At 45.4% G+C, this 72,089-nt stretch overlaps 1 protein-coding gene across 2 annotated transcripts; it reads right to left on the bottom strand.

Moving 5' to 3' along the window:
* Window positions 1–21,983: 21,983 nt before the first annotated feature.
* Window positions 21,984–54,898, bottom strand: LOC123148166 (rRNA (cytosine-C(5))-methyltransferase NOP2C). 2 transcript variants are annotated; one of them, XM_044567530.1, is made up of 12 exons: window positions 54,630–54,898; window positions 52,156–52,480; window positions 51,347–51,494; window positions 51,038–51,175; window positions 47,611–47,673; window positions 45,478–45,599; window positions 38,910–39,147; window positions 38,373–38,566; window positions 30,628–30,728; window positions 29,966–30,047; window positions 28,395–28,459; window positions 21,984–22,441 (listed from the first exon to the last, which is right to left on the bottom strand). In XM_044567530.1, exons 1-12 carry the CDS (start codon window positions 54,818–54,820, stop codon window positions 22,327–22,329), a joined length of 1,782 nt encoding a protein of 593 aa, XP_044423465.1. In that variant the 5' UTR covers window positions 54,821–54,898; the 3' UTR covers window positions 21,984–22,326. The 2 variants fall into 2 exon arrangements, 1 of the variants encoding a protein (XP_044423465.1); XR_006473674.1 differs by lacking the exon at window positions 21,984–22,441 and having other exon boundaries at window positions 30,628–31,226.
* Between the last annotated feature and the right edge of the window lie 17,191 nt (window positions 54,899–72,089).

The following is a 72,089-nucleotide window of genomic DNA, read 5'->3' as shown; positions in this document are numbered from 1 at the left end:
TAATTGGTGGAAGATCATATGTTCAGATCCTATATGCATATTATTACCCCTCTGATTATGAACATGAATATGCTTTGTGAGTAATTACGTTCGTTCCTGAGGACAAGGGAGAAGTCTTGCTATGAGTAGTCATGTGAATTTGGTATTCGTTTGATATTTTGATAAGATGTATGTTGTCTAGCCTCTAGTGGTGTTATGTGAACGTCGACTACATAACACTTCACCATTATTTGGGCCTAGAGGAAGGCATTGGGAAGTAATAAGTAGATGATGGGTTGCTAGAGTGACAGAAGCTTAAACCCTAGTTTATGCGTTGCTTCGTAAGGGGCTGATTTGGATCCATATGTTTCATGCTATGGTTAGGTTTACCTTAATACTTTTGTTGTAGTTGTGGATGCTTGCGATAGAGGTTAATCATAAGTGGGATGCTTGTTCAAGTAAGAACAGTACCCAAGCACCGGTCCACCCACATATCAAATTATCAAAGTATCGAACGCGAATCATATGAACGTGATGAAAACTAGCTTGACGATATTCCCATGTGTCCTCGGGAGCGCTTTTCCTATTATAAGAGTTTGTTCTGGCTTGTCCTTTGCTACAAAAGGATTGGGCCACCTTGCTGCACTTTATTTACTTTTGTTACTTGTTGCTCGTTACAATTTATCATATCACAAAACTATCTGTTACCACTTATTTCAGTACTTGCAGAGAATACCTTGCTGAAAACCGCTTATCATTTCCTTCTACTCCTCGTTGGGTTCGACACTCTTACTTATCAAAAGGACTACGATAGATCCCCTATACTTGTGGGTCATCGGGCAACGGTTGGATTGTTGCCCCCACTATAAAAGGGGGTCCCCTTCTTCCCCGTTGACCTACCTCTTCCCTCTCAAGCTCCATTAATGCTCCAAACTCCATTTTCGCCCGATCTATCTCTCTAGCCAATTAAACTTGTTGATTTGCTCGGGAGTGGTTGAGAAGGCCCCGATCTACACTTCCACCAAGAGATTTTTGAATCCCCCACCTATCCCTAGTGGATCTTGTTACTCTTGGGTGTTTGAGCACCCTAGACGGTTGAGGTCACCACGAAGCCATATTCCATTGTGGTGAAGCTTCATGGTATTGCTGGGAGCCTCCGATTAAGTTGTGGAGATTGCCCCAACCTTGTTTGTAAAGGTCTGGTCGCCGCCTTCAAGGGCACCAATAGTGGAATCACGGCATCTCGCATTGTGTGAGGGCGTGAGGAGAATACGGTGGCCCTAGTGGCTTCTTGGGGAGCATTGTGCCTCCACACCGCTCTAACGGAGACGTACTTCCCCTCAAAAGGAAGGAACTTCGGTAACACATCCTTGTCTTCACTGGATCCACTCTTGGTTATTTCTTACCTTTACTTGTGCAAGCTCTTTAGTGTTACTTCTCTTGCTTGCTTGTTTGTTTGTTGTTATTGCATCATATAGGTTGCTCACCTAGTTGCACATCTAGACAACCTACTTTGATGCAAAGTTTAATTTGGAAAAGAAAAGTTAAAAATTGTTAGTTGCCTATTCACCCCCCCCCCCTCTAGTCAACCATATCGATCCTTTCAATTGGTATCAGAGCCTCGTCTCTTTACTAAGGACTTTACTATCCGAAGAGTATGGTTGATACCCTAGACGGTGTGGAGGAACACTCCGGTGTGAATCTGATCTCATCTACGGGCGATGGGGGAACCTTGGTCTCTTGTGAGGAGTTCAATGTGGCCTTGGAGACATTGAAAACCTCCATGACGACCGAGGTTGAAAGCATGTTTACTAAATTCCTTGAAGGGCTTAAACTATCCACCGCATCGTTGAAAGTGGGTAATCCCACCGACAAGGTGACGGATGCTACCTCCGATAAGGGGGAAGCTAGTAGCGAAAAGGCTCCTTCTTCTAGTGGTAAGAATGGCACCGGCATCTTTGCTCATGTGGAACCACCACTTGTTTATGGTGGACTGGTTCCTTCCACTCATTTGAATCATGCCGGTCCTCCCCCTAAGATTGTGAAAAATGAGGACTTTGATTCTTGGGTTTACCACTTTAAACGTCATTTAAATCATGTGAACACTAATCTTTGGAGAATCATTGAAGAAGGTTTCTATCCGCATGATCCAAGCAACTTCACTCCTCAAGAAGCCGCGGATAATCAATTCAATGAGAATGCTCTCTTCATCATTCAAGATGCAATTCCACCCGAAGATCTACCTCATCTTCGGCCCTTCGCCTTGGCCAAAGACGCATGGCTTTGTGTTGTATCACTCTACCGGGGAAGCGCAAGCATTCAACGCTCCAACTATGAAGTGGTGCAAGATGAGGCCGATGAGTTTGCAATGAAAGAAGATGAAGAACCTCGTGAGCTTTATCGGAGAGTAACCAAACTCGCGGTCTCACTCCGAGATCACGGGAGCAAGGACACGGATGACAATTGGATCAAGCGCAAATTCCTCAAGGCAATGATGCCCTACCACAAGGCCATGTCCTCCGTCATTCGTCAAAGGCTGGACTTCCACACTTTGACCTCAAGCGAAGTGTTGGATGAGTTTGTGGCCATGAACATTTTGGATAAGACTGCCGACAATGTGGTGCTTCGTTCTCAAAGGGAAAATAAGCCCAACCTTGAATTGAAGGCCAAGCTCTGTGTTGAAGAAGAAGAAGAGGAAGAAGAGGAGAGCAACCCCGAAGATACAAAGTATGCATATCACTAGTAGAAAAAGGGTCAAACGTGAAGCACATTAGTGCCGGTTTGTAAAAAAACCGGCACTAATGTGATCAATAGTGCCGGTTCAAATGGCTATGCATTAGTGTCGGTTCGTAATGAACCTTTAGTACCGGTTCGTGCCACGAACCAGTACTAAAGGGGTGGTGGCAGGCTGGCGTCAGGCCAGGGCCCCACGAGCCCCTTTAGTGACGGTTTGTGACACAAACCGGTACTAAAGGTCTAACCTATAGTACAGGTTTGTGTCACAAACCGGCACTAAAGAGTCTTAACCTATAGTACCGGTTTGTGACACAAACCGGCACTATAGGGCAATTTTCAAACTCTACCCCCCCCCCCCTTTGTGTCGCCATTTCAGTTCTGAAAAAATCAAAAGAAAATGATAAAAACTTCAAAAAATAAAATCCTTCGAGAGGTAGTTATATTACTACATCTACTAGTTAGGAAAATTTGAAAACTTAAATTTGGACATGTTTTGCAAAAAGTGTAGGGAAAATGTAAAATGGCTATAACTTTTGCATACGATGTCGGAAAAAAATGTATAATATATCAAAAAATTCAGCACAAAAATCCGCATCCGATGGAGACGGCCTATGGCCTGTTTGCAATTTTTTAGAATCCTCAAATTCCAAAAGGAAAAAAAGATGTGGTCAAATTTAAGTTTTTTAATTTTTTTTTGTTAAATCTGGTCAAACTACTTATTCAAGAAGTATTAATGTTACTACATAATTATTCAAGAATATTAGTGTTACTAAATAATTATTTCAATTTTTTGAATTTTGGTCAAATCTGGTCAAACTATGGTCAAACTGTGGTCAAACTATGGTCAAACTGTGGTCAAACTATGGTCAAACTATGGTCAAACTTATTCAAGAAATATTAGTGTTACTAAATAATTAATGTTTTTTAGAATAATAGTTTCAAACTCAAACAGTGAAATGTGTGACTTCATGCTCAAGCTAAACTCCTGAGGGTTAATAGGATTGACATCTTACTATTGTCAGGAAAACAACAAGTGCAGACTTGGAAACGAAGGAGAATAGAACCCGAAAGTTAAGCATGCTCGGGCTGGAGTAGTGAGAGGGATGGGTGACCAGTCGGGAAGTTAGATGATTTGGAATGAGTGATCCACACTTGAGCAGTTAAGAGAGGTGATTAGAGACTAAATCACCAAATAATTCAGAAAAATTAAAAATCGAAAAAAAATAATCAAGATTTTTTTCCAATTTTTTTTAAAAAAATTCAAAAAAAAACCTTTAGTACCGGTTGGTAACACCAACCGGTACTAAAGGTCCCCCATACCAGGGCGCGAGCTCACGCCATGTGGTGGCACTTTAGCGTCGGTTTGTGCCGAACCGGTACTAAAGGGGGGGCCTTTAGTGCCCACCAATTAGTGCCAATTATGGAACCGGCACTAAAGGCCCTTACAAACCGGTTTTAAAGCTCCATTTTCTACTAGTGTATCATGAACACATGGCACTTGCTTCAAGGCAATTTTGGAGCAAGAAAAACTCAAGGCCAAACTTTAACAAAAACAACTCAAGTGGCACGAAGAGCAAGCAACATGTAAGGACTTGCTACAATTGTGGCAATGTGAGTCATTTTGTTGCGGAGTGCCCGTATGAGAAGAGGGAAGACAATGGTGGCAAGCTCATCCGAAAGGACAAGGCCAAGTCGTTCCCCAACAAGAGCAACTTCACCAAGAAGACTCCCCCCAAGGCATTGGTGGTACAAGAAGAGTACAATGAGGATGATGACGATGATGAAGATGGTGAGTCGGTTGCCATGGCCTCTGTTGCCATTGCAACGACTCCACGGGTGTCTCTCTTCGACTCACCCAATGAGAGCATCACCGCCAAGTGCCTCATGGCTAAAGCCACCAACAAGGTAACCTCCAACATCAAAACTACCATCATTAATCATCCTTCTTCGACGGATAGCATTGATGAACATGAGGGAGCTAATGTGGAGGTGAATGAGTTTGATGCCTTTATGGGCAAACTTAAGGGTAAATCCAAGAAGCACTTTGTTGCTCTCTTGGAACAACTTGGTGAAGCCAATGACATGATCGAGGCTCACGAAGATACCATCTCTAAGATGGAAGGGCATAGTCGTGACTATGTCGATGATATCTCGGATCTTTCCAATGCTCTTGAGGAAGAGCGTGGTCTTCGTTTGGCTCTTGAGGAGTCACACAACGTTGATCATGCTAAGTTAAAGAAAGATTTTGATCATGTTCTCATTGTTTCTCGTGTGCTAAAATCCGAGAAGGCCGAACTTGAGGTTGATCTTGCTAGACTCAAAGAGGAGTTTGATCTACTTGACAAGGCTCACAAGGTATTGAAGGGTGCTCATGCTAGCCTCAAAGAGTCTCATGATCAACTTCAAGTAAAGCTAACCAAGGAAAAAGCCACTTTTCCTCGTATGATGTTAATTGATAATGCAAATGCTACTAACCCGTGTTGTGAGCATGTGCATCTTGTTGAGGAGAACGCTAAGCTAAAGGTGCAACTTGAGAAAGGTCTTGTGTCTTGCATACAAGGCAAGAAGAACCTCAACGACCTCTTGACCAACCAAAAGGGAGTTGTGGCTAAGGAAGGGATTGGGTACGTGCCCGAGTCCAAGAACAAGAAGAAGAATGACAAGACCAAATGACCTCCTCCTCTCATGCAAACCTTTGTGAAGGAGGGAGAGAGTGCTTCCAAGGAGAAGAAGAACAATGCGAAGGGTGGCTGTGTCAAAAAGGGCAATGCCACTCCTTCCATCAAAGCCGACGACTTTAATCCTACTTATGTGTTATGTCAGGCTAGTGATGGGCATGTCTATGCCAAATTTGTTGGTTCCCCTCATGAGTACATTGAATGGTCTATTTGGGTTCCAAAGACCCTTGTTACTAACATCAAAGGACCCATTACAAAATGGGTACCTAAAACCAAGCATTGATCTCTTGTAGGTGTTTGCTTCCGGTGGGGGATCATGGTTGCTCGATAGCGGAGCTACAAATCATATGACCGGAAGCAAGGACTTGGTGGTGGACATGCACAAGATTCCATCTATGCCCACCAATGTCGAGTGGGGTAACGCCTCATCTTCTAAGGTATTGGGACTTGGCAAGGTAGTCATTTCTCATGATCTCACGATCGAGAAGGTCATGCTTGTTGATTCCCTTGCATACAATTTACTTTCCGTTCGTCAACTTGCAATCATGGGCTTTGCCACTTTCTTTGATATCGATACCGTGGCCCTCTTGTGGAGCAAGACTCTTAAAGTAGCCTTTGTTGGGCATGCGAGAACGGTCTATATGTGATTAACTTTTCGGAGCGACCCACTAAGACCGCGACATGCCTATTGGCTAAAGTTGATGTGGGATGGCTTTGGCATCGCCGTTTAGCCCATGTCAATATGAGATCTTTGCAAAGTCTTCTCAAGGGGGACCATGTCCGTGGACTAACGAATGTTAGTTTTGCTAAAGATCGTGCTTGCAGTGCTTGTATCGAAGGAAAGCTACATGAGAAGGCTCACCCTCCCACGACTATCATTTACTCAAAGAGGCCTTTGGAGCTCCTTCACTTGGATCTCTTTGGGCCTCCATCCTTCGATAGTCTTGGGGGTAGGAAGTATTGCTTGGTGATTGTGGATGACTACTCAAGATACACTTGGGTGTATTTCTTCAAGAGGAAGAGCGAGACCCAACAAACCGTCATTGACTTTGCAAATGAAGCACAACGTCAACACAATGCAAAGATCTTGACAATAAGAAGTGACAACGGCACCGAGTTCAAGAACTACACCTTGGATGAGTTTCTTAGTGATGAGGGGATCAAGCATCAATATTCCGCACCTTACACCCCTCAACAAAACGGTGTTGCGGAGAGGAAGAACCGGACGTTGATGGATGCGGCAAGGACCATGATGGCGGAGTTCAAGTCTCCATACAACTTTTGGGCCGAAGCCATCAACACCGCGTGTCATGCATCCAATCGGCTCTACCTCCGCAAGGGCTTGAACAAGACTCCATATGAGATACTCACCGGTAACAAGCCCAACCTCAAGTACTTTCGGGTGTTCGGGTGTAAGTGTTTCATTCTCAAGAAAGGTGTTCGGTTGTCTAAATTTGAAGCTAGAGCTTATGAGGGCATATTTGTTGGTTATGCTACAAACTCTCATGCTTACCGTGTCCTCAATAAATCCACGGGACTTATTGAGGAGACGTGTAACGTGGAGTTTGATGAAAATAACGGCTCCCAAGTGGAGCAAAGTGGCACTTGTGATGTAGGTGATGAAATTCCTCCTCAAGCCATAAGAAGAATGGGTGTTGGCTTTATCCTACCCATTGAGGAACCCCTTGTGGCCGAAGGAGAAGGACAATGCTCCACTCAAGTGGAGCCATCACCAACCCAAGGCCCACACGCTTCCGAAGAACAACATGAAGGCCCTCATCCTCAAGAACAAGACCAAGGGCAAGATCATGCTCAAGACGGTGTTGACACACCAAGTGATGCCCAAGGTCAAGTTCTCTCCTCCGAGCAAGTTCAAGAACAAGAACAAGCTCAAGACGACGCTCAAGATGATCAAGTGACCACTTCTCGTCTCACCCCCGAGGAGGAATTGGAGCGTCGTGCCGCCAAGGTTGCTTCCAAGCTCTCCACCAAGGATCATCTCATGACGAATGTGCTTGGAAGCTTAAGAAAGGGGGTAAGCACTCGTAGACAATTAGCAAACTATTGTGAGCATCACGCGTTTGTCTCTTGTGTCGAACCCCACAAGGTCTATGAGGCGCTCGAAGATCCGGATTGGCTCAATGCCATGCATGAAGAACTCAACAACTTCGAGCGCAACAAAGTGTGGAGATTGGTGCCAAGACCGACGGGGAACCACAATGTCATTGGAACCAAGTGGATATTTAAGAACAAGCAAGATGCCCATGGGATTATCATTCGCAACAAGGCTCGTTTGGTAGCACAAGGCTACTCCCAAGTCGAGGGTATCGACTACGGTGAAACCTTTGCTCCCGTTGCTCGTCTTGAATCCATTCGCATGTTGATTGCATATGCTTCTCATCATAACTTTAAGTTACAACAAATGGATGTGAAGAGTGCTTTTCTTAATGGTCCTATTAATGAATTGGTTTATGTCAAGCAACCCCCCGGGTTCGAGGATCCCTACTTTCCCGATCATGTGTATCAACTCGATAAGGCACTCTATGGCCTTAAACAAGCCCCACGTGCGTGGTATGACCACCTTACCGAGTTGTTACAAGACCGTGGTTTTGAAGTTGGGCTAATCGACCCCACTCTTTTTACTAAGAAGGTCAAAGGGGAGTTGTTTGTGTGCCAATTATATGTTGATGATATTATCTTTGGTTCCCCTAACAAAGCTTTCAATGAGGAATTTGCCGCTCTCATGACCTCAAAGTTCGAGATGTCTTCGATGGGAGAGTTGAAGTTCTTTCTAGGGTTCGAAGTGAAGCAAAGAAGAGAAGGAACCTTCATCAACCAAGCCAAATACACTCAAGACATGCTCAAGAGATTCAAGCTAAGTGACGTCAAGCCGGCTTCCACTCCAATGCCCACCAAGTGCCAACTTGACATAGATCCCAATGGTAAAGCGGTGGATCAAAAGGTATATCGCTCCATGATTGGATCCTTGCTTTACCTTTGTGCATCTAGACCGGATATCATGTTGAGTGTGGGAATTTGTGCATGGTTTCAAGCCGCACCTAAGGAAAGTCACTATGTGGCGGTCAAACGAATCTTTCGATATTTGGCTCATACCCCAAACTTTGGCTTATGGTACCCAAGAGGAGCAAACTTCAAGCTTGTAGGGTATTCGGATTCCGATTGGGCGGGAGACAAAGTGGATAGGAAGTCCACTTCCGGAGGGTGCCAATTCCTTGGTTGCTCTTTGGTAAGTTGGTCTTCCAAAAAGCAAAGTTGTGTGTCTCTCTCGTCCACCGAAGCGGAGTATGTAGCGGCCGGTAGTTGTTGTGCACAACTCCTATGGATGAGGCAAACTTTAAAGGATTACGGTGTCATTTGTGACAAAGTGCCTCTTTGGTGTGACAATGAAAGTGCCATCAAGATCTCTCTCAACCCGGTGCAACACTTCAAGACGAAGCATATTGAGATTCTGTATCACTTCATCCGGGATCACATTAGGCGAGGAGAGATCGAGCTCAACTATGTCAACACTCATGATAACCTTGCAGATATTTTCACGAAGCCCTTGGATGAAGCAAGATTTCGCGAGTTAAGGCATGAGCTAAATATCATTGATTCGAGCAATGTGACTTGAACCCTTGCACACCCCACCACACTCAACTTGTTGTCTAGTTTAGATGTAGGCATGGACATAGGGGGGTGTTGTTCTCTCAATGAACTCTCCCTCCCCCCATTATGCACAAATTGATCAAGTCTTTCACATTAGCCATTGTTGATGGTACTTGTGCTTCAAAGACGAGTTTTGGTCATGGGCCCAAGGTTAAAATCTTCACGGCGCCATACCTCTTGACTCAAACATAGGTGGCCTCGGCCACCGCCCTCTCTTGAAGAGGTGTGTCTTGGCCTTTTGCTGGTGTGTTCTCTCTTCTTCTTGCCTTCTTTTTGTTTTTCTTTCGAGCTAAGCCGTGTTGTTTAGTTGCCGTGGCGTGCTGGGCGGTACTACCACTGGTGGAGCGCGGTACTACCGCTTATAAGCGGTACTACCGCCCCCCAGCGCGGTACTACCGCTGAGGGACGGGACCGGGGGGTTATATCAGGGCAGGGGGAGGTTTCTTCTCCCCCATACCCATTCGCTTCGCCCCCCTCGTTCCTCTTCCTCTTTCCAGCCTCGCATCGCCGCGGGAGGACTCCGGTGGATCTTCGTCTCCGGGGCGTCCCTCTCCATTTCCTTCGGTGGAGTCGATCCCCACCTCGTTCTCTTGCCATGGATGCCGCTATTGCCCCCGTTCCTTCTCTCCTTTTGTCTCGTTTTTATATTTTGCATCTTAGGGGCAATGGTGGTTGCATCTCTAGATTTTTGGCTAAATCTAGGCTTGAGTAGGTTGGAGAAGGCAACTAGACTATCTAGATTAGAGTTTGGTAGGAATATTTTTGAATTTGGCAGGCCGGTAGTGCCGGATCTGACCACGGTAGTAGGGAACTGTTGTTTCCCCGCCTCGAACGGTACTACCGCTCTCTTTGGAGCGGTACTGCCGCTTGGGCAGTACTGCCGCATGCATGGCGCGGTACTACCGCTGCCTGCCAAGTTCCATCATGTTCCTGCCATACCTTGATCCTTTTGTTGTGTTTGTTGGCTTATGCTCGTTCTTTCTGGTTGTTTTGTGTTTTCTTGTGTTTGGTTCCAGGTGATGATCATCCTGAGCAGCAGGTCCGCCATGTCAACCCCGGGCATGCAACGTCAACGCGCTACCTCACCTCTGAGCCAACAGGTGGTTCCTCTAGCACTCAACCGCCACTAGCAGGCGCATCCGCAAGTGCACCTCCACCACCTCAGCAGTCGAAGAGATCCGCCAACAAGCCAAAGGGAAAGACTGTGACTGAGATGACTGCCAAGGAGTTTTGGGAAAAGTGTCGCTGCAACCCCTATGAGGCGGACCAAGATCCCACTTTGGTCAACCGCCCGTTCTGGAACCGCTTTCAGTTTGCCATCTATTTTGATGTGATCAAGGCCAGGAAGAATCTCTATGTTGATGTTCGCTCCATCGACACTGATGCCATGGAGAAGGACCCTGAGTACTTTGGCGAAGCCCTTCAGATGTGTAATCAGCTGAACATTCTCAGGATCATGCAGTTCAACAAGGATTTCAATGCAGACTTGGTGGCCCAATCTTTGCTACCGTTCATCTTGGAACTGATGCCGACCGGACTCTGACTTGGATGACCAATGGCAAGTTGCTTTCCGTCAAGTGGAAGGCCTTCATGGAGTTACTTGATGTGGAAGATAACGGGCTTGAGACTCCAGTAGGCTTCTGCCCTCACCGCAATGCTACATCCACTCACAAGCAAGCCCTTTGGCCCTACTGCACTGTGAAGGTTCACCCAGTGACCAAGAAGGAAATCTATGAGCTGTCTACGTATCTATATGTTCTTCATCGTGTCTTCCGTGAGATTCTCTTCCCTCGCATCGGGAATCTGGATCAGGTCCACTCCTATCTCGTGGACATGCTTCTTTTCTGCCAGCATGAGAAGGAAGCAAATACTGGAGAGAGCCTAGACATTTCTCATGTTATGTGGTCTGAACTTCTCTCTGCCATTTCTGAGCGCAAGTGCCCGATATATGGTCCATTCATCATGAGGCTCATTGAGAAGGCCTAGGGTCGTGTCTATCCCAGAGTGTTGCTGGAAACTGGAGACTTGGTTTCTCATGAGATCAAGCGTCTGAAGAAGAAGGACAATTGGGGCACCCCAGCGCCTAAACCCGGGGGTCCATCTACTGCTGCTGCTGCCATGGAAGCTGAGGGTAAGGCTGCAACTGATGATCACGAGGAGGACTTTGGAACCGCTAGTGCAGAACCTTCTTGGGCAAAGAAGCTCAAACGCAAGATGAAGAAGCTTTTCTGCATGGAGTCTCATGGTCAGTACATGACTCATGTGGCTGAGAAGCAGGCTAGGGTGCGCCACAAGGAGCTCATGCGTCACCTGGGTGCGACCGTTGTCAGCGGTTCTGAGGGATAGATCACTGAAGAGGAAGAATGGATTCACCAGCATTGCCCTTGGACTGATTCAGACGTCGAGCAGTTTCCGACCAACGACGGAGATGCAGATAATCACGCTGAGATGTGATGTTCGAGATCCTCAACTGGCCATCACCTGGAGCCGTAGCAACGCTCTTTGCCCTTTTGGTGTCTCGATGCCAAAGTGGGAGAGAGTTAGGGATTTGGGTTGTTGCTGTGTTGCGAGTGTGTCTTTGTGTCTTGTGTTTTCTCGTGTGTTCTCTAGTTGTTGTTTGGTTTGGTTTGGTTTGGTGCCAGTGAGACCTAAGTTCTAGTCATATGGTGTGAGACATATGCTCCCTATCGCTACCTTATTACTTATGTCTATTCAGTACCTGTAGTATCTTATGAGTTGCATGCTTATCCTGTGTTTTACCCTTCTCTCTTATATCATGTGCTTAGAATTGTTGGACTATAAAATATAGGGGGAGTGTTGATCCGGATGTGTGTGTCTTGCATTCCAAAGGCTCCACTAACTAGGTGCACACATTCAGGGGGAGCCCGTCTATATTTTGTAGTTCTAAGTATCCTTACTTTTATATCTTTTCTTTGTGCAAATCCCTAGTTGTCATCAATCCACCAAAAAGGGGGAGATTGTCGAGGCATCGCTCTCTCGATGTGGTTTTGGTGATTGATGACAATGTGTTTGCGGACTAATCGTGTGCTTTGAGCGTTTTAGAGATTCATCCTTGGCAGGAGACGATTTCTTCCCCTCAGAGTGTCGTTCAAGACGGTGTAGCTCTTTCATTTCTCTTTCGGTGGTCTAGTTGCGTAGAGGGCACCGTACTATCAAGAGGGGGTCCGCTGTGGTATTGCTTGGGTGGAATCAACACGTATACTTCCGCTTCTCACCCTCAGAGCTCTTCCGCTTCATGGAGAGATCTTTTCTCTCTTGTGTGTCTTGTCTGGGTCCCCGCGGTAGTACCGTGCTACCTAGCGGTAGTACCGCTGAGGGGTCACAAGCGGCAGTACCGCTTCGCAGCGGTAGTACCGCCGGTGACTCCGCAGCTGTACTACCGCTGGCCTGCCTGGCTCCTCCTCGACTTCCGCTTCAATGGAGATATCTTTTCTCTCTTGTGCGTCTTGTATGGGTCCCAGCGATAGTACCGTGCTACCCAGCACTAGTACCACTCAGGGGTCACAAGCGGCAGTACCGCTCCGCAGCGGTAGTACCGCCGGTGACTCCGCAGCTGTACTACCACTGGCCTGCTTGGCCCCTACCGCCTCGACTCGAGGGCTCTTTTTCTCGTGTCGGGATTTGCGGCACTAGTTGCGGTAGTAGAGGTGGTAGTACCGCTTCTCAGCGGTAGTACCGCCCTTACCATCGCGATAGTACCGCTCTGGGTCCAGGTCCCCGCTTCTCTCCTCTGCGCGGCAGTACCGCTAGTTGGTACGGCAGTACCGCTGGCTCAGCGGTAGTACCGCCCCCCAAGCGGTACTACTGCCCTCTGTGGGGCTGTTTAGTGGGGCAACGGTTGGATTATTGCCCCCACTATAAAAGGGGGTCCCCTTCTTCCCCGTTGACCTACCTCTTCCCTCTCAAGCTCCATTAATGCTCCAAGCTCCATTTTCGCCCGATCTATCTCTCTAGCCAATCAAACTTGTTGATTTGCTCGGGAGTGGTTGAGAAGGCCCCGATCTACACTTCCACCAAGAGATTTTCGATTCCCCCACCTATCCCTAGCGGATCTTGTTACTCTTGGGTGTTTGAGCACCCTAGACGGTTGAGGTCACCACGGAGCCATAGTCCATTGTGGTGAAGCTTCGTGGTATTGTTGGGAGCCTCCGATTAAGTTGTGGAGATTGCCCCAACCTTGTTTGTAAAGGTCTGGTCGCCACCTTCAAGGGCACCAATAGTGGAATCACGACATCTCGCATTGTGTGAGGGCGTGAGGAGAATACGGTGGCCCTAGTGGCTTCTTGGGGAGCATTGTGCCTCCACACTGCTCTAACGGAGACGTACTTCCCCTCAAAAGGAAGGAACTTCGGTAACACATCCTCGTCTTCACCGGATCCACTCTTGGTTATTTCTTACCTTTACTTGTGCAAGCTCTTTAGTGTTACTTCTCTTGCTTGCTTGTTTGTTTGTTGTTATTGCATCATATAGGTTGCTCACCTAGTTGCACATCTAGACAACCTACTTTGATGCAAATTTTAATTTGGTAAAGAAAAGTTAAAAATTGTTAGTTGCCTATTCACCCCCCCCCCTCTAGTCAACCATATCGATCCTTTCACAAGGAAACAATGTAACGAAAACAGAATCTGTCAAAAATAGAACAGTCTATAGTAATTTGAATAATGACTATACTTCTGTAACTCTAAAAGTTCTGAAAATTTAGGACAATGTGGAAAATTGTGCATCAATCATGTGTAAAACAACCAGTTCAAAAACACTTTCCAGTGAATTTAAGGGCCAGTTCTTTTGTAGCTTCTAGCAGCTTATTGTCAAAATAAGCTAGAAGCTCAAAAGAACTCATTTTGGAGAAGCTATCTTAGCTTATTTCCACCCCCCCCCTCCTTCATAATGGAAAAAGCTAGGGGAGGATAGCTTCCCGCAGCTTCTCATTTAAAAACGAAAGGGTATAGCTTGTTGCCATTATTGTTTGCACGTTTTACAGGAAAAATGCCACCGCCCCGATCCCCCCCCCCCCGAGGAAAATGATTCACTCGTCCTCTTGCTCGCTCGTCTTGCACAGGAGAGGCGCTCACAACGACAGAGAAGCTAGGGTTCCTCCCTAGGCCAGCAGCCGCCGTCGGCCGCCGTCGATCCCATTCCTCCCTCCGCCGCCGCCATGATGGACGGTGGGTTGGCCACCCACCGCTGTTGCACCTCCCTCTCGCGCCTCACTAGGCAACCCGTCTTCCCCATCTGCTTCCAGCCTTTATGATTGCTCCGGCCGACACCCCACTCTGGCAGCCTCTGCCGCCAAGACATGGACGAAGAGTAGCAACTCCAGCGCCCTATTCTACCACTCAATCCGCAACATCCTTCATGCAGGAGCAGCAACTCGTCGGAGCAGAGGCTCCTCTGCCTTTTCTCCCCACAAATTTTTGCTTTTCCCCTTTAGATTAGATGTACTCCCGGATGTGCTGCTGCTAGATGTTGATGTGTGATGCTAGATGAAGCTGATTAGGTGTTAGTAGCCCTCATGTGGTCAATTTGATAAACAAATTTCAGTTTGGGATGTACTACTATATTTTGTTTTTCCTCTAGATTAGATTACCTCTGAACTGCTAGATGACGTTGATGCACTGGTAGGTGAGTATTATTTGTATTTGACAGTAGGGCTGTTTCAATAAATACGAATAAATTCTCTATTTCAAAGAATATCGATTAATGAGGCAACATTACACTTCAAGGGCATTATAGACTTTTCACTAGCTATACCACAGATAAGCTGCATTGAAAAGAACTCGCTAGCTTATTATCCGGGGCTTATTTCCACAGGAGCTTATTTGGGGCTTATTTTCCACAGGAGCTTATTTCCACATCATAGCTCAAAAGAACTGGCCCTAAACAATTCTGCTACTAGGCGCAAAAGTTTTTGTTTTTTCACAGAATCAAATCAACTATCATGCAAATCATCCCAAAGGCTTTACTTGGCACAAACAGTAATTTAAACACAAAAACACAACCATAACAGTAGCATAATTGTGTGCACACACGAAAAACAAAAAAGGATAAATATTGGGTTGTCTCCCAACAAGCTCTTTCTTTATATCCATTAAGATGGGCTTGAGATCTTACTGATGCTCACATGAAAGATAATAATTGAAACACAAATTAGAGCATTATGTAGCAAGTGAAAAACACATTTAAGTCTAACATACTTCTTATGCATATGCATTTTATAAGCAAATAAATTATCAAGACAACAAATATCTAGCATATGCAAGGGAGAAGAATAAAACATTGACGATCTCAACATAATGAGAGGTAATTTTGTAACATGGGAATTTCTTCAACCATATTTCCCTCTCTCGTAATAATTACATGTAGGATCATATTCAAATTCAACAATGTAGCTATCATAAACAATATTCTCTTTATGATCCACATGCATATTTTTTTATAATCTTCCAAGATAATGGGATTAACCTTAACTAAAGTCATGACCTCTTCAAACCCACTTTTATCGATAATTTCATGACATTGAATACTCTCCAAATATGTGGGATTCTTTTTTCCTAAAGTTGACACTCTTCCAAACCCACTTTCAATATTATTGAAAACATTATTATCAATTTCATATTCATCATGAGGCTTAAATAAATTTTCAAGATCATAAGAAGCATCACCCTAATTATGATCATTACAATGAGTAGTGGACATAACAAAATCATCATCCCCAAGCTTGGGGTTTTGCATATCATTAACACAATTACCATTAATAAAATTTATAATAACATCATTGCAATCATGTTTTCCATTCAAGGCACTATCGTGAATCACTTTATAAATTCTTCTTTTAACACTTCATCACAATTTTTAGATTCACGAATTTTAAGCAAAATTTCATAATGATAATCTAGTGCACTCAACTCCCTAGAAATTGGTTCATCGCGATTGGATCTTTTAAAAATATTAGCAAGAGGAAGAGGATCCATCTTATTTTTCTTATTTCTTTTCTGTTCTTTTGAGTGTTGTCATGAAGACAATAAAAGCACGCAAGCAAACGAACAAAAGGCAAACGATTTTTTTGTGTTTTTTTGTAAGAACATTTTAGAAGTGGGGGAGATGAAAACAAGAGGAAAATGACAAATAATGTAAATGCAAGGAGATGAAATTTTATGTGATGGTACTTGATAGATTTTGGTGATGTCTCCCCAACAACGGTGCTAGAAATTTTTCCTGCTATCTGTGAGCTGCGTTGGGATTTCCCCGAAGAGGAGACGATGATGCAATACAGTAGAGATAAGTATTTCCCTCAATTAAAAACCAAGGTTATCAATCCAGTAGGAGAACATCGCAACACCTCGTTAGCAGTACATACACACAAGATAACAAATACTTGCACCCAACACAAACAAGGGGTTGTCAATCCCTTGGCGGTTAATTGCAAGGATCAAATCTCGTAGTGATGGATAGATAAATAAAACACAAAATAAATTAGAGTAAATAAAATTACAACAATGTATAACAAATACTTGCACCCAACACAAACAAGGGGTTGTCAATCCCTTGGCGGTTAATTGCAAGGATCAAATCTCGTAGTGATGGATAGATAAATAAAACACAAAATAAATTAACAACAACAACAACAAAGCCTTTAGTACCAAACAAGTTGGGGTAGGATAGAGGTGAAACCCATAAGATCTCGCAACCAACTCATGGCTCTGGCACATGGATAGCAAGCTTCCACGCACCCCTGTCCATAGCTAGCTCTTTGTCGATACTCCAATCCTTCAGGAAACACAAAATAAATTAGAGTAAATAAAATTACAACAATGTATTTTTGTATTTTAATATATGATAAAGATAAGACCCATGGACCATAGTTTTCACTAGAGGCTTCTCTCTTGAACATAGCATACGTGGGTAAACAAATTACTGTTGGGCAATTGATAGAAAAGCGAATAATTATGACGATATACAAGGCAATGATCATGTATATAGGCATCACGTCTGAGATAAGTAGACTTACTCCTGCCTGCATCTACTACTATTACTCCATACATCAATCGCTATCCGGCATGCATATAGAATATTAAGTTCATAAAGAATGGAGTAACGCCTTAAGCAAGACGACATGATGTAGACAAAGTAAACTCAATAAATATGAATAAAACCTATCATTTTATCCTTAATTGCAACGATACAAATATGTGGCATGTCCCCTTCTATCACTGGGATTAAGCACCGCAAGATCGAACCCAACACAAAGCACCTCTCCCATTGCAAGACAAATCAATCTAGTTGGCCAAACCAAATCAATAGATCAGAGAGAAATACAAAGCTATCATAATCATGCATAAAAGAGTTTAAAGAAGACTCAAATAACATTCATAGATAATCTGATCATAAACCCACAATTCATTGGATCCCAACAAACACACCACAAAAAATGATCACATCAAATAGATGTCCAAGAACATCGAGGAGAATATTGTATTGAAGATCAAAGAGAGAGAAGAAGCCATCTAGTTATGATGTAGAGGCCCTCCGTGATCGATTCCCCTCCGACAGAGTACCAGAAAAGGCCTCCAGATGGGATCTCACAAGAACAAAAGCTTACGGCGGCGAAAAAAGTATTTTGGGTGGCTCTTTGTTGGTTTCCCGATTTTAGAGAATCTACAGAGCTGAAATTAGGTCAAACGGAGGAACGAGGGGCCCATGAGGTCCCGGGCGCCCATGTGGCTCATGGCCCACTCCTTTGCCTTCTAGTCTCTTCCCGAAGCTTCTAGTGTCTCTTATGTCTAGAAAAAAATCGTCAAAAAGTTTCGTGGCATTTGGACTTCGTTTGGTACTGATTTCCTGAAAAACCAAAAACAGGCAAAAAACAACATCTGGCACTTGGCGCTAAGTTAATAGGTTAGTCCAAAAATATATATATAATTTCATAATAAACATCTAAGATTGATACTATAATATCGTGGAACAATCAAAAATTATAGATACGTTGGAGACGTATCAACCAACAACAACGCCTCAACATGACAAGATGTCGGGCCACAACAATTCATTGTAAGCTGCTAACTCGTAGCACACTAGGCCGACGGTCAGCGTGCCCTGATGGAAACACCCAGCTAGTCCCCCCACCACCACCCCGAGCACATGGGTGAGTCCACTTGGACAAACTCGTCGTAGGGGTGGGGATGACCGACACGGGAGGTGGCAGCAACATCCAAAGAGCGGTAGGCGCTATTCCTCACGCAAGGACAGCAACGACCAGTCATCGGTGGCTCGGATCCAAGCACTCGCGCAGTCTTAGCATGGGTACAACCCTCCAGATGAGCTGCGTCTAGGGTGCACCTCGTTGAAGGAGGTGATGAGTCCAATTTTGCATCATATTTTACTTCTTGTTTTGCGTTGCAGTTATAGGATTTGGGGGATTTTATTGTGTTCGTACATCCTCTTTGGTTGATTCTATCAGGATCCTAATGAAGGAGAAGATTTGAGGCATTAAAGAAGAGAACCTCATTATGTGGTTAAAACCGCACTAATCAGTGTGATAATAACCTACCAAACGAAGCAACAATGAAGTGGTAGGAAAAGTTGCAGCAATGGAGCTTTCGGAGGCAATACGGTGTCTAGTACGAGCGCGCCTGATGTACCAGCTCACAGACCACGAGGCGCCCCCATCCCCTGACCGACTACTTCAACCCCGTGCCGTCGGATCGCGGATAGGAGACACAAATAGATCAGAATACGCACCAAAACAAATAACCCTAGCCTTCGAAGGGGCAATCTGCATAACTACTCTGCCATGCCATCAACCTGGTCGTGGAGACTCCAATAGCAACAATCGTCATCATCATCACCCCTCTATTAATCTCTTTGAAGTACCAAAACCCTAGGTGGATTCTTACGTGTTTTACATTGATCATGTATTCATCCATGATTGCCATGATTATGCCTATGATGCTTGTTGTATCTATGTCTGCGTAACTCCCCTAATTCTCGGGGATATGAAGGAACCCTAGTATGTTTAGGTGATGAACGATGATAGGATACGAAATCCTCTTTTGTATGTTTATGTTAATGTTCTTCCAATGTTGTGTAAGGTCGACCACTCAACATTTTCCTTTATGGATGGAAGGATATTACTATCATTGCAAGATGGTGGCTTGAGGAGGTACTGTAGTGACAGAAGCTAGCTCCCTCCTCCCTTGATCTCTTGATAGGTGATTATGGAAAACCTCTTTTAGCTACATCCACGGAGAGACCCTTAATCACTATTGTCGTAACCTAAATGTAGGGAGGAACAGTGGTGGCGTATGTGATATGTAGGGTTGCTACATGTATGCATGTATATGTACTTGGCTCCACCCACTCATAGAAACATGTGAAGTGGGTTGGTGATCTGAACCTAGAATTACCCAAAAAGTCACATGCCTGCTTTATAGATAAAGCATCGACCATCATACAACTCGACACCACAACACACACACTCAAGGCAAGATACAAGTGTGTTTATGAACATCTACACTACCCCATAATTCATGGAGGAAGGAACTATCACCATGGTTGCCCTGTAAGTATTTGTCCGACAAATTTGGACATTTATTGAGTTTTACTAATCAATGGAAGGGATTGGATTGTTGTTAGGGTTTCTAAATCTATCAGGTGTGCTAAATTTTGTTGGGGTTTTCTTGTACTTGTAGATTTGAATTGGCAGTTTCCTTATCTGTCGGTCGGGCGTGGATTTGATACATTGAGCACATTTGCAAGGGAATTGACCGGTTTGTAGTGCAAAAAGTATTTTTCATTGTTGCTGGCTAGCTTCGTGTTCAATCCCACATACCAAGAACTAATGGAGCACCTTGAGGCCAAAGTGAAAGATGAGGGCATGAGATCTCACCTTCTGATTGATCATTTGTTACCTGCCATAGCCGTCAAGGAAGGCATATGTTGCGCCCATCCTGAGAAATTTTCAGGTGAGACACTCATCGACATTCCTTCCTTCCTAGCTAGCTAGCCATGAACAAAGATACTATTTGAACCGTACGCTAGCAATATTTGTTGGACTGTGTACTTATACTAACATAGGTTTGGTTAGGATATGGAATATGTCATATTCCGATTCGTTGCGGCCAAGATAACGCTGAAAGCTCACATCTCACAGACACACGCAACAATACTTAAACTAACTATCAATTATTGTGTCTGATCATCGCTTGAGCAGGCGTGATAGTGGATGACATGAGCAAGCATTTATTCTCCTGTCCTTCCAAGGCGTGCAAGAGTAGAATGAGAAAACGTCACAAGATAGATGGTGTGACCACGTAGCACAAGACCGGCAATAGACTGGCATTGAAGGCCAACAACCTGACTGGTAAGAATAAGGTACTGGTGATCTACGCCAAGTCTGGTGGCGAGCAGGACAAGACCAAATGAGTGACACACAAGTGCCACCTCGGTAACGTCGAGGCAAAGGAGAGGGTTGGTCGTCTGCAAGAATTTCTACCAGATGGCGGAGCCCAAGAAAAGAAAGGTGTCAAGGAGGGAGCATTAGTCTTTTTTTTGCGGGTAAGGGAGCATTAGTCTTACATGTAAGACTATGCTACCTTTACACCATACCTGGCCATGGGAAGCCCGGCCCGGCCAGCCCGACCCGACCCGGCCCGAAAAAACCCAACCCAGCCCGACGCTGCTCCCGGGCCGGGCTCAGGCCTAGATTTTGAGCCCGATGGTCGGGCCAGGCTGGGCCTGGGCCCGTCGTTTTTGCACTTTCCTGAAGGTCGGGCCAGGCCAGCCTGAAGCCCAACGGGTTTTTACGTGTTCGGGCCGGGCTCGGGCCCAGAAAACAGGCCCGATGGCCGGGCCGGGCCGGGCCCGGGCCTGGCTTTTTTGCGTCAGGCTTGGCTAGGCCCGGCCCGAAGCCCGGCCCGGCCCGAGGTATGGCCAGGTATACTTTATACTAAATATCCATTTTGTCGCTCTACACAACAAATCTACCCCGTGTATTCAAAATCAGAGCGACATCCTTACTTGGAATAACACTTTACAAATGACATGTGTCCGGGCTCTGGCTGTCCCATAGCCAAAGCAACAACGTAGCACTTAGGCCTTGTTTGGTTCGGCTCTGGATTTTTAAAAGCAGCTGTGAAAAAACAGTTATGAAGAATCTAATGTGAAAAAGATGTAGGTCATTTGGCAAACCAGCTGATACAACTTTTTCAGATTTTGGCCCGCAGCGGAATCAGATTTTGAAAAGCACGTACTGGGCTGCTTCCGCTTTTGGTTCAAATTTTGGCAACAAATTTCTAGAATCGGATTCTGGTGGGTTTGCCCTTTGGTTCAGATTCTGCTGCGCGCACGGCAGCAGAATCCGTTGATAAAAGCTGAACCAAACAGGGCCTTAGAACACACCTCCAATAGATCGCGAGTCGACACCTGAGTTCCCCACTCATGACAAGCTCCGAAGGCATTCCTCCGAAGACCGAATGAAACTACATCAGCCCACTGTACCACTCATATTAGGTTACATCAAAACCCATCTTATATACCTACGTGTCCCTTAGAATAACTTTAATATAGAATTTCGTATAGTTACTATCACTTCTTGGCCACATTTGTCTTTTTTTACGCCACGGGCGCAACATGTCATTATGTGTATCTTTTTCATGGCTCTCAATACTAGAGACGGCACAACGTGGCCATCATTGCTTGGCTAGTGCATGAAACTTAACAATAACCTATAGGGCTTCAAAACAAGATCTCACAATCACGTACACATGAATCTTTTTTCAGTTAATAACCTATGTGAAGATATTGACTACTGGATTAACACCATCTGCTAGAGATGTTTTTAAGTAACCAAAAACCAAATAATAAGAAAATATTGTAGTTTTGCAAAACAATACACCATGAACAGTTGAACAACTAGTCACCTCTCCAGCGAAAGGCCTATCATGAAGGCCAACCCAACATTGTTCTTTAATTCTGTTCCAACCCACCACCCATCCCGCAATAACCTAGAAACACCTCGAAAATTTTCTATCATATCAAACTTACACATGTTTAAATCATAGTCATCTTGTGATTTCCTTACTACATAAGCCCCTAGACAACCAAAATTCTCAAGAAATGTTTGGATGCAATGCAGGTAGTTGCAACAATACATGCCAGTGACTACTGAAAATGCCTGCAATTTAACTGATTCTATCGAAGATTTTTAGTACCCAACATATGGTGCTCAACACAAACCGCCCTTTGCTCAGTCCTCCTTCTGCCCAACATTAAACTTCGCAATGAAGAAACCCATCGTATCCAGTGATGATGATGGATCAAACCTCTGGACAAGTTGTGCTTCATCCTCCGTCAACCACTGCCTGCAAGAGCGTTTGATTTTTAGAGTTGTCCAGGCAACTTTTACTGGAACACATGCAAAATAAAAGTCTCATGGATAAAGGGTAGGTACATGACTATTTTACACATAGTAATACAAACCATTTTATATACTGAAGCAAGATTAAACATATATTGATTCAGCCAAGTGTCGCCTGCTAGTTGTTATATGTCTGAACAGCTGAAAATGCTAATAAATAAAATGCCATAGACCAAAAGATCTTCCAACGATGTAAAATGCTTCTAGTACTACAGAGCAGCACGCTGCAAGAAGGGCCAGAATTATTAAAACAAACCTTGTCCAGCAGTTTGATTAACAAACCAGCTTATTTGGCCCAATACAGTCTTATGCACAAGGACGGCTTATCAAACTAATGTAGATTGCTGATGCCTATGCATATGAAATGCCTCATGTTATTCTTGTTAGAGTTATAATATAAGTCATGTACCCCTTTTGTATTTATCCCGTTGTATGAGGGGTTTCCTGCATATGTTCCACACCTGTACATGTATATATATATATATCGGCCTATGGCCTCATGGGAATACAAGTTGCTTATTGCTAACATGGTATTAGAGCTAGGTCAATTTTTTGCACGCCGCAACTCGTGCTGATTGATCCGCCTCGCGACGCCACCGTCCTCTGTGGCCGTCGCTCTGTTCTCCGTCGCCGCCGTGTGGATCGCCAGGCTGGGCCGCTGCCTTCGCTCCCGCCCGTGCGATTCCCTCTCCTCCTGATCGCGTCCACACCGTGCTCCCTGATCCGGATCAAGCCGCCAGCCGTTCCCCTCGCTGGATTCTACCGCCGTGATTTCCCTGGTTCTGATCCAGTCGCCGACGTTATCTCCAGCGGACGGCCGCTAAAGCCAGTGCCCTCCCGCCCAAGCTACTCCGTTCTATCCATCGCGCGCCACAGCCGCCGCTAGCCCCGTCCGATCCAGCAGCCGGCCAAGTAAATTCACGTATACGTCATCTACGTCTACGTGTTTGTTGCTTGAGAATCCATCAGGTTTGGTCTAGCTAGCTTTGCACTTCGCGTGCACAACATCGCTAGCCCCGCGCGCTACAGCCGTCGTTCGCCAAGCCCCGCTCGCCAGCCCCGCGCACTTCGCCAAGTCTAGTCGGTTCTAAAAAAAATGTCTGCTGCATCGGGCTATGTTGCTGTCCCTCGCTGTCCGGTGATCTTTGATGGTTCTAACTACACCGAGTTTACTGGCTTCATGCGCATTCACATGCGTGGCATCCGTCTTTGGGGTGTTCTTTCTGGCGAGGTCTGCTGTCCGCCACGTCCAGTTCCTCCGGTGGCCCCTACTCCGCCAACTCCATCGGTTCTTCCTACGGATGCTAATCAGGCCGCCAAGGATGCGGCTAAGGTTGCTGATGAGGCTGCTGATCGTGCTTATGATGAGAGGGTTTTGGCTTATGAGGAGGCTCTTCAGACATATCATGGTGCTCTGTCTGTTTACACCCAGTGGCTTGATGATGATGCTCGTGCTGCAGCTGTTCTCACTGCTAGTGTTCTGCCTCAGTTTGCTTCTGAATTTCTGGGTCTTTCTACTGTCTTTGAGATGTGGACCCGTCTTCGTGAGCGCTATCAGCCCTCTGGTGATGCCTTATACCTCTCTGTGATCCGTCAGGAGCATGCTCTTCAGCAGGGTGACTCTACTGTTGATGACTTCTATGCACAGAGTTCTGCTATCTGGCGCCAGCTTGATTCTCTCCGTAGTGCTGGGTGTCGTACCTGCCCCTGTTGCCAGGCTGTCCAGGCCAATTTGGAGTTTCATCGCGTCTATGAGTTCTTGTCTCGGCTCCGTAAGGAGTTTGAGCCCCGGCGTGCTCAGTTGTTTGCTCGTGGCCGTATTTCTCTCATGGAGGCGCTTTCTGAGATTCGTGCTGAGGAGACTCGCTTACGTGGTGCTGGTTTGCTGGAGGTTCCCTCTGTGCTTGCTACTCGTGCTCCTACGCCACCTGCTCCACCGACCCCTTCTCGCTCGAGTGCTCCGCCGCTCTTGCCCACTCCTTCTGGAGGTTCAGGTCGCCCCCGTCCACATTGCGCCTATTGCAACAATGATGGTCATCTTGAGTCTCAGTGCTACACGAAGAAGAAACACCTGCGCAAGGCTCGATCATCATCTTCAGGGACTTCGTCATCTACCTCGACAGCTTCAGCCATTGCTTTGACTGAGCAGGATATTCTGAGACTTAAGCGTCTGCTCGCGGCTTCAGGTTCTTCCTCGACGGGTACTGCTGGTTCTGTGACTGATGCTTCCCGCACTGAGCAATCACCCTCTACACAGTCAGGTACATCCCCATGGGTTCTGGACTCTGGAGCTTCTTTTCATATGTCTTCTCATTCTTCCACTTTGTCCTCTCTTCGATCACTGGATTCTCCTATTCATGTCTTCACTGCTGATGGTACTCCACTTTCTGTTGCTAGTAGAGGCAATCTTACTACTCCTTCTTATTCTGTTCCTGATGTTGCTCATGTTCCTCGACTTACCATGAATTTGTTTTCTGCTGGTCAACTTACGGATTCTGGTTGTCGCGTCATCCTTGACGTTGACTCTTGTTCTGTCCAGGACCGTCACACGCACACTCTGGTTGGGGCTGGCCCTCGCCGCCGTGATTCTCAGGGTCTTTGGGAGTTGGACTGGCTTCATGTTCCTTCTGCTGCCACCACCATCGCCAGTTCTTCCGCTTCTGTTGCCTCCGTCACTGGTTCCTTCCAGCAGTGGCATCATCGACTTGGTCATCTGTGTGGTTCTCGGTTGTCTTCTTTAGTTCGTCGAGGCCTTCTGGGGTCTGTCTCAGGAGATGTCTCTTTAGAGTGTCAGGGTTGTCGTCTTGGCAAGCAGATTCAGTTACCATATTCACATAGTGAGTCAGTGTCTAAGCGTCCTTTCGATTTAGTCCATTCTGATGTATGGGGTCCGGCCCCTTTCGCTTCGAAAGGTGGTCATAAATACTATATTATTTTCATAGATGATTTCTCTCGTTACACATGGCTTTATTTCATGACTTCTCGTTCTGAGGTGTTGTCTATTTATAAGCGTTTTGCTGCCATGGTTCATACTCAGTTCTCTTCACCCATTCGTGTTTTTCGTGCTGACTCCGCTGGCGAGTATATCTCTAAGATGTTGCGTGGTGTTCTTGCTGAGCACGGGACTCTCTCTCAATTCTCTTGTCCTGGTGCTCATGCTCAGAATGGTGTGGCTGAGCGAAAGCATCGACATCTTCTTGAGACGGCTCGTGCATTGATGATTGCTGCCTCTCTCCCGCCTCATTTTTGGGCTGAGGCCGTCTCCACATCCACCTATCTTATCAATATACAGCCTTCCGCTGCTCTACAGGGTGGTGTTCCTTTCGAGCGACTTTTTGATCGTTCTCCCGATTATTCGATGCTTCGCTCGTTTGGTTGTGTTTTCTATGTTCTTCTTGCCCCTCGCGAACGCACCAAACTGACCACTCAGTCTGTTGAGTGTGTCTTCTTAGGCTACAGTGATGAGCATAAGGGCTATCGTTGTTGGGATCCTCTTGGTCGTCGGATGCGTATCTCTCGAGATGTGACTTTTGAAGAGTCTCGTCCCTTCTACCCACGCCCATCTTCCTTGACTTTTTCAGTGCAGGATATCTCTTTCCTCACTTTTCCTGACTCACTTATCACCCCCGCCGACACTGTACCTCTCCGTTCCACTTCCTCTCCTTCTCCACGTCTAGTTGACTTGCAGCCACCATCCTCCCCGGTCTCCTCGCCTAGCATGTCACCGGGTTCTCCACCCTCATCTCCGGTGACTTCCTCCCCGGTCTCCTCTCCCAGTCTGTCACCGGATTCTACACCTTCATCTCCGGTGACTTCTTCGTCGCCACCCCCTGATTCTACCTTGCCGATTCCTCCTTCTATTATTCCATCTCTTCCTCAGCATTACACTCGTCGTCCACGACCAGTCGATGCCTCTGTGGATGGGTCGTCATCTTCCTCTCAGCCTACTTATGGCTTGCGTTCTCGTCCTCGTCCGCCTGTTGATCGCTTTGGATTTCCCACCGCTGGTGCTGCTGTTCTTGAGCCGACTTCTTACCGTCAGGCTGTTGTTCATCCTGAATGGCAGTTTGCGATGGCAGAGGAGATTGCTGCTCTTGAACGCACTGGTACCTGGGATCTTGTTTCTCTTCCTCCCGGAGTCCGTCCGATCACTTGTAAGTGGGTCTACAAGGTTAAGACTCGCTCCGATGGTTCTCTTGAGCGTCACAAAGCTCGTCTTGTGGCTCGTGGTTTTCAGCAGGAGCATGGTCGTGATTATGACGAGACTTTTGCTCCTGTGGCTCATATGACCACTGTTCGTACACTTCTTGCCGTTGCCTCTGCACGCCACTGGTCTATATCTCAGCTTGATGTTAAGAATGCCTTTCTTAATGGTGAGCTGCGTGAGGAGGTGTACATGCAGCCACCACCTGGGTATTCTGTTCCTGATGGCATGGTATGTCGTCTTCGTCGCTCTCTCTATGGCCTTAAGCAAGCCCCCCGCGCCTGGTTTGAGCGCTTTGCCTCTGTGATCACTGCTGCTGGTTTTTTAGCAAGTGCTCATGATCCAGCATTGTTTATTCACCTTTCTCCTCGTGGTCGGACTCTTCTTCTTCTTTATGTTGATGACATGATCATCACGGGGGATGATCCCGAGTATATTGCCTTTGTAAAGGCCCGTCTTAGTGAGCAGTTTCTTATGTCTGATCTTGGACCTCTTCGCTACTTTCTTGGGATTGAAGTCTCTTCTACCTCTGATGGCTTTTTTATATCCCAGGAAAAGTATATCCAGGATCTTCTTGCTCGTGCTGCTCTTACTGACGAGCGCGTTGTTGAGACTCCTATGGAGCTCAATGTTCACCTCCGTGCTACTGATGGTGATCCTCTCCCTGATCCGACGCGTTATCGTCATCTTGTTGGCAGTCTTGTCTATCTAGCTGTCACTCGTCCGGACATCTCTTATCCGGTTCATATTCTGAGTCAGTTTGTCTCTGCCCCCACCTCGGTTCACTATAGTCATCTCCTTCGTGTTCTTCGATATCTTCGAGGCACGATCTCTCACCGTCTATTCTTTCCTCGCTCCAGTTCTTTACAGCTCCAGGCCTATTCGGATGCTACGTGGGCTAGTGATCCTTCCGATCGCCGTTCACTTTCTGCTTACTGTGTTTTTCTTGGTGGTTCTCTCATTGCCTGGAAGACGAAGAAACAGCTTGCAGTTTCCCGTTCGAGTGCCGAGGCTGAGTTGCGAGCAATGGCTCTTTTGACGGCAGAGGTGACTTGGTTACGGTGGTTACTTCAGGATTTTGGTGTTTCTGTCACTACACCGACTCTGCTTTTATCTGACAGTACAGGTGCTATCAGCATTGCACGCGATCCTGTGAAGCATGAGCTCACCAAGCATATTGGTGTTGATGCTTTCTATGTGCGCGCTGCTGTGCAGGATCAGGTTATTGCTCTTCAGTATGTGCCTTCCGAGTTACAGTTGGCGGATTTCCTGACGAAGGCTCAGACTAGAGCACAACATGGCTTTTATCTCTCCAAACTCAGTGTTGTTCATCCACCATGAGTTTGAGGGGGGGTGTTAGAGTTATAATATAAGTCATGTACCCCTTTTGTATTTATCCCGTTGTATGAGGGGTTTCCTGCATATGTTCCACACCTGTACATGTATATATATATCGGCCTATGGCCTCATGGGAATACAAGTTGCTTATTCCTAACAATTCTACTATTCGCAAAAGAAACAATGAAAGTTTGGGATGCAATCCCCAAATGTACCACATCCGGCTGTAGCCATGTGCCAAATTATGGCATGGGGTTTTGCCAAATCACGAAATGGTCATTCCAGAACATAATCTAGATAACAGGTTCAGGAGCCAAATTCAAACAAAGATATAACAAAAATATTTCGATCTTACTCAGTATATGCCTTGTTGGGCAGCTTACATGAGCCAATAATACCAGGTCCTCCAACTTTTGGGTGCTGAAAAAGGGTTGACAATAGAAATGGTGTCGGAAGTTTAGCAATGAGTCATATAGCACAGCAAGTTTAATTGTCTCAAGTACACATATTATATATCCCCTTTGTTCGAAATTATAAGACATTTTGGATATTTCAATATGGACAACATACGGACTGAAATGAGTGAACGAACACACTAAAACACGTCTATATACATCAGATTCAAAAAAAGTTAGAACATCTTATAATTCGGAACAAATGGAGTATAAGAAAAGCACTCAGTTTCTCTACTCAAGTTAGAAATACGTATGCATATTTGAAGCAAAAATGCAGATACCACCAAAGGGTCCAAGACCTAATTTGCTTCTACATTGTCTTAAGGTGGCATGCTATCATTTTTAAATCAAGTTCACCAGCTTTAACATGCACTATAATGTTGAGTAAACTATTGTTTCGCAAATAACGAATTTCCAGTTTTATTTCACTTATGTTATGAACAAAGCAGGCAGAGGGATTCAAGCCCAGGCAGGTGAGCAGCTCAGTGGCATCTTCACAAACCGATCAAGCTTTTGCGCCAACTTTTGCAACAACCATTAATTTTAAACAAGTGATGAAATGCAACAGATGAATTAATGGCATATTTTCAAGTTTTGCGCTGCAAATATATAGCTACTGGGTTTTGCATTGGAGAAGGTGTCCCTTGCTTTTGCCACTCCTGTTTGCTTTTAGTACTTCTGCCGCTCAACTCCGTTAAAAGAAAATTGGGCACTCATGTTTTACCAGTCCTGGATCTCAGGACCAGGGGCCAGCGCCGTTGGCACACCGTCAACGATGGTAAACGAGCCAAGCAGCCATGCGGCATCCAACTGTCCAAGACGAAGACACCCTGGAGAGCACCAGCATGAGTGGAACTCAAGGCATCTCAGCGCTGAGGTGGCTTGACACGGCAGTAATACAGTAATGAGGCGAGGAGGCATACTTGTGGAATGTAGTGCCGCAAATGTGGATAACTCTGTGTGTCACGATGGCACCAAGATAGAGGAACAGATCCGCATGGCTGGGGATCAGGGTCGAGCAATCATGCCAGTTGGCTCCCAACAGCAAATGAATGAGAAAAAGAAGGGACTCGTGGGTGAAAGGAGAGGGACGGAGAGGACACAGAAAATGTGCTGGGTAACTTTTGAGAACAGACAAGGGGAAAAAGTAACATTACAAATTTAACCATCTGAGCTCACTTCTCACAGCTGCAGTTCTGCCAAAAATGTAAAACTCACATCCGTAGAAGGTGTCTGAGCTAACAAGGGTGACGGAAGTAGAAAATGCAGAAGGGAGTTAAAATTTTCGAATGGCTAAAATAAGACACGTCTCTCCAACAGCAGAATCAAGTAGACACATTGCAGATAAAAGACATGCATCGCTTTTAAAGAGAAAAGGAAAACTTTACATGTGCAGTAGCACAAACAAAATCTTCTGACACATTAATCCACCGCAGCGTAGACACGACAACATACAAGTCATTGAACTTACCTGTGATCCTAGTGACAGGAATTTGTATGTATCCAAGGCATATCTGACCAAAGACTCATTTTCTCCTGGATTTATGGTACACCTGGAAGCAGAAAAATAAATAAGGTGCCAGTAGTAATCAACACTGTTCGTCGAGTTGTATTGCTTATTTGCTTCTCATTTAAATTGTAGGTCACTTAAACAATACACCAGCATAAATGGCGGGCATATGCAAGATAAAATGACTACTAGCAAGTTATCCAGTTTATGGAGCAACTACGATTATCCATCAAGTAGCTAACATTGATATCGTGCACAGCAGTGTATGTAGATGGAACAAAATTGATCGTTTCACCCACTGAATACTAATAAAATGTTCGTGCATGACTAGAAAAAACATCATTTATGTTCTTTTTTGGTATTGCTACAGCAGTTACAATGAATCTCTGTTAGACCACTAGCTGCACTGTTTATAATCCAGGCTCTGTGCTTTTTATCCAAACAGAGATCCACTATCCCAGTACAGGAAATACAGTGGGTACTCAGTATCTCTTAGCTGTGTCAAGTAAGCAATGAAAACGTGAATCGAACTACTGTGTACCAGCACCAGAAAACAGAGCAATGTAGCACGAGTTTTTGACCGTCCACCCCAGTAACAATAAAAAAAAGTTCAACATACTTACGTGGAATAAACAATTAACCCACCAGGGCGAACTAGCTTAACAGCTTGATCAAACAATCTTCTTTGATACGTCGCATTCTTTCTCAGTGATTCCAGAGTTTCCTGTAATAATGCAATTTATGAAACAGCAAATAAGTTAGCAAGTTGTACTAGAATTAGCCATCTAGATATTAGAGAATCTCCAGCAGGCCCCCTATTAGAGCCAGGAAAATGCGGGGCCCCCATAACACCCCTCCCACCCAGCCCCAACTCCCACAGGCATACCCTCAGGCCCCAAAACCTAACGACGGAGAGTGGGAGGAAACTTCCCTTGCACATGGCTCTCCCTCCTGCGTCGGGAGCTCACCAGCGGGCCTCCGCTGCGCAACACTCGCCTCCAACCTCCCCAGCCTCCCCCCTCGCCGTGCAGCTCCTCCTCTTACTGGGCTCTGCCCCTCCACGCAGCGCATGCTATTGGGCCAGAGCTCTGGCGTCCACAAAAACTGCCACGCGGACCTGGCATTCTCCACCCTCCCTCCATCTCTGTCACTTTGTCCCAAGGAACACCGCCATGCCAGACCCGGCCTCCTAGTGCGCTGGCCCGAGGTAAATGCAGTCCTCCTGTTTTAGGTATATGTGAATTTGTCTGTCAATTTGCATGTGAATTTGTATATAAAATTTGCATACAATTTTGTAATGTCAATATAACTTTGATATCTGAGTTGGCTTAGATCTCCAAGGGAAGATTCCGGAGCTGTGGAAGATGTATTCGCACAGGACTAATGAGGTGTGGCTAGGATGGGTCGTTGGTCACGGGTCCAAGTCCAAGTCGGGGTAGGTTTGGAACCGGATCCAACGAAAGATGGCAGGGGGACTGGATGTTGACTAGAAGATAGATATAAGTTCAAGTCCTAGTGGACTTCCACTTCGACATGGCCCGGAGAAAAGAAAATGCAATAGAGAAAATAAAATGTTCAATAATTTATTTTATTCTAGGCGAAAAAATTCCTAGCTCTTCTATTAACAACTTTTCTGGGGTTTCAAAAGTGGTATGTTACGATTCCAATTAATGAGCTGGCCATACGAGCCAACTAAATCAAAACATTTCTTGCCTTCCCCTGCCCATACTCAAATCAGATCAAATCTTACCAAAATCTAGAATATGATTGGTGTAAGATTTATGTTAGACACAATTGGTGCTGAACCACTAGAATATGTATTACCCCTATTGTAACACACAGGCAATTAGCTAGACAATGTTATAGACGAGATTACTACATTCCAGATCCATAATAAACAACTCATTCTTAACAGGTGCACAGCCATAAAACATATCCTTTAAATATATAGAACAACCATTGTTCTCAAACTTGAAACGAATATCCATCACGCAATAAACAAGATCCTAATATAATGTTCTTGCGTAAGGCCAAACACATAGTAACAATTACTAAGCTCTAATACGAACCCCAAAGGTAGATGTAGAACGCCGACGAGTTGAAGAGTGTCTGCACTCATTTTTGGCAAAACTCCTGCCGAACGAGGCATTCCTGCCGTGACAGACCCAGGTGAGGCGCACTAGGGAAGGTGCCCAAAACATGGAGAAACAGCCAGGAGGCATAGCACTCAAGAGCAAGGTACACACACTAGATATAGCACTCAGATCTGCAGTGACCAGTTATAGCTCTCCCAAGGTGATACAAGTTGCCATGTCCCAATTGGCAAGCGGCTCGCTGATTCGGCATGCTCCACAGGCTGGCTGCTATGTGAAGGATAGCTTGAAACCATGGCAGTATAAGGTCAGATTTAAGTATGGAGTTTGCCTTTGGATGACCCTATTTGGGAAGATCAAAGTTGATATAAAGATGATCCAAAATAGAGTTCGGATGCGGAAGTAATAACAAGTTCAGAGGTGTGCACATTAACACTAGATTATGGCATGGCATAAAATGTAATTAATATGGCCTCAAATGAAGTAGTGCTCAACATGCAAAATTTTCGTCGTCGAAACGAATAAATTTGTCTTTGGATCATCTCAATCCAAGGTCGTATGCAACCTTTAGAGCCGAAAGAAGATCAGGAACACAGGCTGAAGGAATCCTGACGGATAAATCCAACCGAGTATTTAAATCCGAGTGAGGCATCAGTCGGGCAATTGGAGTGAAGCTACTGTCGGATGGCCCGATTGATCTCAAATCCGACTGAACGGTCCTAAAATCCGACTGGTGTCGGGCGATTCGACCTGAAGCTAAAGATGGGTCCTAAAATCCGACTGGTGTCACGCAATTCGACTTGAAGCTAAAGATGGGTCCTAAAGTCCGACTAGTGTCGGGTAATTCGACCTGAAGCTAAACATGGCCTTAGTTATCTCATAACATTTGGACCTTGCTGCTGGAACAAAGCATTTAGCTCCACCGATCATATTGTAGGCACTATAGCTCTCAAAAAAGTTTTTGAAGCATGCATCAGGTACTGCACTAATATGGAGTCGTCACTTTTGGTCTAGATATTTATATCATCATCCGTAGCGTTGTCACCAGGGCACGCGCCTACAATAGCTGCTTGCAAAATATATTTTCTTTCTTAGCACTCCTGAGGACAATCCTGAGATGCAGTCTCCTGGACGACGAAGAGTTTGCTGAATTACTAATTCGGCACGCGTGGATACCGTAGGGGGGCGCCTACTTCGACTCTTGGTCGATGGAGAAATTCTCGCAGCTGGGACGTATAACCTAGCTACGGGTGTCGGGAAATCTTCACCATCTTCTTCCTCTCCTTTGAGTTCTTTTGGTGTAAAAGTGCATCTAGTGCCCCCTTAAGACAAATGGGTTAAGGGACTAATGTGTTTGTGAGTGTACACAAAAGATATAGTCCCTGAAGATTTGGTTTAACCAACAAAAAACGACACCTAAAAATGTATTTCTTCAGTGAAGAATTTGCTGCGTCCTTGAAGAAATTGATGTGAAGAATTGGAAGCTTGAAGACTTTGTTTTCATAGTTTATTGCTTCTTTATTTGAGTCAATGGGAAACACCATACTGTGAAAGAGGGTCTAGGTGATATATAGGTGTATTTCCGAAGTGAGCTCAAACCTAAAACATACCTACTTATTCGAGTGAAGACTTTGGAAATCTCTTGCAGTGCAATCGAGTTCTTCAGTGACAGAGGCAAAGTTCTTTTGTTCGTTGACGAAATTGGTCTGACTGAAGAGTTAGGATTTCGCCAGTGTGGTCTGCATACCATGTGAGGAAAATGAGAGTTCCGATGAAATTGTCGTTCCGACCGTTGTTGCGCAAGTGCCAGCTGTTGAGTGGATCCTTATCCAAGGGGATTTATGTCTTATCATGTCGGATTGCCCCTGGCTATAAATGTCCCCCCCCCCCCCCAATTAGTAGTTGGTTGGCTGCTCCAAGAGAAAGATCGACAAGTGTCATTTGAGAGCAACCCTTCCTCTAACGAACTTGAGAAAAACTCAAGTGAGGAAAAACCCAAACACCCAAAGCCAGAGTGATTGAGCATCACTGAAGAGATTGTTATGTGTGATCCGACGCCTATTACCTTTGAAGACTATCATTCTTCTAGACGGTTAGGAGTCATGTTCTGAGCATCCAAGAAGTATTTGTGGAGTACCATAGAACGAATCTGTGAAGGTTTTGGAAGTCTACCTTGAAGACTTACCACGAGTGATTGGGCGGGGTCTAAGTGGCTTAGCTCAAGAGGAATAAGGTGAAGACTTGGTGTCTCCTGAGTTCAATCTCAGCCTCCCTAACTAGACGTACAGTTGATACAACAACTGAAACTGGTCAAACAAATCACCGTGTCTTCACCGAGCCAACCTGGTTTCAAATTCCTCAACCCTTTACTTTCAGTACTTGTGCACTTAAAGAATCTTGCATTCTGAAGACTTTCATCTTGATGCTTTTCATTCCTTCAGTTCATCATGTTTACTTTTGAATGTATGTATGATTGCATGTTCTTCATTTGCATCTATCATGTGCGCCTGTTTTGCTTCACTGTGATGATTTAGTTTCCCTTCTGTTTCTATTTCGACACTCTGTTATTCGTCAAACTCTACCAACTTTGATGAATTTGTAAAAATCTCCCATTCACCCCCGGAAGATTACCTGCGCTTTCAATTGGTATAAAGCAAGGTACTCTCTTGTTCTGTGTGATTTTGGTTTAACCACCTGGAGTTTTAGTTATGTCGACCGCAGGTATGATCAAAGTCTCCGTTGCGTGCCCTATCTTCGAAGGCACAGACTACCCGTACTAGAAGAACAAGATGTGCATGCATCTTGAGGCTATTGACAACGATCTCTGATTTGTCGTCGAGAATGGTATCCTCTGTTGGACCGAGTATCAATGCTAATGACGTGAAGAGATTCAAACAACTTGACTCTCAAGCGAAGAATATCATATGTGGGCATCTGAACAAAGGACGGTATGGCAGAGTGAGTGCTTTGGAGACCTCAAATCTTATCTGGGATATGATCTCCAAGGGGGTTTCAACTCAACATGACTCCCGAGTGGATGTTCTTCGCAATCTCTTCAACCGCTTCAAGAAGCTCGACAATGAGAACGTCCAACAAACATTCGATCGCCTCACTGATATCTCCAATGAGCTTCAAGCTCTTGGCGCATCTGACATCACCGATATGAGGTGGTGCAGAAATTGTTGAGATCGCTTGACAGTTCATTTGACATCTTGGGACTGATGATTCAAGAGAGTCCTAACTACAAGCAACTTAACCTAGCTGATATTCTTGAGAGGCTCAATACTCATGAATTTCAACAAGCTGAGAAGAGAGACATGTATGGTCCAAGCTATGGACAACCTCGCGCCATGAAGGCAAAAGCAAAAGCCAAAGCAATTTCTTCATCTGAAGAAGAATCTGACTGCAGTTTCGGTGGCCCCGGAGAAATTGGCAGAGAACTTGCAATGATGGTGAAGAAATTTCAGAAGTTTTCAAAGAAAAACCGCTTTGGAAAGTCTTCAAAGTATGACTCGAAGAAAACTGAAGAAGATTTTGCTCGAGACTACAAGAGAACTTGCTACAAATGCAAGAAGCCTGACAACTATATTGCTGACTGTCCCCTCTGGGAAAAGGAATCAAAGAAGAGCAAGGATGGCAGTTCTGATGAGAAGAAATCCTATGTCTTCTTCAAAGTCTTCATCATACAAGAGAGCAGTTCTAGCAAGCACGTGCATTCATCAGCAAGGAAATGGACTCTTAGGAAGAATCCGATCAAGAGGGAGCTAAGGAATCTGAGGAGTCAGATTCTTGTGGCGGGCCTAGCTCTCGCTGCCGATTTTGTCACCAAGTCCATCTTCAACCATGAAGAAAATGGCTACGTCACCGACGCTAAGGCCTGTGACGACAACTCTGCTCCCATCTATTGCTTCATGGCAAAAGGCGCCAAGGTATCCTCACGTGTTGCCTACTTTGATACTTTCAGTAAAGATGACTCTGGATGTGAAAATAAACCTAGGTATGAAAAAACTTGCTAAAATTGCAACTGAGTAGCAAACTACTATGGAAAAGATTCAAAAATTGCTAGACAAAAGCGATGATCTGTTGGATGAGGAAATGGATCGAAATCAATCTTTGACTGGTGATCTTCAAAGTCTTCGATCAAAGTATGATGAACTTCAAAGTCGTCATGTGGCCCTCTCAGGCAATCATGAGAAGCTTTCCTATGAATTTCTTCAAAGGAGGAGATCTCGAAAAACTGAGAGCGTCTCATGATGATTTTCGAACGTAGAACGATGCCTTGCTCGCTCAACAGATCAGTACCGCTCATGAAGAATTTGTGTCACCATACTTGAAATGCCTTGAACGTGAAAACGCAAATTCTTCTACTGAATGTTCAAATGCTTCTGAAAGAGCAATTTCTTCAACTGTTTCGGAGGCTACTAACCCCTCATCTGAGAAAGCCACAAATATCACTGACGAAAATGCAGGGTTGAAGGAATTGTATATGACAGGCATGTACAAAAGCCTCAAAGGGCATCAAACCCTTTGCGATGTGCTTAAGAAGCAAATCTTGAAGAAGAACCCTAGGAAAGAGGGTATTGCATTTGAAAGAAGAATCAATGGAGATGGATCCTATTGAAAACCTGAGCAGTACCCCCAAACCACCTGGATGCCTGCAAAACGACCTCCTGTCAATCCATCCACTTTGTTTGGCTATAACTGTGCTACTTATTATGTCTCTATTGAGTCATTTGACTCCAACTATAAACTGTTCAAAAATCAAAATGGTGAAGTATTCGCCAAATTTGTTGGAACTAACTACAGGAATGGTCCACCAATGAAGAAAATCTAGATGCCCAAAAGCCTTCTGGAAAGTATTCAGGTGAATGTCGTCATGACACCATTGATGAAGAAAAACCTAAGGGCAAATTTTTCATATGGACCAAAGTCTTCAAATGGTCGCAGACCCACTTATGGTCGTGCTAATGCCTCTGTTTCGTAGGGAAACAATCATTGGTCTAATGAATATGTGCATTATTCTTCGAACCACTATGTTCACAAATCTTCGAAGAATTTCTCAGTATATTTATTTGATTATACTAACCCCTCTATGAAGAGAAATGCATTTGCTTCAATGCCTAAATTCTCAATTGGCGCACTTAGATACAATGCTTCTCAGCCACCCTTACAAATGTGGGTGGTCAAGAAGAACTAATTTCTTCTACAGGGTCGGGTCTCCAGAAGGGATGCGCTAATGATGAAGAAAATCTCGAGACCTGGAAAATCTTGTTGGATGCAAGATAAAAATGAAAAATGGATTATCCATTACTCTCGTCCATGATATCACTGCACAACCACATAGAACCAGCAGCCACAGCAGCAACACAAGCCTCTAGTAGCAGCAGTTTCTACCAGCATAAGCGTCTTCCTCTGACCAAGCCACGTTGTCGACGTGTCTCCCGCACGGCCCCGCCACCGTCTCACGTGCCACCTCCACGTCTCCCGCACTCGCACGCAGCCACTTGCGGACCTCCCCGCTAGCTAGCGCACAGCCGCGAGATGAGTACCCGCTGCCGAGATGAGCCCCTTAGCCGCCTTCCCGTCAGGCCCCGTTGTCGCCTGCGCCTGCCGGCGTCTGTTACCATGTTGAATGAGGAGAGGTGTACCAGCAGCTTGTCTCTATGCGCTCATCTCCAAACATTGATCAGCCCTCCTCTTCTAAGTCACTTACACGAGTTCGGCCCTATGGGCCTAAGTTGTGATGGACCAGGCCCATACAAGATCAACATCTACCAAATCATTTTCGTAGGGTGCCCGATTGGGTCCGGTACCTCCTGGTATGAGAAGTCAGGGACTTCAGAGTGCCTAGTTCTTTATGCTGATAGCGAGTTGTTTTGAAAGTACGTCACCTCCAAGCTTTGTTAATCCCAAACCTCTAGGCTCAAGTCTTGGCTTTCACATTTTAAATAAATATTTGCTTGCCCTCTTTCTTCCACATGTAGGTGTTCAAGTATATGTGAAGGCCCAACCTTCTCCAACTTCTGGTCCTACTAGTTGGTGCATGAAACTTAATAATGGATTGAAGCTTGACTAGCTGTCACTATGTTAAACATGAAAGATCTGAGTTTATTTTATAATATAAAATATAATACGAATAGTAATTATAAATTATGATTATTTGTTTTGTTGCTCTTGTATATAGGCAAACAACTGAAACATATAGTGATGCAAAGAATGTAAAGTGCAATTTAACGATCAACAATATACGCAATTTAGGTACAGTAGTCCCTTACCTCAGCAGCAAAGAGACGAGGTCTCAAGCCAAGTGCAGAACATGGAGCATCAAGGAGGACACGATCAAAGCTGCTTGGAAAGAATCCTTTTGAGTCTTCAACTCTACCTCCAGAGCAGTTACTTCTTCCTGTCCCGTTCCTCATTCGCCTTAAATTCTTCCTGAGGTCTGCCTTGCTAACATACCTTTTGGCATCTGGTTTTCCATCATTTAAAAGAAAAAATAAAATTCCAAAATAGTGGAAAAGACCAACATATACAGTGTCCAACATGTACAACAAATACAATTGCTGCCGCTGCAGGAAATAGTGTAACAATTTAGGTTAGTGTCTAAATAATTCAAACAAATTTAGACACAGTTCTCAATCCAAACTAGAAATACGTAAGGAACATTAAAACATCCATGTTATCCAGAGATCTGAAAAATCCATATGATACCATCATGTGAACAAAAAGAATCCAAGAAACATGATGCACAGAATAGAGCTGATGTGGTGAAGAAAAATGAATACATGGGTATAAATTGGCATGCTGCTTACCAGTCTGCTCAACTATTGCAGTTGAGCTGTCTTCAGCTGCATTCGTAACCCTGGCAGCGATTATACTACGAATAGGGCCAGAGTTCTCCGCTAACGTCACAATTGCTTCAGAGCAATTATCAGCCACGCCAAGATTTCTTTCCTCATAAGCCTTCCGTACAGATTTGAGAGCATCAAGTTTATAAGCTCTTATACAACTTAGGCCCATCTCATCAGCCAACTTCAAAATACCCATCACCTGGAATATAATTTTATGTTATTACAATGACAATATGATTCTCGGGATAAAGATATACACCATCAGGGAACACATGATAAATGTTAGATACATAAGATATACACCATCAGGGAGCACATGCTAAATGTTAAATACATAAATAAAGGCATACTTTCATGTGCATGTGCACCATGACAGATTTTTTATTGCTCAGGTGCTGACATCTCCCAAAGCTTTCTAACACATCAATGTGAACATGACCTTAGGAGATAAACTAGGAATCCGAAAAAAGAAATACAAGAAACCTAGTACCATACATCTTTATTAGGACAGCCCCAACCCGTGCGTTTTCTGCATGCATCGTGTAGGTTAGTTAGAAAAAAAATTAGACATGGTGCAAATCGTGCAGCCGGCCCTTAGTTTTAGGAACCAATAATCTTGTTCCTTCCTTTTTCTTGTTCATTCGTCTAAACAGATTAAGCAGCCGAATGTCTTTATTCCTTTCTTCCCATGGAAAATCAGCGCACCAAGGAGGCAACCTCCCTTCTCAAGGACGAGGAGATCAAGATGGCGGACTCTGTTCCATTGGACAAACAGCAGATCAAGCCGGCGACCGTGCCATGCGTCTTCAAGTGCCCGGGACGACGAACGACTTAATGAATTGGTTCTCGGACTTGGCATGCTACAAGTGTACCGTCTGCAGCAAGATACGAGTTTTGTTTGAGCCACCCTCAAAAGAATCTTCAACAAGCAGCTCGGAGTATAAAGGCAGCGCCGACAAAAATAATGGTAGAGACTCGGACGCCGGATTGAAGATTAGAGAGTTTGAGAAAAGCAAATACAGAAACATGTAGGACTTGACCGGTACTCTACTTTCGATGTGTTCCCGATGTAGGAGTTGAAGATTAGAACATGCCGGTTTGAGCATGAATAAAATTATTGCCGTATCTCTACTTTCCTATTTTCGATGAGTTCCCGATTGTAGGAGTTGAAGACTATGACATGTTCATTTGACTAAATTTATTGTCATGCATATACTCTACTTTGGATGTGTTCCCGATGTAAGCATACAGTTCCACATGACTTTGAGCGTGCACATGTTAATCACCATACACGTATTATTGCCACTGGGTGTAGAAAAAAAGTTGAAGCCAAGAAGAACAACATTAAGAGTTGAATGGGTAACCATTATGAGTAACACTAATCCTGTTATATTAGTGAAGACCCTTGAATAAACCCATTTAGAGTTCAACGGGAAACACTAAGAGTTGAACAGGAAACCGCTCGACAACGTTATCATGGTAGGCACTACACATCCGATAAAGATCCAATGGCCATTAACAATGCTTGCAACGCATTGTAATGCCACAGGGAGATCGCTGAGCCTCTAGCGAGAACCGGGAAAGAGGCTCGGGAGAACTGGGAGAGAGGCTTGGCAAGAACTGGGAGAGAGGCTAGGCGATCTCCCGGTGGCATTACTATGCGCTCCAAGCATTGTTAACGATGTCACTGAATCTTCACCGGATGTGTAGTGCTTACCATGATAATGTCGTTGAGCGGTTTCCCGTTCAACTCTTAGTGTTTCGCGTTGAACTCCGAATTGGTTTAGTCAAGGGTCTTCAATAATGTAATCGGATTAGTGTTACTCATAATGGTGTTCCATTCAATGTTTTTCTTCTTGGCTTTAACTCTTTACTACACTCAATGGCAATAATATATATATGATGATTAACATGTGCACCCTCAAAGTCATGTGGAGCTATATGAATACATCGGCAACACATCAAAAGTAGAGTACACATACAAAAATAAATTTATTCATACTCAAACCGGCATGTCATAATCTTGAACTCCTACATCACGAACACATCGAAAGTGTTAGTGTGGACAGGAAAGTGGTTCACTGAAGCTGTTTAACATATTGCTGCCCTGAGGCATATATATAGTACCGGGGAAGTCGGTTCCTATGCAAACCGACCATGCGGCTCTAGCAACTGCTGGTACATGCAAAAACCAAATTGACTATTGTTGTCTAAATGCATGCACTAACTTACTAAGGAAGCTCCAGCCAGCCTACCACTAGTCTACTACTCCCTAGCTAAGTAAATACTCCCTCCGTATGGAAATACTTGTTGGAGAAATGGATGTATCTAGATGTATTTTAGTTTTAGATACATGTTCCCAAGGATTACTACTAACAAAAAGTAGAGTACCGATCAAATCCTACATGTTCCCATTAAGCTCGGGCGTTCAAGGAGAGGGTCATTAAGGAGGGCCCTTGGGAGGAAGGAGGGGATGCGGACAATGTGTGGATGAAGATGGCGACTTGCATTCGTAAGGTGGCCTCGGAGGAGTTTGGAGTGTCCAGGGGAAGGAGAAGCGAGGATAAGGATACCTGGTGGTGGAATGATGATGTCCAGAAGGCGATTAAGGAGAAGAAAGATTGCTTCAGACGCGTATACCTAGATAGGAGTGCAGACAACATAGAGAAGTACAAGATGGTGAAGAAGGCCGCAAAGCGAGCTGTTGGTGAAGCAAGGGGTCGGGCATATGAGGACCTCTACCAACGGTTAGGCGCGAAAGAAGGCGAAAGGGACATCTATAAGATGGCCAAGATCCGAGAGAGGAAGACGAGGGATATTGGCCAAGTCAAATGCATCAAGGACGGAGCAGGCCAACTCTTGGTGAAGGACGAGGAGATTAAGCATAGATGGCGGGAGTACTTCGACAAGCTGTTCAATGGGGAGAATGAGAGTTCTACCATTGAACTGGACGACTCCTTTGATGAGACCAGCATGCGTTTTGTGCGGCGAATCCATGAGTCTGAGGTCAAGGAGGCTTTAAAAAGGATGAAAGGAGGCAAGGCGATGGGCCCTGATTGTATCCCCATTGAGGTGTGGAAAGATCTCGGGGACATAGCGATAGTATGGCTAACCAAGCTTTTCAACCTCATTTTTCGGGCAAACAAGATGCCAGAAGGATGGAGACGGAGTATATTAGTACCAATCTTCAAGAACAAGGGGGATGTTCAGAGTTGTACTAATTACCGTGGAATTAAGCTGATGAGCCATACAATGAAGCTATGGGAGAGAGTCATTGAGCACCGCTTAAGAACAATGACAAGCGTGACCAAAAATCAGTTTGGTTTCATGCCTGGGAGGTCGACCATGGAAGCCATTTTCTTGGTACGACAACTTATGGAGAGATATAGGGAGCAAAAGGACTTGCATATGGTGTTCATTGACTTGGAGAAGGCCTATGATAAGATACCGCGGAATGTCATGTGGTGGGCCTTGGAGAAACACAAGGTCCTAGCAAAGTACATTACCCTCATCAAGGACATGTACGACAATGTTGTGACAAGTGTTCGAACAAGTGATGTCGACACCGATGACTTCCCGATTAAGATAGGACTGCATCAGGGGTCAGCTTTGAGCCCTTATCTTTTTGCATTGGTGATGGATGCGGTCACAAGGGATATACAAGGAGATATCCCATGGTGTATGCTCTTTGCGGATGATGTGGTGCTAGTTGACGATAGTCGGACGGGGGTAAATAGGAAGTTAGAGTTATGGAGACAAACCTTGGAATCGAAAGGGTTTAGGTTTAGTAGAACTAAAACCGAGTACATGATGTGCGGTTTCAGTGCTACTAGGTGTGAGAAGGTTAGCCTTGATGGCCAGGTGGTACCTCGGAAGGACACCTTTCGGTATTTGGGGTCAATGCTACAGGAGGATGGGGGTATTGATGAAGATGTGAACCATCGAATCAAAGTCGGATGGATGAAGTGGCGCCAAGCTTCTGGCATTCTCTGTGACAAGAGAGTGCCACAAAAGCTAAAAGGCAAGTTCTACAGGACAGCGGTTCGACCCGCAATGTTGTATGGCGCTGAGTGTTGGCCGACTAAAAGGCGACATGTTCAACAGTTAGGTGTGGCGGAGATGCGTATGTTGAGATGGATGTGTGGCCACACGAGGAAGGATCGAGTCCGGAATGATGATATACGAGATAGAGTTGGGGTATCACCAATTGAAGAGAAGCTTGTCCAACATCGTCTAAGATGGTTTGGGCATATTCAGCGCAGGCCTCCAAAAGCTCAAGTGCATAGCGGACGGCTAAAGCGTGCGGAGAATGTCAAGAGAGGGCGGGGTAGACCGAATTTGACATGGGGGGAGTCCGTTAAGAGAGACCTGAAGGCTTGGAGTATCACCAAAAAGCTAGCTATGGACAGGGGTGCGTGGAAGCTTGCTATCCATGTACCAGAGCCATGAGTTGGTTGCAAGATCTTATGGGTTTCACCTCTAGCCTACCCCAACTTGTTTGGGACTAAAGGCTTAAACTCCGAGCTGCTCGTTGAAGATTCTTTTGAGAGCGGCTCGAACAAAAACTCATATCTCGCCATAGACGGTACACCTGTAGGATGCCAAGTCCAAGAACCAATTCATTAAGTCGTTCGTCGTCCCGGGCACTTAAGACACATGATGCATGGCACGGTCATCGGCTTGATTTGTTGTTTGTCCAATGGAATGGAGTCTGCCGGCTTGATCTCCTCATCCTTGAGAAGGGAGGTCGCCGGCTCCATGGGATGGGAGGTTGCCTCCTTGGTGTGCTGATTGTCCATGAGAAGGAAGGAAGAAAGACAACCGGCAGCTCGATCTGTTCACATGAACGAACAAGAAAAAGGAACAAGATTATTCGTTCCTAAAACTAAGGGGTAGTTGCAAGATCTACACCACGTCTAATTTTTTTACTAACAAACCTACACGCAGCATGCAGAAACCGCATGGGTTGGGGTTGTGCCTAATAAAGCATCTCCTTTTTTTCTAGGGACGTGATGCGTGGGATGTGATCAGTCGAAGGGTAAAATTGTCAACAAATACAATGAACCATATAATCTAGATTTTTCCTCAAAAACCTATACACCCTATATCTAGGAAGGGAGGGATAGTACATTGTGGCGCTGCATTGTAGTCTTCCCGCGCCGCAAACATCTTCCTTGCCATCTCGTACTTTGCTATGTTGTCTGCACTCCTATTCAATTGTAGGCGTCTGAAACAGTCTTTCTTCTAATTAATAGCCACATGGAAAATACAAAGGGTACGGCTATTTATATATTACTCTAACAGTAACAACCACTTTTCTAGGGTTTAAAAAGTAGTTGTTACTACTTCTGAAGCCCCTCGTCGAGACAAACTCACAGGTGAAGACGGGTCACTAATTGGATTAACAATGTGTGATAAATCATTTTGAAAACTTGGATTTAGCAATTAAAGCCGATGATGCAAGCATGAGGTCGACGATTATGCATGCATAACATGCATGCATGTGATCTCTCCATAGGGCAAAATTCCCTTGACATGCCACAGCGTCATAAGATTATCTATCACAAGAATCTCTGTTATTTAATTGGTCCTCCACCCTCAATAAATGTTGTGAACTCCTTTTGGAGACACATATATCTGACGTAGCGCAACAAAGTCCAATTTTTAGCAGACACTCTTTAGTTCCAATTTGCAGCAGCGCCAAGCTTTGAGGTGGAGCGTGCCGGACTAAGCAAAGTGGTTTGTTTTATAGGAGATAAAACCCAAATCACTGAATCTGGGTAAGAAATGGAATAAGGTCTAATAGGATGAGAGCACTAGCTTTAGCCTTTTGGAGAAGCAAACAGAAAGCATCCATGTTGCATACGAGTCAGATCATCGATTAGGAAAGAATGGAGTTAGAATTGAGTTATCCTACAGTAAGAGTCAGACTAAAGTCCTAGCCAGGATCACCCCAACCCATAAAACCAAGTTGTGGTTGGATGGCGGGAAGGCTAATTGTACCCCTAGCCCACCAGGGTTCAAACCCCAAGTTTGCAGCCATGTGTGTTTCATCAAGCATGATGCTCCTTCAATGAGAGGCTTCCTGCCGATAGCGAGGCGCCTGTGGTGACTTCATCAATCTTAAAGCTCTATGACTATTCTTTTGTAGGTGCATGTACACGTGTGCTTTTAAGTTGTACTCGGTGTTTCTAAAGAAGAGGATCACCCAACCCAGAATAAATCAACCATAGCTCAGAGCTCATTGACACAGATGAGGGTGAGCATGCATTATTGTGTTACCAATCCGATCAAAGCCTAAGATTCGCAATCTTTTCTTCCCTTCTCTAGTTCCACAAAAGACCAGCACAAACCACTGTAGTTTATATTTGCCTTTTGTCATGAAAGAAGAATATTTCATGAAGCCATATATAACGCATCAAGCCATGACCCGGACACAACATAAAGGGGAGAAACATGACCACATAAGTTCAGATGGCAACGTTAACTCAAAGCAACATCATATGCTGAATCTAACATAATGAATTACCTTATTGTGAGATCTATCGAGGGCAACAATCTCCCCTTTGTCCCTCATAAGGATAGCAATTGCTGTTGTTTTCCCTCCTGGAGCAGCACACATGTCCAATATTTGCTCTCCTGGCTGGGGATCTGTTAAATAAAATAAAAAAATTGCACATAAACACATCAGGACAGGAAATACTGTTGTTTTTATGAAAAAACACTCAAACCCAGGATAATATAAGGTCTAGAGGCCAATATAATTACAGCAGCAAAATTCTAAAGCATGCAAGTAATATCTTGTAGGTCAACCATATGTGGACATGCATGTTGATAGGAGAAAACTAAATCAGATGTCCCACGATTCAACATTTCAACTGCTTTGTTTCTAGCAAGAGTAATTGGTTGACTATTCCAACAACTTCTTTTGTAGTTTCAGTTGAATAACTATAGCTCGTACCCTCTAACGTACCCCTACCCCTCCCGGTGCCTCCCCTCCCAACAGCCCCACGCCAGCTCCTACTCCAAGTTCGGTGGCCACCTCCACAGGAAACATTTCTATCCATATTTAAACAGTTAGAGATCGTAAGGACGAGCCGCAGAGCTGTCCGTCAGTGACATACACCTAACAGCATGGCCATAGCAAATGAGATAATCCAAAAGCAATCCCAACATGACACATAAGCAAACGGCTATAGGCCAGCAGTGATAACATAGATAAAGTTAAAAGAAACCAAAAGATTTGAAGGACACAAAGGAGCCCGTCCCACCAAGGCCATCAATCCACATCTTCATTGATAATCCTTGGAAGCTGAAGCGTTGCTGCATTGGAGGGATGCCACAGTAGCCAGCTCCCGTGGCCTGGATGGTGTCCAGGGGCAGATAAGGTGCAGGCTGGCAATAAGGTGGTGTGATGTCCAACTCCAGGTTTTAGAAGAGGGCTTCCTCTTGCAGGAAGGAGATGAGACCCCCGGGAGCTTGCCCTTCTTAGATTGCAGAGGGTATGGCGTCTTGAGACCATCATGAAGCTGGCTTATGTGAGGGCTCCTCCTGAGTGAAGCTTCAGAGACATGAACAGTTTGTGTTTGCACCTGAAGTAGGTGATCCGAACACCTCTAGCATACTGGAAGCGATCCTCAAAACAATCAAAGCAGGAAACATGCTGTGGGAGCAGTAGCAGCGGGTCCTCTGACAGATTCTGATCAAAGCAAAGCTTCTTAGAGGCAGCACGAAGGTCAGCAGAAGTACTCATATTGACAGTAAGTTTGAGGGAAAGGGTGGGCTGAGATCCTGCATGTCTACAGTGACCCTCTTTTCACGAGCTCTGATGTTAACAATAGAAAAAGACATTTAAGAATCTGAATATTTTGCCATTCGGAGCAACTCCATCGCTTCCTAAAGACTGAAAGGAGAGTTAGCCCAAGCAGTGTCCACAGTGACACTCTCATGATCAGGAGCACTGTCGCTAACACTGTCTGAATATGCATCACTATTATCAATCAGCTAGATCTTAACAGAGGAAGGAGGCTCTGAAGACTGACCATCTTGCAGCTGTTGGTCTCTAACCAGGGTAGGAGGGTGTCCAGGGTCCACAGGCAATTGATCAGACACATTATCATTCCCATTGTTATTCTCAGCATGGTGGAACTGACCCCACACCATATCAACAGGATGGTGATACTGGACAAGACCATGGTAAGGATGTGGGACTACATGTGCGAAAGGGAGGTCCTTTAGCATATGGAATCTGTCCTAGAGGCCTGGGAAGTTTGGAAGCATTGGAGTGCCAGGGTGTTTGAGGGAGCTAGGCCAAACATTCATGCTCTTCTGCATAGGGTGGCCGACGGGTGTGCTTAGCGGTGCCTCTGCCCTCCACAAACACCTCCTTAGGTTGCTTGTCCCTGACTCTTAGTCGGTCTCAGTGAGGTCGCGACACCATCCTATAACTACTATTTCCTTAGCTGTAGCCATTCTTTTATTGTTTACCCAGTACCTTTATTTAATCCTAACTTGCTAGAAAGCAAGCAGCAGTTTGTTTTCAGATACATATTATATATACAAATAATAAAGACCACAGCAACAGATAAAATGAGTTGGATAAAATCACACTTCTGGTTGATGTAACAACAAAGAAATGTTCTAAGAAAAATACAAGTCATACCAAGGACACGAGCAGCCACAATACTTGGCAAATTTTGAAGAAATATCTCCCCTTCAAGCACGTCTGAATGATAAAAGAAAAGGACAGTTAGTTTTAATGAATCTGAAGATGTACAGTACAACAGATGCGAAAGGCATTTTGCATCATCCACAGTTCCATGCTATATCACTTTTTCTGAGCTTTGGAATGCATATCACCACGAACTAGTAGGTCAAACTCAAGATAAATATGTGTTAGTTACTAGTCCAGAACAACAGATATGATTTACAGTGAAATGTCCGATGGAAATATGGAAGCTAACTATGGCTAATGGTAATTTCGTGGGGATCATTGGCACTAGTTCTCACTGCCACAGATGATTGCTCAGGTAAAGTTAGCTTCAGGCCAGATATGCTTCATGAAGATCATTGCCATGGTACTCCCATATTCAATATACTTCTTAAACCAATCTATTATATTGATTTTTCATTCTCAAAATATCTTACTAATTATTCTAAGATACCTCAAATACAAGTCCTATGAGAAAATATCATCAGAGCCCTAAGTTTACGCACAGAAAAGTATATTGAATATATATATATATGGGGTGTCTATTAATTACTAATGAGGCACACTAAGAATGATAACAACGTATAATCACTTTATCTATGTGATTAACTTGGTGAAATTTCTTGAACCTCACTTCTCTATTCCTCTTCTTAAGTGGATCAGGCTCTGACAAACACACACACACATGGACGCGCGCACATTCAAGCCCCCTATTAACTTGACTTCCTAGCATCGTCGATCTGCAGGTCGTCATACTGACGCGCTGCCGGCAGCCATCAGGATAGAGCATCTCCATCAACCCTGCTCTGATACCATGTGGTTAACTTGGAGAAAAAATTGGAACCTCGCTTCTATATTCCTCTTCTTTTATACATGCATCTATATATTGGCCTTGACTAGGCTCCAATGGCCAACGGTCGGAGATGATTCCGGCAAATCCCTCGGTAGGGTATCCCGGCGTGGTGATTGTCGGAGGGGAAACAAGGAGGCGAGATTACCCAGGTTCAGACCCTCTTGGTGGAGGTAAAACCCTACTCCTGCTGTGTATATTGCGATTGGGGTGTACAAAGTACAGGTATGAACCAAGGGATTGTAATGTATCTATCAACTAGCTCGGCCTCGGCTTATATAACATACCGAGGTCCCTAGGGTTACACAACCTAGTCGGCTACGTACGTGGAGGGGAGTCCACCATGGCTCTGGCTTCCTTGTCTTTGACGGAAAGGCTTCCAGAGTCTTCTCTTACAAGGCCTATGGGCTGTACTGATGGCCTAGGGCAAAACCGGCATAAGGGCGCCCTTGGGCCGGCAACCGACAAGGTGCGACACCCCTGGGCGGTAACACCGCCAGTAACCCCCGAATCGGTCTACAAACTTGGTTGCACCTTGACCAGCACCGAACTGCACATTGTCTTCAGCTAGCCGAGGTTGAAACTGGTTCTTCGAGCTTTCCCTAACAACATCTGCTCGCACTCGGCCTTCGAATGACGGACTACTTCCGAAGTTGCACGAACAGCTTCGGTATTGAATTGTTGATGAAGATAGCTGACCAGCGCCACAAAAAGTTTCCCACGCATCCGATCCTCGCGGGCCGAATTCCCACATGACATTTAAAAATGCAACTTGTCCAGTCTTGCTCATCAGACCAGACCGGTCTCATCAGCTAGTCAAACCGGACCATGTGTCAGACTTGCTCATCAGACCAGACCGGTCTCATCAGCTAGTCAAACCGGACCATGTGTCAGACCTGAACCGCCGGTCAAAGTGACGTGTGGGAGTGGGCCCCACCAAGGCCACGTCCCATGAACTAACGATGTGCGCTTCAATTCCCACAAGCAGTTAACGGCAGACTCCGCGATCCCCATGCGCCTTCAACGCTATTATCAGGATACGAAGAGATAGCTTGCCACGTGGCGTTAATTGATGTCGTTGTTCAACCTCCCATACACCTATATAAGGGGAATGAACAGAGAAGGGAGGGCTTTACGCTCTCACCTCTTCTGCTTCCTTCTTCCTCGCGCCACTGTCTCGTCCTGCTGCTCCGCTGCATCAGCACACTACAGCCCCAATGCAGCACCACCACGCCACCATGGGCAAGCGCTGCCTGATGAACGGCGAGCCCATCAACACCGGGAAGGTCAACGCCTCCAAGGAGGTACCGTCGAAGACCAAGGGCAAGCGGATGTCTTCCACTAACCGACGGCCAACTAGAACGCCTCACAAACGGTGGCCGTCTCCCTCAGCCTACCGTCGCCTTATCAGGCTCTCCGATCATCGTGGCGGAGAACGGCGATGTCCTGGCGGAGGCCGTGCCCAAGTCGGAACCACACGAACGGGTTATTTTTCATCCCCCTTCATCATCTACGGTCTTTTGCATGTCTACTGCCTCAAAATCCACCGTCTCCCCCCCCCCCCAGCGCCCACTTCGATCTTGTGCTTCATCACCCTTTGTGAGGCCTTTCTTTGTGTGAAAACCCACTTCGGCTTCTGGAGGAGGTAATTCCAAGTTAAGCACCAAACAAACGTGAGCGAGACCTGCGAGTGCGGAGGAGCCACCATCTACAAGCAGGCCGAAACCAATAAACATGGTAGGAAGATTGGTTCTACGTCCACAACCCTCCCCAAGCTGGTATAGTCACACCTTTTAGCTAGGTTTCCCCAATCAGTTCCCCCAATCAAACACCATTCGTGAAGTCCCAAAAACAATTTGGTACAAACAGCCACGGTGAAGAGACTTCACCGTAGAGTGTGCGATCTAGCCGACAAAGGTGTGACCCATGTGCACGTGACGCATGTGGCCCTAAGCCGAGGTATCCAGCCACTTCGATCCCAAGCTCACCCAATGCTCGTCGTTGGCACCGCAGAGGCAAGGCGGCCTGCCCTATGCCTCTGCCAAAGCAGTCATGACCCAGGTTCCATCAGAATTCTAGGGCATCGTTTCGAAATGTTGTCTGCTCTCCACCACCGGGAGACTAAGAAGTCCTGGCTCAACCCCTTTCTAAATGACAACGAACGGGACGCCCTGCGGTTCCTAAAGGAGAAGGCAGACGGGTTGAACCTCGGCCTTAAGCGGATGACCAACGTCTTTCGACTGGCATGGAAGCGATGTTCTTTGCTCCTTTGCAGAAAAATGTTCAAAAAATGTATCAAAAAATACTATTTGGCAGGAGCTAAGTGGTTCATGCAGCTTAAGGCTACTGTCAACCGAGGTTGTTTAGTAGTTCAATTGCTTCGGTCATGGTCGTTTTGTTGTCGCTAGCGCATATGTAATTTGGTGTTTTTTGTGGGGATTTGTGGGGATTGTACTTCTAATCTTCTATACACTTTTTCTTAATGCAACTATATGCAGCTCTCTTGCGTATTCAAGAAAAAAAACATACCATTAAAAGATGGTAGTTTGTATACCCTCTCAGTCATCTCTACTGCAACTCCATGAAGAACACGAAATATTCCTGCCCTTGACATTGCAGCAATCCCTTGACCAATGTACAAACCCTTTCTCTCTTCATAATGTGCATCTGCAATGTTAAGTAGACTTTACAACTTATGACCTTGTATTTTGATCAGGGGAAACAACATTGTACACCAAACTATAACAACCATCTATTCTAAGGCGTATAAGAAAAAACATATCAATTTATTCAACAAGGCATCAAAGAGAACTGGCAACTTCCACTACAAAAACTCGCCTGACTGCAACCCCTGTAGAACGATTCCGCGTGTTATACCAACAGCCCAACCACTATCCTTGACCGGTTGTTCAATAGCAACTGACACTGCAACCATATCACCCTTTTCAACATGTGCACTGCAAGCTAAAACACCAGGGACATACACCTAAAGAAAAAGCAAATGAACAGGAGAGATCAAACATACAGAAAAGGGAGTGTGTACTTCGTGATAACAGTGAACTTGCAGTGAGATAGCATCTAGGAGTAGTAATTAAGGTATTCCAAATTTCAAATTCCAGGGGAAAGATGTAGATGGATGAAGACAATAAGATTATGTACACCACCCAGTCTAGCACCAAGGACTTCTGAGAACTTTTTTCAGTAATTTGTCGAATGCAGGTCAAAAAGCTCAAGAGAAAATAAATAGATGCAATAGTCAGTAAAGGCAAAAAACAATATAAGCATATTACATTTAACCAGAAAAAGGAAATAAATTAGCTTAACTGTAGAAGGGCAACAACAATCATTCCGAACTTGTTAAAGGTAGTTTAGTAAGATACAGTAGGTATTCCCAGTGCATCATGAGCATGTTTGTGACATTACGAACGATGTTTTGACTCACTGAGAAGTAGATAAATATGCATGAAAAAAATGTGGCAGCTAAATTTGGGATTGGGAGTGATAACGTAAAACTTGGACATCATGCAAGACTTGAATGGCAAAAAAGAAGTCTAATGTCCTATATCAATGTCGAAGGGTCTGAAAAAAATATGGAAGGAATAACCAACGGTGTCTTTTGAAAGATGGTGGTGGTTTTTAGAACACACCTGGGCTCCTCGAAGAACCGACTCTGCACATTTTCGACTTATAATTATCTCCTTCATAGAGTGACCAGGTTGGCCATCGTAATGCAGAGCATGTGGTCCTGAACCTCGAACAAATAAAACATTTTCAAGGCCTGAATACGGGCACTTGTGCACCAGGTAACTCCCTTCATGTGCTTGCTCTCCACCATTCTGCTCACCGATCTTCAAACCATTAAATCCACAAGAAAGTTCATTCTGATTTACCAATTTCAGCAGCTTTTGCATGACAGTATCAGTGGTAGACTTTAGAGTATTCACACGGATGCAAGAGTAGCAAGAAGGATGCCTGATCAAGAAAGTTAAACTTAGTTTAGTCATAACATAACATTAATACCGTAGGTCATTGGAAATTGGCAAGAAACTGCAAATTTAGCTCCTTTTACAACTGCTGCCATCAATCTCTACTTGACTGCATGGTGAAGTCATGAGCGACTCTAGTTTTCCACTTAGTATTTCCCAAGACTAAACATAGTAAAGAAAAGTATGTACAGTGTACTGTGAAGGAAGCCAAGGACACAAAGTACTATCCCAAGAAAACTCACCATAATCATAATATCCTTGAAGTGTTGCTACGATTTAGCAACATCCACATGCTCAGTGAAGTGATACAAATGGTGTTTGTAGTAATAAGTGGAAGCAGCGAAAGCATATGCACAACAAAGTTCAGTGGATGGGGTTTGAGCCAAGTTGCAATTACATGCTCAAACCTCACAAGCTTTAACTCTTAACCCAAATCATCTTGTTTTTCATCTCTTTCTCGAAACCCATTCTCCTCACACATATGAGTTAGGAAATTAACAGACACGCATGGGTCAGAAAATTTGACAATCAATACACTTTAGTGGTGAGTTGAAGATGAATTTTCTATAAACCAATTGGCCAAGTAAAAGCACACTTCTGTTCTTAAATACCCCTTTTTGAGTTATATTTCTCTCCAACTTAAATGTTCATGTTTTTTTTTGAGAAAACGCAAAAGCTTTGCACCTCGTTGTACTGAAAAGGCAGTGCTAAAGTTAATTACACAACCAAGTTCGCAGGTTGGAAACTGAAAACAAGACAAGCAAAGGCAAATGCTCATGTTCCTCGTCCTTAAACCTAATCACATAAAAAATCCTAAACTTTTACTTACACAAAAAATTTCTTAATTAACTACTATGCAAAAAGACTTTTTTTCCTTCAATCATCAGAGCAACTAAGTAGAAAGTCTAAAGTCAAACAAGTATTGAGGAATCTTGAAACAGTAATTCTAGTTGTGTTTTGCTTTAGCCATTAAATTAAGAACTGGTCTTTCCATAATCATATCAGCACCTTGTTTCTGTTTATACACAGGCACTGTAGTCTCACATTACTTCAGAATCATAGTTGACTGACTTAGGATAGAACAGTCTCAGAGTTGAGCTTGTTTTTCGAACCATGCAGGAGAGATCAGAGTTAAGCTTGTTTTCTATTTGGATTTTTAGGGCCTCTTTGTCTCTTTTATCCGCATGAATCTATGCAAACTGTGCAAAGTAATATGATGTAAATGCATGTGCAAAATAGAGGAAGAGGTAAATGTTTTGATTCCTATGAAATTGTTTTGGTTTCATAGAAAGGGCTAAGTATTCCTATCATCCAATATAGGAGAAATTAAACCACAAAGTCTTCGAACCAATGAGACCTTTATTCTTTCAAGACATTAGAAGCTTAACTCAACTCTTGGGCTCCTCCGCAGGTGAACCTTAACAGATGACCATTGTTAGACTGCTGCAGGCAGGCTCGCGAGGCATGGTTTGCAGCATGCCCCACAGCGCTTGCTTTGTGAACAGTCAGAGGAGACCATGGCCCACCTCCTCACTGGCTGCCCCTTCCCTGCACCTTATGGCACGAGGCCATTTCATGGATTCGATCGACCACCCGGCTGCCCATTATTGGAGAAGACTTTGTGGACTGGTGGCAGCAAGACATCCACTCTGCCGACACCGCCCCTCGGAAGGGCACCTATTCAGTGAGCATGCTGTGGCATGGTGGACCTCCAAGCAGCACAACACAATGCCGCCGTCTTCGACAACGTGCAGCCCAACACCCACTAGCTTCCTATACACAATCAGGGCTGAGGTCCATCTGCAGGCGAAAGCAGGGGCAGCCCCGCAGTGGGTCTAGCGATGTTGCTTCCGGCCCTTCCTTGGTGCTCGTACATAACCATTCTGCTATCAACGCATCGAGATGAAAAGCTTTTCGAGTTTCCTCTTAGTCAGCGCAGCTGTTCCAGTGGAACATTGAAGCACACAAAAATAAAAAGCATAGGCACCGGCTGTCTAAGGGCAAGGCCGCCCGCAGAAAAATGTTTAAGCTTATCGCGGCAAAGACCCTAAGGATCTATTCCAGCTACCCTCGTCCAAACTCAAGGCAATAACCAGCAAGGAACCTAAGATTAGCAGGAATTTAACCGAACTCACGCGAGGGCTTCGGAGATGCGGGCGAAGTGGTCGCGGCCGTACGCCGAGGCGAAGTACTCCTCGACTTCGGGCTGCCACCGCAGCCCCGGCCTGAACGTGTACCGGTCCGTGGCGGCCGCAGCACCAGCAGCAGGCGCAGCCGCCGCCGCCGCCGCCGCCGCCGCGGGGGAGGCAGAGGGGGAGGAATCCATAACTGCGAGGGCGGTCGGGATTCGGCACTTGGGCGGTTTTGGGGTTTTTCTGTTTCTCAGGCGAGTTTTTGGGTTTAGGGCCTTGGTAGTCTTTAAAAAATAAGCCGCCTTCTCTTCAGCCTTTTTCATAAACCGTCTCTTTTATTTATTGAAAAAAATTCTAAGCTAGTTATAAAATAACTAATTTATTAGTTTCAACAAATTTAGAGGATGATTTATTTTTTAAACTGGGAAGAGGCAGCTTATTTTTTAAGTCGCTCGGAAAAACTGGCGTTGGACTTTCTTTGGGCAACGACTTAAAAAAAACTCTGCTCAAGCTTTGCCTCAAAAGAAACTCTGTTCAAGCTGATAGTACAATAGAAATAATGTACAATTAAAAATTAAAAAAACTGTAAATGTTTATGGCAGACATTTTCGTGTTATCTAAAAAAATGTGAGAAAAGAACATGTGTTGCAACATGCGAAAGCAGCAAAATCCATGCTAGAAAAAGTAGCCTTTGAACATGTTTTTGTTGTTTTCTAAAATCACGGCACATGTATTCTTCGATGCAAATTTGCAAGCATGTAGAATACATGGACATGTTTGTCAAAAAGCACATTTTCTATAAAAAAAAAGACCTATTAGTTTTGATTTTAGTCAAAACACTACCCTCCTCAAATAGTTGTCAAACTTATGCTTTTGTTGCTTTCTTCAAGGATAGAAAATCTACTCATCAAGGATCATGGAGATGATCTGAGAGACTGGAATCACCCTTTCATGTGCATGTCGAACTGGTCGGTCTCTACATGCTCTTGTAGTCCTTTGAAGGTGTGGTAGGCCGGAGGGGAACTTTTGGTTCTTGGGTACATATGTACCCTATATGAGAAAAAAATTAGTAATTTAACAAAAAGTCAAAAAAAATTGAAAATATTTTTGAAATAAACTTGACCTTTCATTGTACTAGTGAGAAAAGTTCCACAACAAGAAAATTTCTCTTTGACTTCTTTTCAAAAAAGACAAATTTTTGGTCAATATAGCATGAATAGTGACCTATAGTAGCAAATAAATTTTGTCTTTTTCGCTGTGAAGTCAACATAGGTTTTTTTTGCGAAAATTCATATACTAGTGCGCAAGTAAGTCAAGTTTAATCTAAAAATACTTTTGAAGTACTTTGACTTTTTGTTTAATTATTTAAAAGAAATACCCCATATAGGGTGTATATACATGCGGGAGTCAAAAGATATTTCCCGTGGTAGGCCATGGGTTCATACTAGTAGGTGTGGAAAGGTCGTGTTTTCTTTTGTAGGTTAAACCTAAATTTAGTTGTAAAATGTTCTTTTACAAATCATCGCAAGGGAGTTGGGAAAAGGGGAAAAGAATCTCCGCCCAAGCAAATAGGATGATCGTTTTGGCTCTCGGGCGCAAATACTCCTGGATGAATAATTAGCTCGAAATCAATTGTAGGTAAAAAAAATTAAAAAAATGTTTTTATTAGATTCTTGTTAGTGTAACAAGCGTGCTTGACAATTTTCATGTGAAATGGGGTAGCAGTGCTTCATCGGTGAAAAGAAACAATATTAAGTGTAACATTTGAAGGTAACATTTAGCGTTCGACTTGGTTTTTTTAAAGGTCAAAATGCTTAACTTTTCTCCCTAAAAATTTGTGGGTAGCATTTGGATGTCACAATGAACACATCTTTTTAAAATAAAAATATTGTCATTTGTAAAATAATATTTTTGATGCACAAGAGCATATACTCCCAAGAGGCGAATTGGTTTTCCACAAATTATACCACTTCAAAAACAACACAAAGGGTTGAGGATTACAAGACCACGATGCAATTGAGATTATCTAAATTAAGTCATGCTAGCAACCCAAATTCATCTCAATTAAGTCAAAGGATTCACATCCAACTAAGAATAAGGAGGTAATCTCGCCACGAGGAGGCGGCTACCTTGTCACTCAGTTCTTTAAACCGAAGGAAATATGCCTTAGAGGCAATAATAGTCGTTATTTTATATTTCCTTATTCATATTAGAATTGTATTGATCGGAAACCTAAATACATGTGTGAATACAGAGACAAACACTGTGTCCCTAGTGAGCCTCTACTTGACTAGCTCGTTGATCAAAGATGGTTAAGGTTTCCTGGCCATGCACATGAGTTGTCATTTGATAACAGAATCACATCATTAGGAGAATGATGTGATGGATAAGACTCATCCATTAGCTAAGCATAATGAACGTTTAGTTTTATTGCTATTGCTTTCTTCATGTCAAATACATATTCCTTCGACTATGAGATTATGCAACTCCCGAATATAGGAGGAATGCCTTGTGTGCTATCAAACGTCACAACGTAACTGGGTGATCATAAAGATGCTCTACAAGTATCTCCTAAGGTGTTTGTTGAGTTGGCATAGATCGAGATTAGGATTTGTCACTCCGAGTATCAGAGAGGTATCTCTGGGCTCTTTTGGTAATACACATCATAAGCTTGCAAGCAAATGACTAAGGAGTTGGTCACAAAGTGATGTATTATGGAACTAGTAAAGAGGCTTGCCGGTAACGAGATTGAACTAGGTATGTAGATACCGATGATCGAATCTCGGGCAAGTAACATACCGATAAACAAAGGGAATAACGTATGTTATCATAACGGTTCAACCGATAAAGATCTTCGTAGAATATGTAGGAGCCAATATGAGCATCTAGGTTCCGCTATTGGTTATTGGCCGGAGGGGTGTCTCGGTCATGTCTACATGGTTCTCGAACCCGTAAGGTCCGGACGCTTAACGTTCGATGACGATATTGTATTATATGAGTTATGTGATTTGGTGACCGAATGTTGTTCGAAGTTCCGTATGAGATCACGGACATGACGAGGAGTCTCAAAATGGTTGAGAGGTCAAGATTGATATATAGGACGATAGTATTCGGACACCGGAAGTGTTCCGGAGTGTATCGGGTATTTATTGGAGTACCGGAGGGGTTACCGGAACCCTCGAGGGGAATATATGGGCCATATGGGCTATGAGAGGGGAGCACACCAGCCCACAAGGGGTGGCGCTCCCCCCTATGGCATGTGGCTGAATTGGAGAAGGAAAAAGAGGAGTTCGACCCCCCTTCCTTTCTCTCTTCGCCCTTTGAGGGAGTCCTGGACTAAGGGGTCCTCGGGCGTCTGGCCTGTTAGCCATGGACCGAACTGATGGGCTGTGAAGATACGAAGACCGAAGACTGCACCCTTGTCCGAATGGGACTCTTCTTGGCGTGGAAGGCAAGCTTGGCGATCAAATATGTAGATTCCTTTCTTTGTAACCGACCTTATGTAACCCTAGATCCTCCTGGTGTTATATAAACCAGAGGGCTTAGCCCGGAGGGGGAGATTCATTATCATAGTCATACAGGCTAGACTTCTAGGGTTTAGCCATTACGATCTCGAGGTAGATCAACTATTGTAATACTCGCACTCATCAATATCAATCAAGCAGGACGTAGGGTATTACCTCCATAGAGAGGGCCCGAACCTGGGTAAACATCGTGTCCCTTGTTTCCTGTTACCATCGACCTTAGACGCACAGTTCGGGGGGGGGGCCTACCAGAGATCCGCCGGTTTTGACACCGACATTTGTGCTTTCATTGAGAGTTCCAATGTGTTTTCGACGAAAGGTTCGATGGCCCCTTCAATCGTCGATAGTGACGCTGTCCAAGGAGAAACCTTTCTCCCCGGACAGATCTTCGTGTTCAGCGGCTTCGCATTGCGGGCCAACTCGTTTGGCCACCTAGAGCAGATCGAGAGCTATGCCCCTGGCCATCAGGTCAGGTTTGGGAGCTCGAACTAAGTTGCGGACATCCATGGAGATTTGATCTCCGCCGGATCCGAGACCGCGGCGACCGCTCCTGGTCACCTTGACGAACATGACCTAAATCTCTCGTCAGACCGCATCCAGGAGATAGCTCATGTGACCACTCTGGCTTAGATCCAAAGCACACTGCGACATCTAAGGATCGGAGGCTCGACCCCACCACGGAGGCCACAGACTCCCCGGCGTTGGAGTCACATATGAACTTAACCTCACACAATATATGTGTCACCGAAATCCCTGACTCGTCTCCGGTTACAAGTTCCAAACCATGTGAGCCCACGGACGCCGAACTCGATCGTTCATCGATTTTCAAGTTCAGCGCCGCAAACATCTTCCAGCACTCACCCTTGGGCGACGTGCTAAGCTCATTAAAGAACCTATCCTTGGCGGGGGACTCACAGCCGAACTATATCCGGTTCGAACTAGAAGCTGATGATAGGGAATTTCGCTCCCCACCCGCCACCCACTTTATAGCCACTGTCGAAGACTTAACCGACATGCTCGATTACGGCTCCGATGACATCGACGGTATGGACAATGATGCCGGAGACGAAGAGGCCCAGGACCCGCCGTTCACCGGACGTTGGACGGCCACTTCCTCGTACGATGTGTACATGGTGGATGCACCAAAGGAGAACAGTGGTGATGACAAGGAAGATCCGGCTGAGGATAAACCTTCCGAAATACAATCCAAGCGTCGGCGTCAGCGGCGCCGCTCTAAGTCACGCCGCAGTAAAGACAGCAATACCGGCACAGGAGAATATAACACTCCAGAAGGTGCCGAAGACAACCAAGACCCCGTTGATACAACTAATGAACAAGATGAGCGGGAAGATGGGCAGGTCAACCCTAGTAAATAGGCCACACATGAAGACTCAGAGGACGGAAGATATCTTCCGCTCTCTGAGGACGAGGTGAGCCTCGGCACCGACGATTTCATCGTGACTGAGGAACCTCTTGAGTAGGAGCGCTTCAAGCGCCAGCTAATAGCCACTGCAAGGAGCCTGAAAAAGAAGCAGCAGCAGCTTCAAGCTGACCAAGATCTGCTCAATGATAAATGGACCGATGTCCTAGCAGCCGAAGAACACAGCCTCAAGCGCCCAACAAAAATCTACCCAAAGCGCAAATTGCTACCTAGTTTGACGAGGAGGCGCCGGAATACATACCACCATCGTACAATGTGGCCGACCGACCACCACGTGGTCGGGACAAAACGGCAACTCACGCCGAACACCAGCCCGCCCTGCCTCATCGCACAGGTAGAGGTAAATTAGCCCACGGCCATACATATGACCTCCGGCAAAACCTGAACAATAAAACAGGACACACCAGATCAATCTACGGATCTCAAGGACGTGCCTCGACACGCGACGACTGCCACCTATTCGGACATGACAAACTTAGTCATGCGCAGGCTGGAAACCGCAGACGGACTCCATCAGAGCTACGCCGTGATACGACCCGATATAGAGGCGCCGCACACCCTCATTACTTGACTGATGAGGTCATGGATCACGAATTCCCAGAAGGGTTCAAACCCATGAATATAGAATCATACGATGGAACCACGGACCCCGCGGTGTGGATCGAAGACTTCATTCTCCACATTCATATGGCCCGCGGCGATGACCTCCACGTCATCAAATACCTCCCTTAAAACTCAAGGGGCCAGCTCGGCATTGGCTCAACAGTCTGCCTGAAAATTCTATTGGCAGTTGGGAGGACTTGGAGGAGGCCTTCCTCGATAACTTCCAAGGTACATATGTTCGACCTCCGGACGCTGATGACTTAAGCCATATAGTTCAGCAGCCCGGAGAGTCCGCCAGGAAATTCTAGACTGGGTTCTTAACTAAAAAGAACCAAATCATCGATTGTCCGGATGCTGAAGCCCTAGCAGCCTTCAAACACAGCATCCGCGACGAATGGCTCGCTTGCCACCTCGGCCAAGAAAAGCCAAAATCCACGGCGGCCCTCACGGCACTCATGACCCGCTTTTGTGCAGGCGAGGGCAGTTGGTTGGCCCGTAGCAAAAAATGCAAGCGATGTTGGCACCCCTGAAGTTAAAAATAACAAAGACAAGTCTCGACGCAATAGATACAAGCGTCGAAACAACAGTGACAACACCGAGGATACGGTGGTCAATGCCGGATTCAGTGGCTCTAAGTCCGGTCAGCGGAAGAAGCCATTCCGAAAGAACAATTCAGGCCCATCCAGCTTGGACCGCATACTTGATCGTCCGTGCCAGATTCATGGCACCCCGGACAAACCACCCAACCATACAAATAGAGATTGCTGGGTTTTTAAACAGGCCGGCAAATTAAACGCCGAGAACAGGGAAAAGGGATCGCAAAGCGAGGATGATGACGAAGAGCCCAGGCAACCGAACATAGGGGGACAGAAGAAGTTTCCCCCTCGGGTCAAGACGGTGAACATGGTATATGCTACCCACATCCCCAAGAGGGAGCGCAAGCGTGCGCTCAGGGACGTCTACGCGATAGAGCCAGACGCCCCAAAATTTAATCCATGGTCGTCATGCCCGATCACTTTTGATCGCCGAGATCATCCGACCAGTATCCGTCATGGTGGCTCAGCCGCACTGGTCCTAGACCCAATAATTGATGGGTTTCACCTGACTCGCGTCCTTATGGACGGAGGTAGCAGCCTCAATCTGCTCTATCAGGATACAACGTGAAAAATGGGCATTAACCCATCACGGATCAAGCCCACCAGGACTACCTTCAAAGGAGTCATACCAGGTGTAGAGGCCCGCTGTACAGGCTCAATCACACTAGAGGTTGTCTTCGGATCTTCGGACAACTTCCCAAGCGAGGATTTAATCTTCGATATCGTCCCCTTCCGTAGCGGCTATCACGCACTGCTCGGACGAACTGCATTTGCTCGATTCAACGCAGTACCACACTATGCTTATCTCAAGCTCAAGATGCCCGGTCCACGCGGCGTCATAACGATCAATGGAAATACGGAACGCTCCCTCCATACAGAAGAGCACATAGCTGCCTTAGCAGCAGAAGTGCAGAGCGACCTTCTCGAGCAGAACCTTAATTCGGCTGCCGAGCCCATGGACACCGTTAAGAGCGTCTGAACTACTCTGCAACAGGAGAGCTCGGCTCGTCAGGAGCTCGACTAGCAATCCGGCCTCCGTCTCAGTCCCGATCGAGTGGTGGCATTCGTGCCACATGTACATAACTACGCACTCAAAATCCCATGGGCATCGACGGAGGCATAGCTAGCTTTGGTCCATAGTACGGCTCAACCGACATCGGATACACACATACTTTCACTTTTCCTGGCCTCCTTTTCAAGTCTCAATCCCACAGGCCCCATCTGGTGGTCTGGTCATTGGTCCTCTTGAAGGAAAAACGCACCAAGGCGGCAAGAAGCACAGGCATATGGGGGACTCCTCTAGGTGGTTTCGTTAACGATCACTCTACTTGTTTCTCAGGACCCACGTGCAGCTCTCCCTTGGTCAAGGCATAGTAACTAGCCTCCTGCTTATTGCATTACTTGTATAAACGAGCTTTAATGCACCAATGAAATTATAATAAGAACAGTTTGCGGCTCAAATTTTACGGCCCTAGCTTATCACTTGTTCTTCTTCTTTCTATTTTTTCTTTTCTAGTAACTTTATCAGGTAGCACCCATACACTTCGATACGTTTGATGTTTGGCAGGGGCTTCATAGCACCCCACACTACGGCAACAAAAGTCCGAACACTTTTTATAAGTATAGTTTGGCACCCCGAATTTAGCATTATATGCATTGGCTCCGAATCATGTCTTTGGTCAATAGTTGGGTTGCCCGGCTCCTGTGCTTGCTACCTTACGTTCCGCTATATCGGCTAAGGTAGTAAAGGGAGAACTACTGCGATTGTGCCCCGGTTTATCCAAAGGAGCACCTCAATAGAGAAAGCCAAAAACTGACTCTCATGATGCAGTGAGAGCCGATCAGCTGTTCCGAGGTTGCAAATCGTTGAAGATTTCTTCCACGTTGTGCGAAGGACCGGTACTTCCCGATAATACGCTTATAGCACTCTAGTTCGGAAACTAGGGGTGCGTCCATGTTTTTATTGTCGGACTCCTATGGCTAAGTGAGGGCGTTACAGCCGCATAGTCTGGTTGCCTGGTTCGTTGCGCTAAACAACTTCTTCAAGGACCATCTAATTGGATCAAGATTTTTTAGATTCCATCCTGAACACCCCCATACTACCTACGTGGGGGCAGAAGCCGACGACTGGTTAACCCTCAGATTTCATACAACACGGCCACACAGGAAGTAAAAATTGAAAAACATAACCAGCATTATATTGCACAATCACTTTGTTTTATCATACAAGGTAGAGGGAACTCGAATACATTCATTCAAAGATAGTGTCTTTCGCACAATGATCCGCAACAATGCGGGGCCCCTCCAAGACATCGCCGAAGTATCGCTCGGGTGTGCAGTGCTCCTTGCCCTCCGGCGGCCCCTCGGTCGCTAATTTGACAGCGTCCAGCTTCGCCCACCAGACCTTGCAATAGGAGAAGGCCAGACGTGCGCCCTCGATGCATACGGACCGCTTGACGACGTCCAGCCAAGGACAGGCATCCACCAGTCGCTTCACGAGGCCGAAGTAACTGCCGGGTATAGGTTCGGCTGGCCACAACCGGATTATTAAATCCTTCATGGCCAGTTCGACCACCCTATGCAGCTCGACCAGCTGTTTTAGCTGATCGCTGAAGGGCACCGGATGTTCTGGCGCAAGATATTGCGACCAGAACATCTTCTCCGAGGAGCTCCCTTCTTCGGCTCGGAAGAACTCCACGGTGTCAGCCACACTGTGTGGCAGATCAGTAAAAGCCCCTGGAGAACTCTGAATCCGGGTTAGTAAATGATATTTCATCTTCACATTCTTGCTTTGCATATTGAATTCCTTACCCGCCGCGATCTTCCTGGCCTCCTGGATCTCCTGGAGGGTGCCCTGGGCCTCATTCCAGGCTGCATCCGCACTCTGACGAGCCTTGGCGAGTTCGATCTCTTGAACCGACGCATCGCGCTTCAAGGCCTCACACTTCTTCACCACATCCTCGAGCTCCTGTTGGACCTCGTTGACCCGAGCCTTGAGCTTCTTTAGAGCGGCCTGCTCTCTGACTGCCTTCCCCTCGGCTTTGACCAGGGCCTCGACCTCGGTCGTCGCTTCTGTACATATCATGGCACTTCGGTCAAATGCATGTCATTTTACTTTTTTCGAATACATAACAAGTTATTACTTACCTTTTTTCCTGGAGCTTCCTCTTCACCTGGCCTAGCTCCTCCTCGGCCTCCGCCAGTTTCTACTTCAGTCCGGAGACTTCAGCAGTATGCAAGGCCGCGGCCAATAGCGATGCCTGTGCATACATTTTAGACAAATTTAGTTAGTTTCCTGCAATAGGAGATTGATCCTCTGTCCAGTTTTTTCTTTCCGAACACCGGACAGTGTCTCAGGGGCTACTGTCTATATTGGGATTTTCTCCTTTTTTGCGCCGCTTACCTCAAAACCTGTCAACAGGCTGCTGCAGGCTTCGGTTAGTCCGCTCTTGGCGGACTGAACCCTTTCAATTACCGTGCCCATATGGACACGGTGCTCATCCACAATGGAAGCGCCTCGCAGTGCTTCCAGCAGATTATCCGGTGCCCTGGTTGGACAGGGGTCACCGGGGGAACAGGCATCCCCCTTCTTTCGAAGGAGGTTGCGTGCCGGATTCCAGAGCCGCATCAGACTCCGGAATCATGTCCGGCTGAGGGCCGAACTAAATACGGCCCTCCCCACCAGTCTCCATGGGGATTGACTCCCCCTGGTGTCCAGCGACGGGGGTTTCGCCTTCTGGCGCCTCCTGAGCCTCTCCCCCGCCTGGAACAGTCCTTCGGGATAGCACCTCCGCATCATCCTTGGCCTTGGGGGAGGAGCGGTCGGCGGTGAATTGCTGGCCATCACCTTTGAGTCCAGTGAACCTCATGATGAGGATCGCTAGGAGCTGTCGTGGGCGGGACTGCAATAGCATAATTAATCATGTCAATACGACAAAGAGGAGAGGTTATGTAACGCCCCGGACACACCCGCCGGTGGTCGTTACTCCTGGCGGGATCTAGACTGGCCCCACAGATCAATACTAGTCTTTTCTGTGCACTTTGTCCTCACTCATGCGCACCCGGGAGCAACTTCCCGGTCGGTCACCCATCCTGACACTACTCCAAGCCGAGCACGCTTAACTTTGGAGTTCTGTCCGAATGGGCTACCGGAAAAGAAGGAATTCCTTATTAATATGAGTAGTCTACCATCCCTAATAAGCCAGGCTATCACAGTTAGATTTATGGGCATGTGCGAGTCTTAGCACTTACGATGCGGCCCGAGGCTTGGTACGGGGGCGTCGCTCCGGACTACTGTCGGCGTCCATGCGGAGCTTCCCGCGAGCGGGCCTTTCCCATTCTTGGGAGCCTCCGCCTCCAGAGTTGTGGAGGCCGCCCTCTTCTTCCTCCCTCCATCAGAGGGAGAGTCGCTCTTCTCCTCCTCATCGTTGTCGCCTTCAGCGACGGAGGAACGGGTCTTGTCTTCGGACGTCGCATCAGAAGCACCCTTGCGTCGGGGGCCACTGTGGACCCCCTTGGCCTTCCCCGTGGCCTTCTTCACGGGCACCGTATAGGGCGCCGGCACCAGCATCTTCGCTAAACGTGAAATGACTAGTTGTTCAAACAGCGGAGCCGGATACCGGATCTGCTTCGCCCTCTCCATCCAGTCCTGAAGAAGCAATAATAATAATAGCTTAGATATCATTCTTGAAACAATCAAGTAGGGGATGTGTTAGAAATAACATACCTTATTGGCGAGGTGATTGATGCCGTGCCCGCGGTCCGAATCCGTGGCCGGCGGTGTCTCGTTGCCCTTGAAGAGCAACTTCCAGGCGTCTTCGTGAGAAGTTTCAAAGAGCCTCTTCAGGGTATGGTGCTTCTTCGGATTAAAATCCCATAGAGGGTGGCTTCAGCTTTGGCAAGGGAGAATCCGACGAACTAGCATCACCTGGATTATATCGACAAGCTTGATATCCTTGTCCACCATAATTTCAACACACGTCTGTAGTGCTATTAGCTCATCTAATGACGACCAATTCGGGCTCTTCTCAACCCAGGAGGTGAGCCGCATTGGAGCATCGCAGCTGAATTCGGTAGCGGCGGCCCAGTTTGCCCGCGGGGTTCTGTGATGTAGAACCACTGTTTCTGCCATTCCTTGTCAGTCTCCGCGAAAGTGCCTTTCGGCTAGGAGACATTAGTCAGCTTGCCCACCATGGCGCCTCACACTCCGTGTGCTGGCCATCCACCACCTTTGGCTTCACATTGAAGACCTTGAGCCACAACCCAAAGTGAGGTTGAATGCAGAGGAAGGCCTCACATACGACGATGAATGCTGAGATTTTGAGGAAGGAGTTTGGAGATAGATCATGGAAGTCTATCCCATAATAGTACATCAGCCCACGGACGAAAGGGTGGAGTGGAAACCCTAGCCCACAGAGGAAATGAGGGATGAATACCACCCTCTCATTGGGCTTCAGTGTGGGGACGACTTGCCCCTGGATAGAAGACGGTGGGCGATTTCCTTCGCCAGGTACCCAGCCGCCCGAAGCTCAGTAATGTCCTCCTCCTTGACGGAGGAGACCATCCACTTGCCTTGACCTTCGGATCCGGACATGGTTGAGTGCTTGCTCGAGTGGGAAAAAGATGAGAACCTGGGCATTGGAGCTCGAGAGTGGAAGGGCAGAGGAAGAGAGAAGGCGTGGGAGAAGAAAGGGGATTCTTATTTCCTTATAAGGGCAGTGAATATTGAACGCCTTCCCACTCGCCTTAAAGCTCGCCTACTCCCAAGGGCTGTGTAAATGGCTCGGTTGGGTTACACATGCCCATATTGTTGAGAATCCCGCAATAAGGGGACACGATCTCTGTTTTGACAAGACGTGCCAATGGCAACCACGTCTCAAAACATGGAGTGGCAGACAAAAACAGTTCAAAATTATGGCCGGACTGACATGACGTCGCATTACTAAAGTTGTCAGCGGATTAGATTGTGAAATATTATACCCTCTACGGCTGTGTGTTACAGATCCGGACACGTTTATTACGTCCGAAGACTATCTTGGAGTTCAGAAGGAGGAACCCGCCTTACAATGCCGAAAACAGATCTACGCGTTGGATACCTTGTCATTGAAGCCAGGTTCAGGGGCTACTGAGGGGGTCCTGGACTAAGGGGTCCTCGGGCGTCCGACCTATTAGCCATGGGCCGGACCGATGGGCTATGAAGATACGAAGACCGAAGACTGCACCCGTGTCTGAATGGGACTTCCCTTGGCATGGAAGGCAAGCTTGGCGACCGAATATGTAGATTCCTTTCTTTGTAACCGACCTTGTGTAACCCTAGATCCTCCCAGTGTCTATATAAACCGGAGGACTTAGTCCGGAGGGATACTCATTATCATAACCACACAAGCTAGACCTCTAGGGTTTAGCCATTACGATCTCGTGGTAGATCAACTCTTGTAATACTCATATTCATCAAGATCAATCAAGCAAGATGTAGGGTATTACCTCCATAGAGAGGGCCCGAACCTGGGTAAACATCGTGTCCCTTGTCTCCTGTTACCATTGACTTTAGACGCATAGTTCGGGAACCCCTACCCGAGATCCGCCTGTTTTGACACCGACACCCTTCCCTTTCTTCTCCGGTAAAATAAGGAAGGGGGGCGCCACTTGGGGAAACCCCAAGTAGGATTCGGATCCTACTTGGGGCGCCCCTGGCTACCTCTCCTCCCTCCCACTTATATATATGTGGGGAGGGGGCACCTAGAACACACAACATCAATTGTTAGCCGTGTGCGGCGCCCCCTCCACAGTTTACACCCCCGGTCATATTCTTGCGGTGCTTAGGTGAAGCCCTGCGCGGATCACTTCACCATCACCATCACCACACCGTCATGCTGACGGAACTCATCTAGTTCCTCGACGTCTTGCTGGATCAAGAAGACAAGGGACATCACCAAGCTGAACGTGTGAAGAACTCGGAGGTGTCGTACATTCGGTGCTTGATCGGTCGGAGCTAGAAGAAGTTTGACTACATCAACTGCATTGTCAAACGCTTCCGCTTTCGGTCTACGAGGGTACGTAGACACACTCTCCCCCTCATTTCTATGCATCTCCATGGATAGATCATTGCGTGTGCATAGATTTTGTTTTTTGTTTTTCCATGCAACGTTTCCCAACAGTGGCATCATGAGCCAGGTCTATGCATAAATGATATGCACAAGTAGAACACAAATAGTTGTGGGCGGTGATAGTCATACTGCTTACCACCAACGTCTTATTTTGATTCGGCGGTATTGTGGGATGAAGCGGTCTAGACGAACCTTAGATGTCCACGCACATGAGACCAGTTCCACCGACAAACATGCAACTAGTTTTGCATAAAGGTGGCTGGCGGGTGTCTGTTTCTCCTATTTTAGTTGAATCGAATTTGACTATGGCCGGTCCTTGAAGAAGGTTAAAACAGCAAACTTGACAAAACATCATTGTGGTTTTGATGCGTAGGTAAGAACGATTCTTGCTAGAAGCCCGTAGCAGCCACGTAAAACTTGCAACAACAAAGTAGAGGACGTCTAACTTGTTTTTGCAGGGCATGTTGTGATGTGATATGGTCAAGACATGATGTGATAAACATTATTGTATGAGATGATCATGTTTTGTAAGATATCTGACAACCGACAGGAGCCTTATGCTTGTCTCTTTATTGTATGAAATGAAAACGCCATGTAATTGCTTTACTTTATCACTATGCGTTAGCGATAGTTAGAAGCAATAGTTGACGAGACAACCAGGACGCTATGATGGAGATCAAGGTGTCGAGCCGGTGACAATGGAGATCATGGCGATGCTTTGGAGATGGAGATCAAAAGCACAAGATGATGATGGCCATATCATCTCACATATTTTGATTGCATGTGATGTTTATCTTTTATGCATCTTATTTTGCTTAGTACGGCGGTAGCATTATAAGATGATACCTTAACTAAATTTCAAGGTATAAGTGTTCTCCCTGAGTATGCACCGTTGCGATAGTTCGTCGTGTTGAGACACCACGTGATGATTGTGAAGGAAATATGCCCTAGAGGCAATAATAAAGTTGTTATTCATATTTCCTTATATCACGATAAATGTTTATTATTCATCCTAGAATTGTATTAACCGGAAACTTAGTACATGTGTGAATACATAGACAAAAAGAGTGTCCCTGGTATGCCTCTACTAGACTAGCTTGTTAATCAAATATGGTTAAGTTTCCAGACCATAGACATGTGTTGTCATTTGATGAACGGGATCACATCATTAGAGAATGATGTGATGGACAAGACCCATCCGTTAGCTTAGCATAATGATCGTTTAGTTTTATTGCTATTGCTTTCATCATGACTTATACATGTTCCTCTGACTATGAGATTATGCAACTCCCGAATACCGGAGGAACACCTTGTGTGATATCAAACGTCATAACATAACTGGGTGATTATAAATATGCTCTACAGGTGTCTCCGATGGTGTTTGTTGAGTTGGCATAGATCAAGATTAGGATTTGTCACTCCGTGTATCGGAGAGGTGTCTCTGGGCCCTCTCGGTAATGCACATCACTATGAGCCTTGCAAGCAATGTAACTAATGAGTTATTTATGGGATGATGCATTATGGAATGAGTAAAGAGACTTGCCGAGAACGAGATTGAACTAGGTATGAAGATACCGATGATCGAATCTCGGGCAAGTAACATACCGATGACAAAGGGAATAACATATGTTGTTATGCGGTTTGACCAATAAAGATCTTCGTCGAATATGTAGGAACCAATATGAGCATCCAGGTTCCGCTATTGGTTATTGACCGGAGATGTGTCTCGGTCATGTCTTCATAGTTCTCGAACCCATAGGGTCCGCACGCTTAACGTTCGATGATGATTTGTATTATGAGTTATGTGATTTGATGACTGAAGCTTGTTCGGAGTCCCAGATGAGATCACGGACATGACGAGGAGTCCCGAAATGGTCGAGAGGTAAAGATCGATATATTGGAAGGTTATATTCGGACACCGGAATGGTTCCAAAGTGTTTCGGATATTTTTCGAAGTACCGGGAGGTTACTAGAACCCCCCGGGGAAGTAGTGGGCCTTAATGGGCTTTAGTGGAAAGGAGAGAAGGGCCTCAAGGGGTGGGGGCGCCCCCATGGCTGGTCTGAATTGGACTAGGAGGGTGCGGCGCCCCCCTCTTTCCTTCTCCTTGTTGGAATAGGAATGGGGGGGTCGGGTCCTACTTGGACTGGGAGTCCAAGTAGGACTCCCCCCTTTGGCGCGCCCCCCTTGGGCCGGCCTCTTCTTTCCCCCTCCTTTATATATGTGGGAGGGGGGCACCCCAAAGGACACCAAGTCTTCTCTTAGCCGTGTGCGGTGCCCCCCTCCACAGTTACACACATCGGTCATATCGTCATAGTGCTTAGGCGAAGCCCTACGCTGGTAACTTCATCATCACCGTCAACACGCCATCATGCTGAAGGAACTCTCCCTCATCCTCAACTGGATCAAGAGCTCGAGGGACGTCATCGTGCTGAACGTGTGCTGAACACGGAGGTGTCGTACATTCGGTGCTAGGATCGGTTGGATCGCGAAGACGTTCAACTACATTAACCGCGTTACTAAATGTTTTCGCTTTTGGTCTACGAGGGTACATGGACACACTCTCCCCTCTCGTTGCTATGCAGCTCCTAGATAGATCTTGCGTGATCGTAGGAAAATTTTGAAATACTGCGTTCCCCAACAGTGGTATCAGAGCCAGGTCTATGCTTGGATGTTATATGCACGAGTAGAACACAAAGAGTTGTGGGTGATAATAGTCATACTGCTTACCACCAATGTCTTACTTTGATTCGGCGGTATTGTTAGATGAAGCGGCCCAGACTGACATTACATGAACGCGTTCATGAGACTGGTTCTACCGACGTGCTTCGCACACAGGTGGCTGACGGGTGTTTGTTTCTCCAACTTTAGTTGAATCGAGTTTGACTACGACCGGTCCTTGTTGAAGGTTAAAACAACATACTTGACGAAAAATCGTTGTGGTTTTGATGCGTAGGTAAGAACGGTTCTTGCTAGAAGCCCGTAGCAGCCACATAAAACTTGCAACAACAAAGTAGAGGACGTCTAACTTGTTTTTGCAGGGCATGTTGTGATGTGATATGGTGAAGACACGATGAGATATAAATTGTTGTATTAAGATGATCATGTTTTGTAAAAGATATCGGCAACTGGCAGGAGCTTTATGGTTGTCGCTTTATTGTATGAAATGCAATCACCATGTAATTGCTTTACTTTATCACTAAGCGGTAGCGATAGTCGTGGAAGCAATAGTGGGCGAGATGACAACGATGCTATGATGGAGATCAAGGTGTCAAGCCGGTGACAATGGAGATCATCACGGTGCTTTGGAGATGGAGATCAAAGGCACAAGATGATGATGGCCATATCATGTCACATATTTTGATTGCATGTGATATTTATCCTTTATGCATCTTATTTTGCTTAGTACGGCGGTAGCATTATAAGATGATCTCTCACTAAATTTCAAGGTACAAAGTGTTCTCCCTGAGTATGCACCGTTGCTATAGTTCGTCGTGCCGATACACCATGTGATGATCGGGTGTGATAAGCTCTACATTCACATACAATGGGTGTAAGCCAGTTTTGCATGTGTAGAATACTTGGGTTAAACTTGACGAGCCTAGCATATGCAGATATGGCCTCGGAACACTGAGACCGAAAGGTCGAACCTGAATCATATAGTAGATACTAGTAGAATGTCCGTGCGTTGCTACGGGCTTTTGAAATATTTTGATGGAGTTATATAAACATAATGTCACATGTATAGAAAAGTTATCTAGTAACAATTTGATACTAATTGAAATCCACTTAACTTGCAATGTAAGTTTGTTAAAAGATAATTTGATGATGTATACGAGGATCCATCTATGAATCTATTACGAATTAAGATCCGCTTGATGCGTTTAATATATTCTCGCACAATATAAAAGACGTTGTCTTTGACTTCATTCACACGATATTTGAGCAAGTATAATAAATATTTCTTTCTTAACTTATAACCATCTTGTAAAAGCAAAGGTATAAAAATGTGCAATAGAGAATACTCATCTTGCAAATCGGACGTACTTCTTTACCGTCTCATAAGAGCATAAAGTCAAAAACAAAATAGCCAGACACATCCCTGTAATTTTCTAAATTAATCGTATATCTTGAATATAGTGAAGAAGAAAAAATAATGCTTGTATCTTGAATGTTATGAAAATGAGAAATTTAT

This window comes from Triticum aestivum, chromosome 7A (assembly GCF_018294505.1).
Source record: "Triticum aestivum cultivar Chinese Spring chromosome 7A, IWGSC CS RefSeq v2.1, whole genome shotgun sequence".
Lineage (NCBI taxonomy): Eukaryota > Viridiplantae > Streptophyta > Magnoliopsida > Poales > Poaceae > Triticum > Triticum aestivum.
This window is presented reverse-complemented; position numbering and strand designations above follow the sequence as displayed.

Coding starts and splice junctions, on each gene's coding strand:
- LOC123148166 (XM_044567530.1), bottom strand. CDS start 54,820: ATGGATTCCTCCCCCTCTGCCTCCCCCGCGGCGGCGGCGGCGGCGGCG. Junction 45,600..47,610: donor TGTGGCTGCTCGTGTCCTTG/GTATGACTTGTA, acceptor TTTATTTAACAG/ATCCCCAGCCAGGAGAGCAA. Junction 38,567..38,909: donor TGCAATAGTTGAGCAGACTG/GTAAGCAGCATG, acceptor ATGGAAAACCAG/ATGCCAAAAGGTATGTTAGC.